Source organism: Talpa occidentalis, unplaced genomic scaffold (assembly GCF_014898055.3).
Source record: "Talpa occidentalis isolate TD23 unplaced genomic scaffold, MPIMG_talOcc4v2.1 talOcc4.4, whole genome shotgun sequence".
NCBI lineage: Eukaryota > Metazoa > Chordata > Mammalia > Eulipotyphla > Talpidae > Talpa > Talpa occidentalis.
In genome coordinates, this window is record NW_023604295.1 from 39,852,018 (window position 1) to 39,924,106 (window position 72,089).

At 45.5% G+C, this 72,089-nt stretch overlaps 1 long non-coding RNA gene across 2 annotated transcripts; it reads right to left on the reverse strand.

Annotated features, from left to right (window-relative positions):
• Positions 1–14,010: 14,010 nt before the first annotated feature.
• Positions 14,011–29,889, reverse strand: LOC129146825 (uncharacterized). Of its 2 annotated transcripts, none has more exons than XR_008554090.1 (3): positions 29,765–29,889; positions 26,105–26,323; positions 14,011–14,110 (listed from the first exon to the last, which is right to left on the reverse strand). It is a non-coding gene; the product is annotated as an uncharacterized LOC129146825 (long non-coding RNA). The 2 variants fall into 2 exon arrangements; XR_008554091.1 differs by lacking the exon at positions 14,011–14,110 and adding an exon at positions 25,468–25,555.
• Between the last annotated feature and the right edge of the window lie 42,200 nt (positions 29,890–72,089).

Sequence of the window (72,089 nt, forward strand, 5' to 3'; positions counted from 1 at the left end):
CTGTGGTTTGTACTTCTGTATTGGTTAGAGGATGTGTTATGATGAGCTGCAGATGGCATACTCCCTGCGTCCACTTGCTGATCTCAGAGAGTATGAAGCATCCCATAGGCCAGACGGTTCTATTAGCCAATCCTCACACAATGTGTAAAGCTGATGAAACATCATCTCTTGATAACTAAGGAGACGAAGCTCCTGGCCACAGGGTGAGCTTGGGCGCCACATGTGGCTCAGGTCGTTATGCTCATCACTTCACCCAGCACTGCCTTCCAGGCTCTGCCAGGAGCAGTGGGACTCCCAGCTGGGTGCCCACAGTCCAACGTGCCTGCCTCTCCTTCAGAGGCTGGGCTCTGCACCTGGTTCTCTGTCCTGAGGAGGCACAGGGCTTGTCTCTGTCCTGAGGAGGCACAGGCTCAGAGTATGTCTATAGCTTTTCCACACAAGGCCACTGACTATTCACTTAGCTTCCTGTGGGACCTCGGGCTGACCAGGTGTAAGGAATTCATAGGCAAGGGCCCTGATGTGGAATAAGGGTTCATGAGGTATGAGATGGTATCTAGTCACCTTGCTTTCTGGGCCTCAGTTTCTTCACCTGTAAAATCAAATATTGTTTAAAAATGAACAATGATGTAAAAAATAAATAATAATTAAAAAAATTAAAAAAAATTGGAATAGTAATGCTGCCCCATACAGGGACATAATGAGATGAAGCCCACAGAAGCTCTTTGTAGACTTTTAAATGGTCTGGTTGGAAAATGTCAAGACTGCAGGGACTTTAGACTTATCAATGGATTCTAGGTGCAGCCCACCACGTTGACCCAGAGACTTAGGGTGACTTAAGCAACCTCTCATCACCTTAGGTTCCAACCTGTGAAAGGGAGTTATTCTGCTCTGACCCACCCACCAGCTTGCAATCCTCTAGGAGGCGGTGATTTGTGTCATCTCCAGAGATCCGTGGCTCATATTAAACTTTCTCATGAGTAATTATTCAGATGTATGGGGGTGGGGGAGGCCCTGTAGTTGAAACCCAGCTTCCCCACCTTGTTTTTATTTTTATACCCCCGAAGTCCAAAACCAGTGGTCTGAATCACTTACAAACAGAGCCAAAACAACTTTCATGCGTCAGAGGAGGCCACAGGCTCCAACCACGCCTCAGGATGGAATACTAAAAATATCTTCCCAGTGTTATTTTTAGGGCCCTGCAGGCTGCTAACCGCAGGCAAAGGGAGAGCGGAACTCCTAGCTGTGTGCACGCAAAGGGCCCAAGTCAATTTCTGGGGGAGCACTCGGGTCAGTGAAGGATCCGACTAAAGCCCCACATCCTCTTCTCTGACCACAGGGAGGGCTCCATGGGATGGCTCATGCTGCCAGTGCAGCCTTGCTCCTTTCCGGGCACCCAGCCAGGCAGACAGAGTCACCTCTATTTCACCCTTGGCACACTGGGCATTCTCTGCACAGAGGCTTCTGTCAAGTGGGGATACTCATCCCTCATGTTTAAAGTCATTTATGGTGTCCATGGTCATATCCATTACTTTTTCTGATCCTCACGACAATCCTGCTAAACGGGTAGTAGTATATCCCCATTTTATAGATAGGAATGAAAAGGAATATTTGTGCTATTACAGCACACCCATTAGGCAATAGAACGCAAATGAACTCCTGGGGTAAGTCTGAAGGTGGGGTGACCTTGGATATCCCAACATGGTTTCCATATCTTCCTTCTCAGTCTCCCACATAGTGGCCGCACCTACCCTCCACTCTAGTCACACCATTCACCATTCATTCATTCCACAAACATTCTCTGAGCACCCACTCTGGGGCTAGGCTCAGAGAAAAATGATGCAACCCTGCCCTGGGGGGTGACAGGACAGGGTTCCACATGGCAGGAAAGGGGCTTGAGGAGAAGTCATGAAGAATGTCAGAGTGAGGGAGTGGGGTCATTTCTTTGGGGGGTCTGAAGGCTGAGTAGGAAATCGAAGAAGAGTAGTTCAGGTTGAGAGGAGGGACCTAGGTCAGGCAGGACATGTGGGGGAGCAGAAAGTGTATGGGAACTGAAAGCAGGTCAGAGTGGGTACAGGCAGGAAGCAGGGACAGTGAGGCTGGACCACTAGCAGGGTTAGAGCAGAAGGCACAGGGGCTGCCTGAGGGCACGGGGAGTCGCTGGAGGCTTTCAGTGGTGAACAGCATGCCCCTGTATGGGTTTTAAAGACCTACCTGTGGTAAGCTGGGTGGGGGGCTGGAGGGGAGCAAGATTGGGGAGGAGGTCAGCTTGTATAGGCTGTTAAAATAGTTCAGGTGAGACAGGATGGGGTCTTGGGCAGAGGTAAGCAGAATCAGAGAGAAAGAAAAAGACAGAGCCAATTCTAGAAGTACTTAAAAGTAATTGAAAGTCACTGGGCTTAGTGACCAATTGGATCTATGGGGACCGTGGAAAAGGAGAGTTTGAGGTAAGCCAGGATTCCCTAATATCTAGGAGTCTGGGACTAGGTTGGTGCCACTCACTAAGCAGGGGGTATGGAGAAGGAGCAGTGGAGGGAAAGGGCAGGCTTATTTTGAATTTATTATCATGAGAAGCTAGTTGGATATCCAAGTAGCAATAAAAAGCAGGAGACCAGAGACAATTGGGAACGCAGAGGAGAAATCAGATTTGGACATACAGTCTGGAAGGGGGTGGAGAGTGGTGTGAATCATCAAAACCAAGTGGACAGCTTCTAAAAATAGATATTAGTATCTGGGAAATTCTGATCTGATAACTGTATACATGTATCGGTAGATTTCAAAAGTTCCCAGGTGCTCCTTCTGATGAGTTGCCAGCCAGGGTTGGAAAACACAGCCACGGAGATGTTACCGTGGAGTGGAGATAGCGGGGACAGTGGCAGATGGACAGACCTGTGGTCTACCCCGACATGGAGGGGCCAGGCAGGACCGAGAGCCTCAAATCAGCCTAACCTCCAGGGAGGAGGCCACCGGGGAAAGCCAAAGGAGGTAGGTACAAAAAGGGGGCCTTGTCAGCGGTGTGAGAGCATGAGGGTATTTGGGGTTGACTTGGATCAGAGCAGACTTGAGGAGGATATTGTCTGGCCAGAATGGACCAGCCTCAAGGAGTGTGGAAGCAGGGAAGTGAAGACTACGAAATGTGATGAAGCAGATGGAATAGCTAGAAACAGAGGGTAAAGGTGGGATCAGATGGAGTTGAGGTAGTTTCTGCCCCAGGGGTAAGGAGGATAAATTGCGTAGGCCCTGGTAAGTTGGATAAGGCCCTGAATAATGGCGGAAAGCTGAGTAAACAGAGAGTGGTACCCAGGAAGACGAGGGGCTGGGCTTCAGAGCCCAGTGGAAAGATCACCCCTAGGAGGAGGGATGCTTCCCCATATGGGGCAGCAAGGGACCCCTGCCTGGGCCATCGGCCTCCATAGGGCCCAGAACCTTCATCTGCCACATAAAGGTATACTGAAGGGGCAGGCCACCAACAGGACACTGCAGCCTCCCTCCTCCCCATATGCTCCCCAGCCCATGTGCTCCTCCCTGCTGCTCTAGCTGAAGATGCCAGACACTGCCTTGATGCAGACAGCTTCTGTCCCCTGCTGCCCAATCCTTGTCCCCAGAATGGCTTTTCATCTCAACTGTTAAGTGTACTGTGAATGCCCTGAAAGCAGGACTCAAAAGTTTGCCTGAGGTACTTAGTTTTAAATATGTGGCAGGAACATTTGTTGTGTGAATTCATGCATGCACACATGCATCAACAAAAAGCATCGACCAAATACAGTATAGTTTTATATATTAATATATAGTCCTCAACTTAGTATAGTTTGATGTAATGATTTTTCGACTTTGCAGTGGTGCAAAGGTGATAATGTATTCAGCAGAAACCACACTTTGAATTTTGATCATTCCCCTGGCTAACGAGGTGTGCTAAGGTGCTCTCTGGTGGTGCTGGGTAATGGCCATGAGCCCCAGCCTCCGTCAGCCACGCAAGCGAGAAGGTAAATAACTCACCTCCGCCATGTCTGCTCTATTCTTGAGTCTCATCTGAAGACAGAAATTTTTGACCCTGTCACTATAGCACTCCCATCATCCAGCAACTAATTTTAGTTTAGTGCTTGAAACATTCCTCAGGTTCGGGCTGCTTCCGGCTATGCCTGTTAGTGGCGAGAACCCATCAGTCATTCTGGTTTTCACTTTCAGTACAGTTTCCAAAAATTACATGAGCTATTCAACACTTTCTTATAAAATAGACTGTTTGTCTAGCATTTCTGAGCACGTTTCAGGAAGGCTAGGTTAAATTATCTTCAGTGGGTTAGGAATAAGAAGTGCAATTTTGATTTACAATATTTTCAACTTACAATGGATTGAAAATGGGTGACAACCCCAATATAAGTTGAGGAAAATGTGTATGTATGAGTCATAGTTGTGCGTGCTCACCCTGGGGTGACAGGAGGCCCACCCGGGCCCATGTGTGCTCACAAGACTGCCCCACAGCCCCCCTCTGTGACAAGCTCCCTTGCCCTGGACAGAAGCCCTGTGTGGACAAAGTCCTGGCCCTCCGCATTTCCTGGACACCTTTGCTCTAATTTAGAAATGTCACGAGTCACTTTCAAATTTGAGCATGAGTATAATTCTAGAATGACATATGGTTGAAAGGAAGGAAATTTGCCACCACATGATGAAATTGATGCTCCGTGAGGCTCATTTTTTGTTGTAACAGTAAATGACTTCTAGGAAGATAACAGGAAGTGAAGTATTTCCAGCACTCATCCTTGTTCCCAGTTTGCTCCAGAAACATATGGCAGAAGCAGTGACTCAGTATCAGCTTGCAGTTTTTATTTCATGTTTATAAAAGCGATAAAAGAGTGTCCTGCAAAGCAGGCATTTCAATATTTTCAAGCTTCCGAAGCTAGTTCTTGTTTCTACTAGCAAATGTTAGGGCATATTTGCAAAAAACATTTTTAAATGCCAATTCAATATATTTTATTTAGATCCAATAAAAGTGCTCTAACACATAAGTTGCTCTTTTCAATTCAAAACATTTTTTAAAAAGATTTATTTATTTATACAAGAACCAGGGTACAGGCCAGATGTGCGGGAGGGTGAGAGGATTCACCAGAGACAGAGTGGGGAGCAGAACAGGCAGACTGACAAAATACACTGCTGAGGGGAGCAGCAGGCAAGTCAGGAAATGTCTGCCACACCATGTGAGTAGCTCCCTGGCCGGGGATCGAATTCATGCTGCCACGGATAGCTTCATAGGTGATGTCTTAACCCCTTGCGCCACCAGGGAGGCCCTCAAAACATTTCTTATTCTTAGATAAAAATAATAAGTAGGTAGATGCTGGCTATCATGAGACAATACTTTTTTTTTTTTAACTTTGAATGAAGGCTTTGAGAAGAGATATGTCCCTCTTGTCTGTGCATGATAGTGTGAAGGACCCATATCTATACTATTGCTAATCAAGTCTCACACACACACACATACACACACACACACACACTGAGCCAGGTCACTGTGAGGCTGAAGTTTTTAGACAATTAGTGTCCCATGGAGTTGCCATTTTCTGCCTCAGAAGGTATCTGGAACCAGATATTTCTAGAACTGTGAGCAATTCCTGGCTTCCAGCCCTCTGCCATTCTCCTGAGCTGATGGTTGTCTGAGGTGCTAAGCAGTTTTGCCCTTTAGGCTTCAGAGTCTGAGTGTTTGTATGGAGACAGATAGATAAGAAATGGTGGGGACAGAAGCCAGGGCTGGAGGAGGAACAGAATCTGGAGAGGAGAGAAAAACAAGCTGAGGCCTCGGGGCTTAGATGAGGAAACAAGAACATGGAGCTGACTGGGCCTTAGAAAGGAGCTGGCAGACTTCAGACTATGGTGTGGGAGGCGGGTTAGAGGGAGGAAGAAAAGAAGGAAAGAAGGGGTAGAAATGCAAGATCTTTCTAGTTCCTGCGTCATATCCAGTCTGGAATGTGCCGGGGACAATCTGTCAGAACACTTGCCCTCCTGACCCTGGCTAAGTCAGTGGCAGTCCTATGGGGACATAGGTTCTACGCAGGAGCATCAACAGAGGCCAGTTGCCAAAGAAGGTGACATCATTGTTGCTCATTCATGATGGGAGCTTATTAATAGTGGGGGTTTCATCAGATTCATAACACATGCCAGATGGGGAAACACTCAGCTCCTATTTTGCTCATGCCTGAAATGAGGTAAGATGAATAGCAGCTGAAGCAACAGGGATCCTGGATGACAGAATACTAAGGAGAGACACGAAAACTGTCTTCAAATATTTGAAGGGCAATCCTAAGTGTGGAAGAGTGGCTGGCTTACTCCTTGAGAGCTCAGGAGACAAGGGAATAGGTTTCACCTCATTGACACCAAGAACCAGGGTACAGGCTGCCTTGAGAGGTAACGAGTTCCCTACGAAGGGGAGATTCAAGCAGAAGCTGTGGTTCCATTTGTCAGGGATCTCCCTTAGGGGTCACCAATAATTAGGACTTTATGATTATTCCTGCCAGTTACAAGGTGAAGCCTGGTCTAGCCGCCAGTCTCCTCATGGGGCTCCTTTGCATTGCCTAGACAAGGCTCGTGAAAGATTGCTCAACACCATCCCCTGTGGTGAGGAGAATCTGCTCCTGTCTGGCCTGTGACCTTAGCTACTACAAGTGACAGAGCCCACAAACCGGCACCCGGCTTTGACCGTGGGGGAAAGGTATCCATAGTTTTATTCTCCTGATGAGGAATGCAGGACTTACGAGGTTAAGTAACTAGCTGGTAAGTGGACATCTAGCCCAGGCTATGCAGATTTTAAAAAGACATTCTTAGGTAAGAAGGGTAGTGGAAACAATTACTCCCCTGACTTAATCTGTTTGTAAATCAAGTTCCTTAAAGTGGTGTTTAGTGACACATGATTTTATCCCTAGTCCCCACCCACAGATTTTTTGGTTTCCTACATTCTTCTCTTTCAGCATAGTCCACATAGATTTAGGGACTTGTAATACCTGATGATTGCTTGTCTCATTTTGCAATCCATCCTCCCACCCCTTTCTAGAAATACTTTCTGGAAGGAATGGAAGCATGCAGGTGCACATGCAAATCAAGCAAATTAAAACATTTTTTGTTTCCACACATTCTGTGAGGTTTGAGGGGGACAACACAATGCTCTGGGAATCTGCATCTTACAACTTAAGTCAGGGATCCAGTAATGTAAATTAGACAGGGTTGATGGTGGGAGAGGCCGGGAGAGGCCAAGAGAGGCTGTGCTGCTGACTCATGGCCTAACTGAGGTCACATTGCCTCTCAAGCTCCACAGATAAAATAAGATATGGGATAGCTGGGCATGCAGGTCATGTCTATGATCTTTTATTTTAAAAAGGTTGTTCTGTGCACGTAACTGGGGAGGTGGCAAGAGCCACATCCCATTACCTTGTGATGTGTATTTGGGAGTCTCAACCTGCTGGATGGTAAATTCCCAACTTAGTTTCCACATGCAAATCACCTCTCCAAGGAAGGCCCAACCTTCTCAGCACCTTTTAGGGAGGGCTTAACAAGAGTCAAGCATTTTTTTTCACTTCTCTCCTTTTATCAGGAGTCCTCAAACTTAATCCCTAAGGTCGAAGTCTTGCCCCATCAATGAAGAGGGAGGTAGGGATGACTTCCTAAAGAGAAATGAAATAAGCGGGGAGGGTCTGGGAAAATGGAGCCTTTTTCAATCAATATCTGGAGAAGGGGATGTAGCAATATCCCCCACCTCCAATTTAATGTTTTCTGATGCCCATATACAAGAATACAATGAGGGATTTAAACATAGATGCAGTGGGTGGTGATTTCATCCCCAAACTGATGAACTTACGGGAAATTTATGCTTAGGAAACTCAGGGTAGTTCCATCACGTTAGGCCCTTAAACTGGAGCCAAGGTATGTACTGCCATGGACATCAAAGGAGAAAACTGCCCCCCTCTGGCTAGTGGGGTCAGAGGAGGGGCCTATGCAGGGCCACCTGTCATAGGCAGGCCTTTATTCCCATCTCAAAATAAATTGATTATTTGGCTTGTGATTCATTTGCTTTTGGTTATTCTGTGTTTTAAAAAAGGAGAGGAGAGAGGGAGGAAAGAAATGTAGGAAAAAGGCAAGCGATTAAAGAAATGCATCTGCATGAATTACAAATAAACGCTTAAGCTTTTACAAAGGTAGAGGTTTGTCAGAGAAAAACTATATCTATGAAGTTAGAGCTTATTGTCATACCACTAACCCTAAGGAAGAGGAAAAACACAATGAACAGAGGGAAAATAGAAGGGAGAATAGGAAAAGTGAAGAAAAAAAGGGAAGGAGGTAAGGAAGGCAGAAAGACAGGGACATCAGAAATTAAATAATGATTTCTTTTTTTATCACAAAAAATAGTTTAAAATAAAAACAACTTAGTATAACAACTGGTATATTTGATTTTATTCTTTCCCTTCTTCCCCTGGTCTTATCCAAAAAAATATGTATCAGGGCAACTCAGACTTTTCCAGCACACGACCCTGTCATTCCTATTACTGTTAATCCTATTACTGTTAATCTTAAAGGATTGAAATTCTCTGTGTCCCATGTGAATGAAGAATGAGGTAAATAGGGGCCTCCCCGGTGGCGCAGCGGTTGAGTGCTGGGTTGCGAAGCTGCCCGCAGCCTCTGCAGCGCCGGTTCGATCCCTGGCCTCCAGAGGAGGGTCCCACATGGCGCGCAGACCTCTCCTGCCGCTCGCTGCTCCCCTCAGCAGTGTACTTCAGTCCTTCTACCTGCTCTGCTCCCCGCTCTGGCTCTGGTAAATTCTCTCACCCTCCTGTGCTTCTGACTGTACCCAGTGCTTGTATGAATAAATAAATAAATAAATCTTTAATTTAAAAAAAAAAAAAAAGAATGAGGTAAATAAGGACTCTTCTGTCCCTGAAATGAGCTAGAGAAACTGCATTCCCAATCTGGGGTTAATAGTAGGGAAGCTGACCTCTCCCTGGGGTTGAGAAGAGTCACCTGAGAGAAATTAGAAAGTCTAGTCTGTGGCACCCCACACAAATGTGGTGATGTGCAGAAACCCAGACAAGAAATTAATACCTAAACCAGTTCAGAACCAGTGAGATCCAAGGGCCCGAGCAGAGGGAATGGAGACAACTTCGTAACTCTAGCACAAGAACCATCCTTGACAACAACCCCCGCTGACCACCTGTCTCCTGTTAAAACCAAACAGCTATCTACCAAAATGAACCTCAATTTTGGAATACAAATGGCCATAACAAAAAAGGGAATAACCCAAAGAGACTTTAAATAAATAGGTTGAAAAGAGTAAGTGGGAGGTAAGGTAAGGACATGGTGAGTGTGTCCAACATATCTGATAAGTTTTGAAGTGAAGGGGAGCAGAGATGGGACAGTGGCTGGTAAGGGGCGGGAGAGGGACTGGATGGCATTTCAAGGTGGAAAGCACTTGTTGGTGGGAATGACTGAGAGCAGAGAGAGGTTGTGGGTGTGCTGAGAGAGATCAGTGTAGGAGCCAAGTCCTGGTGAGGAGGTGAGAAAGGAGAGGACCTAGGGCAGGAGGGGAGGAACTAACTGTGCAGGAGGAAAGATACCCTGTCCACTCTAGCAGTGGTAAGAAGTTGGTACAGATGTAGGTGTGAATCTAGATCTGGGGGAGAAGGGAGAGGAAGGTGTTCCTCTGGTGGCTTCTATTAAAGAGACCAAATGAGAATAGTTTTTTGGATGAGAGTGATGGAGTTTGAGGATAAGGGACAAAACAGAGGAGGATAGCAAGCTTTCCTGAAGAACCAGGGCATATTGAAGACAATATAGAGGTGTGTGATGCTGAGTGTGAGGGGGCGGAAGAGTGGAGGGATTTTCAGGTGAGAGGTCATCTTGCTGTCTTACTGCCTGGGAATGTCCCTATGTCGGGAGGATCAGAGGCAAAGGCAGCCACTTCACTGAAGGTATCTCAATGCCAGCCTCTCAAGGACTGTTCTTGGCATCTGTTCAGTTTCTCCAGAGAGGACAAGTCCAGCTCCTTTCTGGAGGGCATATACCAGGCCACAGATGTTCCCAGCAGGATGGATAAAGGGTGGGGCCTTACTATTCATTATATAGATTTCATGTAGCCCCCTGTTTTCAGCCCATGTATCACCCCCACTGTGCTCCACTGAGCCTAGTGACCCTGAGGTCAAAGTCCATTTTTGTATATTTGTTGAAAGAATGTTTCCATTCTCCTGCTTGGGGAACTCAATGTGTGAGGAGGGTAAGGAATGTGGACATTCCACCCACAGGCTTTAGAACAATGTACCTCTTTTCCTGTCTGAACCTCACCCTGACATCTGCAGTTTGGGGAAGATGCTAGTTCAGGCCCTGGATTAATGGTCTCTGGGATTTTGAAATCTTACTGGTTGAACTGTGGAATCAAGTCCATGAAGAGTTTGCCAATTACTAGGTTCTATGTGGTGATGACAAAAACAAAACAAAACAAAAAACAGCCCTTCGTATTGAGTCCTGATGGTGTGTGAGGCATAGCTAAGAACTAATCACATCTGCTGTCTGCCTCTCAGGGGCCTAGTGGTGAGGTGTCCCCTAATCCATCTGATAGGTGGAGAAACAGACTTAGGATAGGCAAGTAGTTTTTTCATTCAGAGGGGGAATTCAATACTAAATCTGCCCGTCTCCAAACCTCACGGTTTCTCCTGAACCTTGCTAAAGGATTACTATGGGGGAGGCTCTGATGCAGACACCGAGATTTCACCCCTATAAAAAGTAACCACACCAAGGGCTCATGAGCAATTCACTTAACCTCACTCTGCCTCTAGCATCCAAGTGAGAAATTAGGTAGAGATCAGGGTCACGCTGAAAACAGATGGAGAGTCAAGCTGGACTGTGCTGGGAAATAAAATTAGCACAAAGAAACCATTCGCTATGATCTCTATGATTCAGTGCCCTTTGATAATTTATGAAGTTGTGAGGCATGCCAGCCAGGTGACAGGCTGGAAGCTGGCAGGATACAGAGACACGGTTGCATGGCCTATTTCTCTCTTTGTCCAACCAGCTTCGGTCCTTCTGCCTCCCCCCAGTGGGTCTGGACCTCCCTTCCCAGTACTCCTGGTGGTCTTCCGGGTTCCAGAGGTGAGGACATCAGTCCTTGGGGTTTCCACTGGGAAACCCCTGCCCTCTTGACCCCTCTCCAGCTCCTCACTCTGTAGCAGGAATGACGCTCTGCTGTGCTTTTATTCTTATTTATTCTCTAGGTTGCTCTGGAAGGAGGTTTTATTATTCTTATTTTAGAGGATACTGAGGCTCACTGAAGCTAAGGGACTGGTGGTCACACAGCCTCCAAGGGGCAGAGAAAAAAGAAGTTTCTCACCCAGTCTGGGCTACTGGGTGGAGCCTATGCCTGCCATTTCATCACCAAAGTGCTGTCTGGAGACTAAAGACAGAAGATCCTGAAACTTTAACAACTCCCTGATACAACCCGTGTCCTCTTTGGATGCCACGCTATTCCATGTGAACCCATCATATACTTCCCATCAGCTTCTCCCTGATTATTACTCCTCAGAATGGACTTGAGCTCTGCCCATCAGCTGCAAACAATCCTAGTAGCAATGGCACCTACATTTAAAACGTACCTTTTTTTTTTTTTAAAGTCAAGTGCTTCATAATTCTCTCTCTCTGGCCCTTTTTCATTAATTCACTCTTCTAGAAGACAAGTTAACAAATAACAAATTCCATGTGGTCATTAGAAGATTTTTTGTTGCAGGGCTGAGAATTGATGACTCTTTTGTCACTGAAACACTTCATACTTGAGACAGAAGAAATTGAAGTCAGTTTCAATGTCATTGCCAGCTGTGCTCAGCACCTTGTATGCCAACCACTGTGCTGAACGCTTTCACCCTGATCCTTACTACACCCTGACGGAGGATGTTGGGCATATCCGGTGATTCTCAATTTTCAGATAACCTCACAGAAAGAGGTTGTGTCCATCTTGGCTTCTTCCATGGCACCTGGTAAGAGTCCCTCATATAACAAGGGGCCAAAACTTCTATGAAAAGACTCCATTACCCAGGGTCACAGAGCTCATTTGACTCTGAGCTTCTAATGAAATGTTCTCTCCACTAATCCAAATCCCCTTTGTCTGACTGAGCCTAAGGTTTTAAAAACAATAAATAAGCAGATTTTAACAACTTCAAAATTCCAAAGAAAAACAAGCAAGAAGCATGAAAGAAAATAAGTTTTAAACAAAAATGAGTTTCCAGAAATCCATGGCACTACTTATTCTCCAACTGCCTCACTTACTGCATCTTAAATGAAAATTACAGCTCTGACGAGGTGAAGAGACTATTTTTTATAGAAAAGTCCACCTGTTTTATGGGCCTCTAGTCCCAGGTGAACTATGGAAGCACAGATGGCAACAGTCCAGCCCAAGTCCCCAGCCACTCCCCACTGCCCTGCATCCTGCCTCATGATCCCCTCCTGGCCTGTAGATGCATCTGGGGAGAGGTGTCCCATCCACCCTGTGAAGTGAATTGAATCAATGCATCACACTTCAGGCTTTGGAGTTAATGCGATAAAGCCCCAGCCCAGAGTTGCTACAGAATATTATACACATCAATCACCCACCCCCATCCAGCAGCCTCCTTCCAAGTCCCCAGGCGAATGCTGGAAGTGCTTCTGGGACTGACAAATGTTGGCTAAGGTTTAACTACTTCTGTTTCTCTCCTGATACAAGATTTGGGTTATTGAAATACGCTAGAGCCTCTTGCCTTTTCGGGCTTTTAAAGTATGGAAACTGCTTGGAGTCTACCCTAAAGTGAGAAGTTGGAGCTTTCACTTCCCAAGGGTGGTCTGTCCTGTCCTCATCTCTTCTGCCCTCTTGGAGGTGTTGAGCACAGGCCGCCCTCTCTCCTTCCCACCTGCCTTCTGATCTGAATTTCAGAGTATGGGGGAGAGACGCACATTCACTTCCTTACCGAGGAAAAGGAACCCTGGACAAATCACTTACTTGCCCCAGGGCTCAACATCCGTATCCATCAATCACCTATGATTATCCCATATAGGCATCTGAGGTGCTGCATGTCACTCAGTTCTCGTACCAGCACTCTGAGGGGGTTAGTTATTCTCAGTGCAGGCACTACCATTCAACAAATGATCCTGTCATTCTATACCACCTGAGAAGGGGCCTTATTTTAAGCAAACTGAATCTCAGAGACACTAAACAACTTGCTTAAGGTGAACAGATTTGAGTTGGTAGCTGTGTGTGTTTTCCCCTATCCCTCGGAGCAACTGCATAGACACAGAAAGAAACCAGGGCTCGAATTATAGGGGTCACCACCCATTGTCCTAATTTGTCTTTCAATGACCCAAAGTGGGGAGTGGGTAGGAAGAGAAAACTCTTTTCATGACATCAAAAGATCAGAAGGGTCTTTCCAATATACAGCCCCAGCCTGCTGTAAATTGCAGCAAGATCTCTGGACACACCGGAAGTGGTGTCTGTCTTGGGCTTATGCCACTCACTGCTGTCACTTGCTGCCTGGCTTCCAGTCAAGAGAGGTCCAGTGGGAACTGGTGGGAAGGAGACCTGCTTCTGAGGCTCATGGACCTGACATCAAATACTCGCTTCAGCCTCGTGCTGAGATCACTCATCCTTTTCGGGTATACTTTCCTTATCTTAAAATGGAGAAACTATTGATTATTTTACAGAGTTTTTGCATGACTGAGAGAAAGTGGCAGAGAACAGTCGGTCATGAAATGGTGCTGATGGGGGTGGAATGGAGGCAGCGGCTATTATTAACCCTCCCTCAGATGGTCCAAGCTCATTTCCCTTTACATTGTTCTCTCTAAAGATAAACAATCAGACCGAAACTATTTGAAGAATTAATATATGGTTGTATATAATTGCCACCAATTGTCCTTGCAGTAAAATATTCTAATTGCTCAGCTAGATTTGGAGGCCAAAAATCATTATTACAAATATTAGGATAATTAAAATTATATATAACAAAATATTTCAAGTTTCTGCCTCAGTTACTTTACAGCAAATAGGAAAACCCACATGTGTGGGTCACACTGTGTTGAGAGACGCATCCACTTTCTCCATCCTCATATCAGCACGTGCAGTTCAGATATCCTAGAGGCAGGATGAGGACAACAGGGGGAGCAAATTATCAAAACCAAGAAACTCAAAACATACCATCTGATTTGTGCAATTAAATTTGGAGCAGCCCTCTCTAAACTGTGACACAAGTGAACTTATTCCTATCTCCCCCCACTTAGAACAAACAATTCAGATGCCCCACAAAAAGTTTATCCAATTTCTTATTGCTTTGGCTTATTTATCATGTTCCATGAGCATTTGACTAAAATCTGAAAGGAGAGAGGATCCTACCAGTCAAGCCATTGCAGCTACTCCACTGACCAGTTCTGCTTTGCAGCAAGGCGCTATGCAGAGCAAAGGGAGCTGACGTTCCTTTAGCACCTGGATGGTTCTAGCTCTGCCAAAGGTTTCATGCATCTTATCTCTTATGATCTCTTATCCCCTCCTGGCACATCTATGCAAACAGGATGGTAGAAATGTACACAACCTTGACACACAGCATACAGTTTTGATGCCACAAGAGAGAAGAATTTAATTCCAACTAAGAGTCAAGAAAGGCCTCAAAGAGGAGGCAACATTTGACTAAGGGCTTGAAGAAGGAGCAGAATGTCCAGGTGGGAAGTAGGCAAGGAGAGTCTGGGCATTGAGCACAAAGTATATTGACAAAGTTTAAAGTTTATCTCTTTAGAGATCAAGTAATTCTGCATAGCTGGCTCTTATTTACTGAGGGGGAAATACCCAGGGTGGGGAGACCAGATACCTCTGCAGTATCTACAGTGACTACAGATCAGAGAAGTGCCTAGCAACAGAGGTCTAGCTTTTTGAACAGAGATCTTCTTCCTATTGTTGGCAAATTCAGATTTTCTGGTGGAGGAAGCTCTGAGGATCCCGACAGTGTCACAAGGACAGAGGTGAGTTGAAGCCTGGTGCAAACATCCTGGACTGTTAGGAGCAGTCCAGATTGTATTGACTTTGGCCCCAACTGATTAGCCAGATCAAGGCTAGGAGAGGAGCAGAGAGCTGGCTCTAATGCCCATAACATGACGCATTAGAGAGGCTTGGTGAATTATGTGTCCATTAGCTAAATGGCCCTGGGGCTTTACACCGTGCTCTTTTTGTAAATCCAAAATAATAACAATAACAGCTCACTATCTTTTCATCCTGCAAGAGAGAGCTAGTATTTCATCCGTCATTATACAATTATAGCTGTTCCCCCAGACAACTCCATTCTAAGCCCCAGGATATAGAAATGGATGGAAAGTCTGTGCTCTATCCTGACCCACCTCGTCAGGTCCACAGGAAACAACTTAGTCCCTCTGAGAAGACTGGCAGGCCAATTCAGGAGGAAAGATTGTTTAAGAGCAAAAGCCTTTTAGGGAGGGACCAGGTCACCTCTAGTGAAGCCATGGTGGCCCCAGCTGGAAGAAGCCCCCGTACGTAGCTCACCCTAAGTCCCTCTCCCCCTTTCTAATCTGCTCTGCCCTTTCATGCATGCCCTTCCTGGGCCTGGAGGTGCTGCCAGCTGGGTAGGACAGCAGGGAAGTGACTTTTGCATGACTAGAGAACAGGGCTTCCCTCTGGGGCAGCTGCCTGCTCTGGACAGCTTCAGGCTGAATCCCAAATGTAAGTGTGTGGCTGTGTGGTGGTACTGATTCAGCTCAAGCTGTGGTGTATCACTCCAAGGCGAGAGCCGTATTTCCAGACACTGTTTTTCCCCAAAGAATGAAATACATGAGAGAGGACGATACCAATCATTTCTTAGATCTTCAGGATGGTGGAGCCTGGTAACATTGGTACACAGAGAACTATCTGGAATGGAAACCATGCTGTTCTTCGTTACAAGCAACCCAGGTTTCTGCAGGGACTCTGTAATGAATGTGTCAACATCCCTACTCCCTCACCCTAAACCCAAGCATCCTGAGACTGAAAACATCAATCTTGTTATCAGACAGAAACCTGGCCCCGGGGCTGAATTCTTATTCCTTATTCCTTGACATTTGTTTCATTTTGATGTTTTTTTTTTTTTCCTTTTTAAGCCTTGCTTCCTAATGTACGCTCTTTTGATTAATTAGTTAGTTAATGAACTATCATCTATTTATAAAATGGCTGACACTGATGAACCACTTCAAAGAACTAGATCATGACAGTACCTTACATCTGCTATGTGTTCCTTTATCTGATCTTGCTTCCTCCTTGCACTTAACTGCTTCTCTATTCTTCCCTTAATAAATTTATTTTAAGTACAGTTTTTTAACATTAGTAATAATATTCTTCCAGATATTACTTTTTCACACATTATTTTATACATGCATATATAGTATGTGTTATATATCATATGTGTGTACTGTACTATAGCATGTAGTTATATTTCATTCATTTTTATTGCTATGTGTGGCAAAGCCACAACTGATATATCCAATATCTATTCAAAGGAATTTTGTGGTTTCTGGTTTTCATATTGTATTTGTTAATATGAATGATGCTGGAATATTATTGTTTGAGTTTCTGGATATAGAATTGAAACCATTCTTTTAATGTATACATCTAAAATGAAATTGTAAGGTTACTAGGTATGTAATCTACTACTTTATAAGCTAATGTTAAACTACTTGCCAAAAGGGTCTTACCATCAGCATATCTACCAGCAAAGTATATGAGATTCAGTTAGTGGATACTTTTCTGACACCTGCTATCATTAGAGCTCTTAATTTTTGTTATCAGAGGAGGGCACATGGCCGTGGGAATTAATTGCTACATTTTTTGAAAGTAATCTGGAAATGCTTATTAAAAATTTAAATGGGGTTGCTCTTTAACACAAGTATTGCTTTTGAACATGCATTTATTCTAAAAAAGTTGTTAAAGCAATACATGAGTAAACTTTAAGGATATTTATTACACTGTTTTTTGTATTGGCAAAAACTTGAAGTAGCCTGAATAGCCATCAATCGGTAAATTGGTTGAATGTATTATGGGAGATCATACCTGGATTAAAATGCAACCATGAAAAGCAAAACTGACTTAAGTAGGGCTGGGCCATCCCAGTAATGACCACCACTGCATCATGCCTGCACAGTCACACATAGCAGCCACCCTCATAAGTCCCCCTGCTGCTGATTCAGAACCCAGGGGTTCTGTTTTTATTGAGTGCACTATAAAAGTGAAAGAAGCAAGTTACAAAGTTTTTAATGGTATAATCACATTAGATTTTCTAAAAAAGGAAGTAATAGGTACAAGGATTGCTTGTACTTGTTTGTGTAAGCAAGAAGAAAGGTGTGAAAAAATACCCTGCTATTAATATTGGTTAGTTCAGGAGAACAGTGTGGGAGGTAGAGGAGAGATGAAGGTGGCAGAGCTGAAACCTTATTTAATGTCTTATCTGCAACTCGTCTACCCTCCCCATGTCATCCCTCTGTTTCACATTGCTCAGTGTCTTCATATTTCCACATTCTAAAAGTCACAATCAAAATTTCTTATCTGAAATTCAAGATCCATCAAGAGCTGACCTCAGCCTACTTTGTCTCCTACTCAACTACATATGTGGTATGTTTAAGTCAAATTACACTTGACTCGTCTCTAAACATTCCTTGAGCATGTGAACCTTTTTGCCTTTGCTCACTCTGTCAGCTAGAACATGCCTCACTCCCCATCACTGTCCATCACTGCCCCCTTTCTCCCCATCACTGCCTAAAAATCTTGTTTATTTTTCACAATCCAACCTTCATGATTTAAAAAGATATCATTCACCTCCTCCTGGCTTCTGAACCAATTGAGGAGAAGACAAAGGAATAAGCTCAATGGAGACCAGTCTATCATCTTTGTTATGGATAATAAGTCTTCTACTGGAGCATGTGATGTGAGCCAGTTTGACTCTACATATAGAATTTAGAAATAGAAGCACCCAGTAGGGTGGGACCAAGGTTGCTCTGCTCTTGTACAACAGAAGACAGGCTTCCTGCACATAGCTCATGCAAGAGAAAGTCCAAAGGAATGGGTAAAGCCTGATCAGTGTTTCCTTTCCAGTAGACACATTAAGGTCTCCTTCTCTGGGGAAGAGATGTTTTCCAAGTGGAAGGACACATCATGCTCCCCCTTGAAGACCTTGGTCAGAAGGCAGGATCCTGTCATCAGTCGCCTCACAGAACCACAGAGAGCAGGAAAGCTGAATCCCCAAAGGAGGGAAGAATAGAAGCTACCAGAAAAAGACAATACATGTGCATTATGTGCACATCCCCAACATACCCTGCTAGAAAAGAAGGGTTTCACTAAATCCTCCAGATCTCCATGTTCTCCAGCCCTCACCCTTCATACAGGCCAGTGTATTGCAAAGCACATGGCTGGCTGCTACCTAGTGTGATCATCTCAGTGTTGTGTGGCAAACCAGAAAAAGATGAAGAAATGGAAGCCTAGCATCAGAATGAATGACCCAAGTTGATGAAGTGTCAGAATTATAGTTTCCAGGTCTGTTTTCTGCCCTCCTCAGCCAATTCATCCTCCCTGACAACCCCTCAGAAGACAGTAGCAAGTTGAAATTAGGCTCCTGATGACTGGAGGCCGAGAGGACCTGAAGTTCAGTGTCACTCCTCTAGAGGAGGCAGGCGGGAGGGATGGGGCTGGGTCCTATGTGTTGTACTCAGAATCATCCTGGTGGCCAGTGCTTCACCCCCAGGCTGGGCTTTCCAGCCTTGTACATCCCCACATCTCCTGGACTGGCCTTCTGCCAGTCCACACAAAGACATAGCAAGAGGCTTGGTTCAGCCCATTTGATGGTGACCTACTTTATAGGGAAAGTAGCAGAAAGAATCTCCTTCCTTGGGGTCCCTGAAATTGGCCCTATAGGCCTCTGAATACGAAGAGGCTCCTGCTGGGAGATAAGCAGATTCTTGAAATAGAAATCAGTTTGTCTGGAGTGTTGAATCTGCAGCCCAAGAGATTTGGATAATGTATAATTAGTGCTCAAAGGAGAAAATGAACGGAAGGATGAAACGGAAGTGCACATTAAGGACTGAGAGGATGGAGAGGTACTGGACTGATGGATTTGGGGAGAGTTCTGCCCCAGAGGCTCTAAGATTTCCTGGCCTGAGGTCTCACTTGGTGGCTGGTGAATTGGCAATTTTTAATTGAGCCTCAGATTTCTTATCCATAAATAAATATTTTTCAGTGTTCTCCTCAACAGTGTTTTGTGTGTGTGACTGTGTGTGTGTGTGAGTGTGTGTGAGTGTGTGTAGCCCGAGCTAAGGAGTCCCACTAGTTTACAAGCCAGTCCCTTTTCAACTACTTCCTATTCCTGAGTCTCTTTTCAAGATTCTCACTCACAAAGGATGATACGAGTCCTTGAGGCTCAGAAAGAAAGAGGAACAGACTTGTTAGGGGGGGTGTCTATGCTCCCAGTTACCCTGCCTGGAGCCATGGGTACAGGAAAGCGCCTGTGATGAGAAGTAAGGGGACAATAAAGGGCGTGAGTGTCCCAGGTGCAAGTCTAGGGACCCAGGGGGCTGAGGAGCATCTCACAGGCTGTGGTGGGTCTGCTGAGAGCAGAGGCTGAGAGAAGAGGGAAGCCAGGGTTGCCTCCCTCCCAGCCTTACCCCAGAATGGAGGTGCCCTTCCCTCCTCTGGGTCTCAGTTTCTCAGTCTTGAGTGTGACTGGGTGGGAAAAAGATGATATTTTATTGTCCCAAGTATTGTTTTTCTCCACCTGGCCTATTCTAAGGTCCTTCTCAGGGGAGTGAGAGATGCCCCCTCTCTCAAGAGATGGCTGGCAGCGGTGGCACAGCACTGGCTCTATCAGAATCCCAACATGAACAAAGCAAGGCGGGTCCATGGAGATGGCTCCAGAGGCTCTGGTGCTGGCCTTAGTAGAGAAGGGTGGATGAGGTGTTGGTGGGAGCCTGGTGGAAGGATCCTCCTCAGAAATGTTGCTGTGATAAGTAGCTTCCAAGCCCATGTGAGCTGCATTTGTTCTTCTGCAGCAGAAAGGGGCCATTTAGTGAATTACTTCTTTCTCTAACCACTTGGTGCCCTGGGAGAGTTAATTCATTTCACAGAGGCAAGCGATTTACTCCTATAGTTTCACCGTAAGCAGTGCCAGGCCTCCAAAGCTTTGGAAAATTACCCAAACCTCTCCCCAAACGACTGCAATTGCTCAGCCCGCTGAACAGAACCTCTCAAGGTTCTTTGGCTGGTTGCTAGCTCCCTGCTGAGCATTGATGAAACACCTTCATGGTACAGAATGAGGCACCTGGGAGATATGGGAGACAGATGTGCCAGTCCTCCAAAGAGTCACAGAGTCAGTCAGATGTTCCCTGAGGTACTGGGCCAGCCCTGTGCTACCCTCTGTTTCTCCGCTGAAAGATGAGGAGACCCCATTATTCTTCTCTAAGGATCCTTCTTTTTGGCCCACCAGTTTGCACTACAGGCAACCAAGATTCCAGTGCGCGAAGGCAGGGTAAGGAGCTGCCTGGCTCCCCAAAGCCAGTGCCTCCTTTTGTCTAGATATATACCATGAGGAGTATACCGTTGCTTCCTGTGCCCACAGTGCTTCTCTGTCTCCTTCGCTGCTCCCAGCCCCACTTTCCTGAAGCGTCCCCTGACTTCTGTTGCTTCCTAGTTTGGCAAAATTCCAGGGTCTTTAGTCTTTGAGTTCTAATTTGAGCTTTGTGTCTTAGGATCCCTATATTAGCAGACTGCAAGCAGTAGGGTGAGGTCAATTGATAGGTTACAGAACATCAGAGTAGGATGTTTCTTAACAACTAGGTTGTGGGGTAAGGAAAAATGTCAGGCTTTTCTGCCCTCCCGCCATCAGGATAGATGAAGGATCCTTGCGGTCCTGAATGCATGACTGATAGCGGGCACCTGGAGTAGGGTGTGGGCATAGGTAGATGGGATTCACCTGGGCTTTTAAGGGCGGCGTCATGGGGAAGCCAGCAGAAGTCAAAAGAGAAGCCGAGAAAGAAGCAGCAGAAGCCAAGAGAAAAGCAAGAGAAGCAGAAGCCGAGAGAAGGCCAGAGAGCCCAGAGTGAAGACCTGCTGGGGGCTGGGAGGCCTGCCAGCCTACCAGCCCCCCAGCATCCCTGCCTGCCGTGTACTTGGTAATCCCAATAAAAACCTGCAAAACCGCTGAGGATTCTGACTCCTCCTTTACCCGGTCTTCATGGGATCCTAGAAAACCTGCTCAGTGGTCTATTCCTGACCCTACATGGGTCCACCTATAATTTTACAGATGAGATACTGAAGAGGGGAGAGTGGTGTATCCAAGGTGATGGGGAGAAAGAAGGTTGGAAGATAAAGACGGATTCAGCTCTGCTCCTGACTAGGCCAATGCTCTTTCTGGTTATGTTCTGTTATTAAGTTCCTATGAGTCAATCCCTGGACTAGGTACCAGCCATAGAAAGATGAAAAGATGTGGCAGATGAGAGAGACCCACAGGCACATTATTCCAACCTGGAGACTGCTCAGAGAGGCCTGATCCTGGCTTGGGGAAGCCTTTAAGTTGGAGGTGATAGTGAAAGTACACTGGATGGGGAGTGTGTCCTAGTTCATTGGGAAGGAGATTCAGGGGATAGAATATCCCAGTGAGAAAAGTTTCATGAACAAAGCATGGCAGGTGCATGGAGATGGCTTCACGGGTTCTGGGTGCTGGCCTTAGAAGAGAAGGGTGGATTAGGTGTTGGTGGGAGCCAAGTTCTGGCCATATTGCTACACTCATCCAAAATTGATGCCTCTTTTCTCAAGATTCTTCCAACATGCATGGATCTCCCCTGGCAATTTCTCCTTCTATGCATGTGCCTATTCAGTGGCTTTCACAAAGGTGGTGAGTATGCTCTTGCAGTCAGAAGACGTCTTCTCAGAAGGTTAGAGGCCCCATCAGACTTTGAGTTATTGGTCTCTCTCTCGGGTAGTGAAATGAAATGGCTGGACCTGTCTCCTTCAGAACTCCAGTTTTTAAGAGGCAGGATGTGGGGACCAAGTCCCAAAGACGTGGCCATCCACAGGGCAGGGTGGTCATCTGGAGAGGCTTTAGCAGAAAATGGCGTAAGTGTGAACAGCAGTCCAAGCTCAGGGGCTCCGGGGTGGCCCACAGGCTGACACCCAGGCCATCACCAGGAAGTCTGGGATAGGACGGTTCAGACAGAGGCCAGCTCTGACCAAGAACTTCCAAACTCTCCCCCAGAATTTGTCCTTGATCCTTACTCACAGTCTGCCCAACAGCCTTGAATGTTTGCAGATATCTCAAACCAGCTTGTCCAAACACAACTCATCATCTTTCCCCCAAATCCTGTGGTTCTTCCTGCCTTACCGAAGAGCAAATAGTGATCTACTGATCACCTTAGGTCTTGCATACATTCCATCATTCTGTCCCTAAAATGTCTGTCAGCTTGCCCCCACCCCTGCATCCTCACCACACCACCCTGTGCAAATCTTCATTGTCTTTCACACAGACCACCAGCCAGCAAGGCCTCACTGAGCTCACAACCTGTCTTCTCTTCCCCTCCCATCTGTTTTCATTTGGAGTTAGCTTTCCAGAGTACAAATCACATCACTTAACTTACTGGCTCTTCATTGCCCCAGGGTGAAGTCCAAATGCCTAACCTTGGCCAGCAGGGTCCTCTAGGACCTGACTGCAGTAGCAGCCTGGCATCAGGCATCTTCCAGATCTCCCCACACTCTGCTGAGCTTCCAGGTACACAAGGATGTAGTGGCACCTTATGTAGGGTGATCCCGGTAGTGGTTTTTCTTTTTGTTATGCAAGCATATGACTTTAGCTTTGATTGCTGATGCATCCACTTCAAAGACAACTATGCCCAATAAACACATTACCAGGCACACATTAGGTAAAGAACCAGTTCTTTATCACCCTTCCCTCCTTCTACCCCCTCCAAGACACTCCCCTGTACCCCTCCCCCACACCTTAAGTTCTTTTGCATCAAGATCTTTGGTTGATTTAGACAACTGATTGACCACTTCTTTCTTTTTCTTCCTAACACTGTAATTCCTGCTCTTGTGTTTTAAATTCACCAATAAAGAGTAACTGTAGTCCTCTATCCTAGACCCCAATAACAGCAGCCCCTCAGGCATGCACACTCCTTCTTTTTCTACCTGCAGCCTCCTGTGTGGCCCCAGGCTTGCTGTGTCCCTCCGGGACCTATGATAATAAACTTTGTCTTTTTCAAAATGTCCTGATGGTTATTGCTGGGGGAGGGCATTTTGTAATCAAAATAAGAAATGCAATGGCTGGTCCAGCTACAACCCTGGTTCTGAAAGGGGAACCTGGGCCCAGATGAGTGCCCCAGGTTTTTCTAACTGACAGCATCACTATAGACATGGATGTGAGCCCCAAACACCCTAAGTCTGGACTGTGGCTACTGGGCTCCCAGGAGAATAACTGATCTGCTCTCCAGGTCTATAGACCTTGCAAGGAGCAAAGTGACAGCCAGAAAGTGAGCTCAACTATGCTCAGAAGGAGCAAGACTTACTCAGCAGAGACCCTGCTGCTCCATGAGCTGGAGGGTAGATGCTGAATTGGTCTCTACTTGACCAGCATCACCAGCTGGTCTCTACTATGACCAGCTAGGGGGGAGTCATACTTCCCGAGTCCCCAGAACTAACTTGGCATTCCTGGAAGGGAACATCTCACCTTGATTGATGAAGAGGAGACTAAATAAAATTTCACAAACTCTCTTTTTTTCCCCTTAGGATACACATGTCTAGAAATATCAGTCATTTCTATGCCTTCAACTAGGCAACAGATATTTATTACACTACTATGCTTGAAATAGCCATTCTGCTCCACCCTCAATCTCTCCTTTCTGGCCTTTTCCCATTATTTTTGAGAATATATGAAAAATAGGACAAGTGTACTTTTATATTATATTAAGAAACTTAATCCCTGGGGAAAAAATTCTCTATAATGTACACATTAGCCATTAGGAGTATTCACCAGAGTTCCTGGTTGCTAGCAAAAGAAATGGACTCCAGAAACAAAATGAGTTCATTCCAAGGGTATTAGAATTGAACAAAAGGCTGGGGAAGCAAGAAGAAATGAAGCAAGGAGTAAGGTGGAGGAGGAGGGGGTGGAAGGGTAGCAGCCATAATCACATTAAAACCAGTCTAGACACCTAACCTGGGGAAGGTACTTCTGCCCTGCCACTGACCACCAGACATAAGAGGTGGTATCCCCCAGGCCCCATGCCACAGGGCTTTGCACACAGCACACTTACTGTGGCCACCTCCAAAGCCACCAGAAAGAACTCTCCCTGGACCCCTCCCTCAGATCACTTTAGAAAGGTCATTCACCCTGCTGTCCAAGACATCTGGGACCATGATCTGAAGGTCACTCTTGAATTCTTCTTCCTCTCTCTTTTGCCTCATATTCTAGTCAAATCTGACTCTAAATCACTCTATTTTCCTTAACTGCCCATGATTCTCAAACCTGTTCCTTCCCTCTGATTTGTCCTAGTTCAATCTCCCATTGCCTCTTAGAAGATCCTACCAGCCTTTCTCTGCACTGCTCCTGAGCCAGAAGCCCAAAAACAAAGGTGTGACTTCAGCTTTCAGCTGTTTCCAGCTAGGTAAGCTAACTTATATCAGGCCAATCTTCTGGCCAACTACATTAAAAATATATTTTGAAATATCTATTTGAGATCACTGGAGCCCTACCAAGACCACAGGTGTGAAGGGACAAGAGCCTGGAGAGAAGGGAAGTATGAAGAGGTTAAGCCTGATGTAAAGCCCTTATTAAAGAATTTGCCCTTTTGTAAGTGGTAGTCTGGAGTTTGAGGAACTGAGTAGACCACTCAACTCAAGTCCATTGGGGCTACAGAGAGCAAAGTCGGAGTGCAGGGTGTATCAAATCAAAGAGTGTCTAACCTAACTGCTGCTTGGAAATGAGCGTCCTCGCTGGAGGAACAGAATATCCACCAGAGCCGCAAATGATCTCACTACTGGCAATGTCTATTTTTAGCGATGATAGAAATGTTTTGTAAAGTACACTGACAAATACAGTAACCACCAGCTCTATGGAGCTATTGAGCACTTGAAATGTACTAGCACAAATGAGGAGCTACAGTTTTATTTTATGTAATTTTCATTCCAATAGCTACATATGGCACGTAGCTACTGTATTGGGTAGTATAACCCTACATAATATCTGGCTTTCAGTTAAAAAAGGCCAGAAGTACCAGAGGGAAGACTAAAGAAGGGGCGCAAACCAACAGAAAGAAATAGACATAAACAGACCCAAAGTATACCCAGATATTGGAGTTAGTGGACTAGATAACTAGATTATTGGTTAAGACTACATAATTGGTCGTCTAGATTTTGCTGAATATTATTCAACACAAAGATAATAATTTAACCAACTTTAAGGTTTTTTCATTTCTCACATAAAAGAAAAGATACACAGGGTAGGTGGCTCCTCTTTCTTCTCTGTCAGCTTCAGTTTTGGCTTTCATAGTTAAGGTAACTCTGTAGTCCATAAGGCAGCTGGAACACCAACCACCACATCCAAGTTTCAAACCACAAGAGAAGGGAAAGAAAAAGGAAACAAGGTCCCACTTAGCTAACTCTTCTCCCTTTATGCAACCTTCCTAGAAATTCCATGCAACAGTCTGCTTAGATCTCTTCTGTCAAAACTTATTCATATGGCTAGCTATAAACAGGAAGCTGAGAAACATAGTCTTTTGTTCTGGAAGTTAAACAGGAGAGTTTTATAAAAAAAAGAAAAGGGAAAATAAGCTTTGAAGTAAGTAACTAGCCCTCTCTGTTATAGGTTCCTATTTAAAGACCTTCAACAACTTTCCATGCTAGATACATAAGGCCCATCCCAGTTTGGCCTCTGCCTCTCATTCCAGCTTAATCTCCTGTCCTTCCCTCTGGATATTCTATACCCACAGTCACTGACCACTTCTAAAATACCCAGATGCAAGCCTCTATGCCCTTGCTCCTGCTCATTCTTTAACCTGGAATGCCCTTTCTCTGACAAGTCTGGCTCATTTTCAAAGCTAAATGCAAAGGTCATCCCTTTTGTGTTACCTTTTCCAGCTCTCCGAGTCAGAATCAAAGTCTCTTTCCTGGTTCCCAAAGCACTCGTGCATGCCTGTATTATTGCATTTTCATTGAATTATAGCTGTTGGGTTTCATTCCCTTTCCCTTCTAAATGATGAGTTTCTTCAAATCAGAAATACAACTAATTCTTCATCTTTATTCCCCTACACTTTCCTTGTGTTTATTCATGGTAGATGCTGTCATGTTCTGTCGAACAGAAAAGTAAGAGATAAGGAACAAATTTAGTCAGTTAATAGATCTCAAATGCTTTTTCTTTCTAACATATATAACTGAAGCTCTAGACAATACAGCCTTTACATGACATAAAGGTGATTTGGCAAATTCATTTTGTTATGCCAGAATTGTGTTGTATTACATATTATATGAAATAAACATGCTGAGCTTGGGAATGATCTTATTGTTTTTATGCACACTACTTGACATGATGGCAGAAAATCAACTTAAGAACAACACAGTTATATCCAGCAGGAGTTACATTTAATTCAGGAGGTAGAGCAAGCACCCCCTTTGCACTCAGCAGGATGAAAGATACTGCATGAAATCCCCACCATCCTCCCTCCCACACATTCACCAAAAGGAATCTCTACTTTTACACACACACATACACACACACACATGCACACACACACCCTAAAAAGGAGTTTATAGTTACAATCTTCCAGGAGTGTGAGACAACCTAGAAAAATGGAATATGGAACCCCAGAATGATTTGATAACAATTAGGTTTCCATAAGTGTTATAATGAATATTACCTATTTACTATAAAATGGCATGTGATATTACAGATGTTTAGAGGAAGAAGGGAAAGGTGCAGGCAGGAATAGTGGGAAGAATGGTCTTCCAAGGCATCAGCCTTGGCTGCGCAGTGACTATCAGAGCGTGAAGTGCAGGCTGGGGAGGAGAGAGGATGTAAGGTGGATACAGAGACAGCACTGGAGAGCATGAAATTGCATAGCAAGAAGATTTGACCCTTTTTCATTCTCTTTGGCTTCTTTTGTTTACATCAAAGAGAGAGTCTCCATGACACAGGACAAATCTCAAGCTTCGATCTTGGCAGACAACAATGCTTAGCTAAAATTTGGCGTTACTTTCTAAGAGAAAAGTATTCATTTGTATAGGAATCTTCTAGTCAGGGCAAGTGATTCTGGTTTTCCTTCATATATTTTTCACTTTTAAAATCAACTAATTTCAGTACAAAGGAAGAAATCAACTTAAAGAAAACTAGTAAGTTATACCACATGCAGTATGTGGATATTGAAAACATGGTAAAGGTGATACTTGAAAGACTGATGTCTGGGAAATACAATGACAAGAGGTGTGGCGCAGACTTTCCTTATGCCATGAGAGCTGGGCGGGCAGGCAGCCGGGAATCTGCAAGGGAATGGAGAGGGGAATGGAGAGAGCTGGCTGGAGGCTGGGCTTTCCCAGCAGGTGACATTTCTTCCTGTGAACAGGGGAGATCCTGAAGCATTTCGCCTGCCAGCATCAGAACATACTCTGATGTTCTCTGACCGGGCTGTATTGCTGGTCAGGGGCCACGGAGAGGCATAGTTGGAGAAAGAGAGGTAAGAACCAGGTGCAAGTGCTTGAGAGCCGCGCCTTTCAATCCTGACACCCAGCACATCAGAGCCACTGACCAGCGCCCCCTGCATTGCTTTCCAGCTGCCCATGGACACATGTCACTGGCAAGGATGAGACTGTTCATTCCTAGCCTTCGTGCAGAGATGCGATCCTCCCCGCCCTCTCACCCGTCTTCATTTCCGTCCTTTAATTTTATGAGATTGGATTCCACCTTTCCCATCTCTTTTGCTCCGAGTACAGGAAATTTAAAGCAGCCCCCAATGTCCCACAGATTAGAAAAGCAATAAAGGTAGGGAAAAGGGGGCGGGAGGCTGTGTTCTGAATAGCAATCGACGTGACATTTCCCAGGCTGCTCTGTCTCTGACTAGTCTGACCCAAGGTGCCAAGTGAAGCGACTTTGCAAGGGTGGAGGCTCTACTTCTCAGCATCGATACCATCAATCTAGACCCTGCTGGCAGCAGTGGCTTCCCTGGAAAAACATTTTAAAAAGAAAAGGTCAGAACCATTTGTTTCTTTATGGGAATGAATTCACAAAGCTCCGCTGCTGGACCCCGGAATACTCAGCACGAAGCCAAAAGGCTGCTGCAAACCTCCAGAACAAGCTCTCAAGGCAGAGTAAGGCCCGCCAAGGCAAACCTCCCAGACCTGAGCCCCATCCTTCAGGAGCAGTCTCTTGAGGCGAGGCAGGTGCGGCGCAGAGTGTGTGGCAGAAGTCTAGGGCTGGGTGCCTGGGGTCTAAATCCGTGCTTCTCTCCATACTTGCTTCCATCCCTGAGCCTTTCTTATTTAAAGAAGACAAATGAATACAAGAACATTTGTCTGAGAGGGTTCTTTTGAAAATCAAATGGAATAATACAGAGTGCTTACTACAGCACGTGGAAGTTAGCAAATGGTGATAAAAAATGGTCATAATGACTATTATAGATAAAATAGGCCTAAAATCTAATTGTTTCAAACGCTTCCACATTTTAGTCATTTAAAGCAATTTATCATTGTTTTCCATGATTCTGCTGATGGAGCAGGCTCAGTTGGGCAGTTCTTGTCTGGGGTGCCTCATGTGCTTGCCCTGAGGGGCTGAGTCACCTGAAGACCCCACGGGACAGGAACATGCAAAATGGCTTCTTTATTTCCAAATCTTGCGACCACCAGCTGGGATGGCCTCAGTAGCTGGGGACTGGCTGAGCATCTTGCTCTCCGTGCAGCCCCTTCCTGTGGCTCGCTTGGGCTTCCTCACAGCATGGTCGTCTCAGAGGAGTCAGCCTTCTTACAGTTAGCTGCTCCAGGGAACATTCTAAGAGATCATGAAGCTGTAAAACTTCTGTGCTCTAGCTTTAGTGACACAGCATCACTTCTGTGACATTCATTTTGTTACATGGAACCAGTCCCAATTCATCACGGAGGGAACCACGCAAGGAGTTAAGACTGAGAGTAGTTCTCCAGGGTCATCTTGGAGACTAACTGCCCCAAAACCCATCTGCTTCTGGTGATGCAGTGCAAAAAAGAACTTTGGAATTTGAACTGGAACTTGGGGTTCAAGGCTTTAGGTGAGTTACTACCCTCTATAACATGGAGCTAATGCTGGATTTCTTAGGGATTGTGGTGAGCAAATATCATTGCCCATGGGCAGCTGCCAGCACAGTGCCTGGCACACAGGGAGGGATCTTCACCACCTGCATTCACGTCCTCGTCCTTGGAGGGGCCACCCCAAGACCAGGCTACAGTCACTCCATTGTTCCTGAGCTCTGCATGTGTGTGCCAGGAAGCTTAGTTTAGCTCCTCCCCTGCCGAGTTCATTGTTGGCACTGAATAAATAATGTATAATTCAGAATAAGCATTCAACTCATGCTGCTATACCAGAGTCCTTCTGAATGGAATTTCTGCTAACTCTGGAGTGAGGTTATTTAAAAATTAAAAAAAAAAAAAAAAAAAAGGTTAAGTCACCTGATCTAAGAAATCCCAGAAATGCTTTCATTTTCTCTTGACCTCTATTTTTAAAACCTCCCAGGAACCTGTACACATACTCATTTGGGATTTAACACAAATTACCAAGCAGCTGGAAAGAACTCAAGGTGACAAATTACTGACATGGGTTCTTAAAGCTGTACTCAGCGCACCAGAGAAAGCCACTTTGCACCTCAGTGGTGAGCTCTGACCCTTCAGTGTGGCTGGGGCCTGCCTGGGGCGGTAGTTCTGTTGCCCTGGGGTACCTTAGAAGGTAGAAAGACTGAGGAATCTTATCCTCCTCATCCAAGTTCTTCTAACTCCAAGGAAACTCTTCATCAAGAAGAGAAAGTGAAGGAACTGGATAGAACAGACTCTCCACCCCCTGAACCCAGGGGCATTGTTTTGTTGGACAGGGAAAACAGCATCATATTATTTATGGACATATGTGGGGAGGAGATGACCATGAAAACACGGGACAGAAACCCTCTTGGGGGAGATGTCTGTGATCCTCTCATCCTCCTATGGGAATATGGTCTGTGGAATGAGCACTGACCTAGGAGTCCTGTGGCTTTGCCTTTACTGGGCCAAGACCTCATCCTGGCAAATTCTCCCTTTTATGGGTTTAGCTTCCAGAATATGCTGGTGGAATCCCACCTGTCACACTCAGGACTGAGTTCTGATTTTCCGGCCCACCATCCCATTGTCTACCAAGCAGCCTCTTAAGTGTACCCTACAAATACCTCCATGACAAATCCATATTCATTATCTACCCATCTCAAACCTCGACCTCCTGTTCATTCCTGGGTCTGGTTAGTAATCTCCATCACCCAGCAACCAAGACAGGACCCCTGAACTTCATCATCCCCCAACTAGCCAAACAGCTCAACACCCAGCAGTTCTCTCATGACTGTAAAGTTTAGCCTTCATCTTCTCCAGCTTCCGCCCACCCCCTGCGCTCCCCGTGCCCTGCAATGCTGAATCCAGGCCCCCACCACATCTCACCTGGAGGATAGGGCTGGCTTCCTGTGGAAACTTCCTCTTTACCTCTCCTTTGCTCAAACAGCCCCAGGATACTCCCTCCTTAGGACCAAAGTCCAGACAAAGGAGGAGTACAAAAAAAAAAAAAGCAACTGATTTGCTGTGTTCCCTGGTTTCTGGGACACATTACTTCTTCCCTATTCTGTGTCCTTTGTTCCTTCATCTACAAAGTGAAGGAATTAGATAAAATAAACTCTTCTAGAAGCTTCTTCCTGCTCTAAAATTCTGTGAGTCTTTTGAGGAAACTTCTGCAGGAGAGATTAAACACTGAGAACCTTATCTGACCACAAACCTCAAGCAGCCTTATCCTATCTGAGGGGAAAATCACCAACTTCTCTTCAGTGTGAATTACTGTCATCAATTTCCTCAGTCCAGTCACCTCAGGAGAAGGCAATACCTTTTTTGGGGGGAAAGATTGTGCTGGAAATAAAAGGCTAGAAGTCTAGAAAGATTCTCTTTAGGAACAACAGATTTTTCAGAGATGGGGCAGTGAGCAGGTTAGAAAATGCCTTGTCTGACAACATGGAACTGATTGGGAGGCACCGGCTATATAGGGTTTTTTTCTGCTTGTAACTTGGGGTAAGTCACTCCACTTCTCTGGACCTGTGTTGCCATTTCTAGTTGGAGTCACTGATTTGTAAGCTCATGTCAAGGGGGATAGGTGAGCCTTATAGGGTTCTAGGATCTGTTCTGGTCCCGAGAAGCTAAGGATATCCCTGTTTTTTCCGAAGTCTTAGTTTGAATGCAGAATATTTATTTTTTTAACTTTTCATTTATAAATAATTTCAAACTTATAAAGAATTTGCCACGATAAGGATGGTAAAGGAATACCTGTGCCATTAATCCAGATTGAACTCTTACTAAAATTTTGTTCTATTTGTCTTATAATTTGCTTTTCCTTCTCCCTTCCTACCTTCTCCCTCTCTTCTCCTCTGTTTAGTTAGCAAAATAGGTAATGTTTTTTCTCATAATCATTTGAGAGTAAATCATATATGTTTTAAGAAGAAGAAATGTAGAAAAAGGAACTATGATGATTTATCCTATGTCTGTCAACTTGGCTGGGTTCAAGTGCCCAGGCACTTGATTAAACATTTTTCTGAGTGTTTATGTCAAGGTATTTTTTGGATGAGACAAACATTTAAATCAGTGGAATTTAAATAAGGCAGATAACCCTCCATAACGTGGTTGGACCTCATCTAATCAATTTTAGGTCTGAATAGCCCAAAGTCCACTGACCTCTGCAAAACAGCAAGGAATTCTGCCTCTGAACCCAAACTACAACTCTTTCTGGGAAACCTACTATCCTACTCTGAGGAATTTGTCTTCCCAAGACTCCAAAATTGTGTGAGCCAATTCCCTTCTGTGCCCCCACACCTCAACACCTACCTACCTATATACACATCTGGTTTCTCTGGCTAGCCCTGATTAACACAGGACCCCTCCCTGCCACCTATAGGAGGAGTTTCTGTGAGCTGAAACTCCTGAGAAATTTCTGAGAGCAGCCCTTCCTCCCAAACAACTCTCTGGCTGCTCCCTGCAGGGACTGTGGAATGGTCAAAATTCTCTGGAATCCAGGACCCTCCTGTAGGAAAGGAACCTTCTTCCCACAGGTGAGTGCCATAGGTAAGAATCAGAGGAGGCCTGGAGTGGGGCTAGCACCAGCACACACAATCACCCACTTTGGTAATGATTGACATCAACCAGGTCAGGCATTGTTCTGTATGCTTTCCTCACATAATATGATTTAATGATCAAACCCTAGGGAGTAGGTGCTACAATATCCACATTTCACAGGTGAGGAGCCTGAGGCGCTGTGAGGAGAGGCCACTCCTTAACCTGGAGCTGACACTGTGGTTCTGAGTGGTGTATACTGAGAGTTCTACATGCTAGTTCACTTGGCGGTGGTGTCTCTGCGCTGAGCTGGATGGCATTATTCCTATTGTACAGATGAACAGATAAGACTCAGAGAGGTTAAGGAGTTTCATAAGGTGAAACAGCTAGTCTTTCTGACCACATCTTCAGCCCTTGCTAGCCAGTCACGCTGTTCCCACCCATATTAGTTGCACAGGGGAGACGGGTGCTACAGGAACTCCCAGCTACCCCTGCAGCTGACAAGCCTCCTGATCCCCAGGTCACTTTTTATTAAAATTATCATGAGTCACCATCATCCCAGGAGTCAATAGACCCCTGTTTGCACAATACTGTGCAGGTCATTAAGGACTCTTTCCTCATTTGTTCCCATGGAACATCAGGGAAGCCTGTAATATCCTCCATTCCACAGAGGCCAAGGGTAAAAGACAGTAAGTAACACCTATCGTGTACCTGCTGAACTTGTGGGTGGCGCTTGGGGCTACAGCAGGCCTCATCCAATTTATTTCTCACCACAATCCTGTGAGATGACATTACTGTCTCCATTTGACAGGTGAGGAAACTAAGCACACAGAATACCTATTGCCAGGTAATATAGAAAGAACGGGGTTTCCCAGATGATTGTTAAAATTTTTTGCATTGTTTCACTCCCTGTTACTCCTGAGACCTGACTCCCATTAAACTTCACCCTACCTTCTTTTTTAAAAAATTAATTTTTTTTTTAAATGGAGGTAACATTGTTTTACAATACTGTATATGACTTAAGGGAACAGGTTCACACCTCCTCAGATGTAAGTCACTACACCATCAAAGCACCCATAGTCCTTTAGGTCCCCTCTTTCTTTTGTTTCCCCTCCCCTTTTCCTTCTCTTCTGCTGTCATGTACTTAGGGCTTATTTTGGTTTAGTTTTGTTAGTTCCTTTGTTTTGTTTCTTTATATTCCACATATGAGTGAAATCATTTGGTATTTGTCTTTCTCCTTCTGACTTACTTCATTTAGCATAATCCCCTCCAGCTCCATTCATGTTGTCACAAATGGCAAGAGTTAATCTTTCCTTTTTTACAGCTGAATAGTATTCCATCGTGTGTCTCTATCCCATATTTTCCTTTCGAAGCAGTGCCCCCAAAGTCTCTGCTTCCGAAATCCAATTCCTTTTTAACTTATTGTTGTGAAGAAAATATTGAGGATGAACTAATCCTCAAGAGGAGCAGAAAGAATGCTGACTCCCTCCTATCAGTTGTATAGAGAGGAAGCATTCCCAATCCAAAGAAACTCTAATCGTGGTCTTGGACTCAGGGACCACATGACTTTGTCATTTGGAACTACAAAGATTGTGAGGCATCCCTCCTGCCTCTGTTCCCATGCCTACCCCAACCTCACTTGCTGTTCCCATCCACTAAGTCCATAAACACAGTCTTCCTCTCCATTCCCCACACATCTGATCTAGCATCAACTAGATGTACCTGCCAGACCTTTCTAGAAGCTGTAGTTCTCTCCCTAGGACCATAACCTTTTCAGAATTATGCCAACAACCTTCCTCCATTTCACCCCACAGGATTAGTTCTCTGTAAGCACCTGCTCCTGCTGTCTTCTGACTTAGAGACCAGTCACTCTGACCTTGCCCACACCCAGACACTCCGCTTGACTTCACCTTGAAATTAATTCAAAATTGCCTTCTTCATTAGACTGAAGACTTCATAAGAGCAGGGACCCCATCTCTTTTATTTACTATTATATCCTCAGGGCCTGTGCATGAAGAGGGCTCAAACAACACTTGTCATGTGTGTGCATAGATGGAGTGGCGAATGAATGAGGTAGCAGCATGAAGACATGGTTTCTGAATAGTTTGTGCTATTTTGTGCCTACTTCCTTAACTCCCAGTGAGCTTTTCCAGTCCCTTGGAGACTGAGGCACAGGGCTGGTAGACTAGTTACTTGCTCTCTGCCATGCTCAGGTTCAGCCAAGGGCACCTCAATCAATTTTTTTTTTTCACCTCAATCAATTTTTAACCCCCACCCCCACTCCCAGTGTCCTGAGGCCCAGCCTTCTGCCTCTTCCCCACCCTGTGTCACAAGATTGGCCCAGTTTGCCCCCTCCCTTGCATGCCTCTACCAGCACCGATACTTCCTCACCAATGAGCTTCACCTCACACTCACATCTGCATGGTCTTGTCCAGATCTTCTTCCTGGGGCCACAATGGGATCTATTGACTTCTCCTCCACCCTTAGAGAAGACCCTCCTTAAGGCAGATGTGGGGGTAAGCTAAGGAGTTAAGCATATAACTAAGAACTTCAGGATTCAGTTCCTTCAATACATCTCTTTCTAATGGGCTACCACCTTAAAAAGGCAGATAAAAAATGCCTCTTTATGCTATTCTCCAACAATCTGTGTTGTCTAAGTTCTATGCTACTGAGTCTAATTTCGATTGATAGAAGCTTTAGACACACCTGACAAGGTAGTGCTTATGTCTGTGGGAAGCCCGAAGGGCTGAGGTCAGCATCACTGTCCTAGGCTCTAGTGTCTGGACCTGAGCATCCAGCTGTGGTTCCTGTGGGACAGTCAGCACCCCATCACTGACTCTCCTAAAACCTTGGTCCCTGTAAATACGAGTCTTGAGCTAAGGTCAGGATTTTGTGTTCTGTCTTCTGACAAGGACATGGGTGAGATCATAGGCGGCAGAGTTGTGCAACTTTTAAATAATACAAATAATTCTGCAGTTTTCCTCCAGGGAAAACACAAGTTATAAGAACACCCATCGTTTCCTCTTAAAACAGCCCTTAGTTATCCAGTGAATTGGGGATCACTGGGGTCAACATTGCCCAAAAATATGCATTGAGTGTGCTTGGCAAATACTGCCCCACAATACATTCTCAGGGGAATTGATGGGAGAAGAAGGAAACACTGAAATTTTATGTTTTACGTACTTTTCTATTTCTCTAGTGTTTTAAACAACAAGCAGGTTTTATAATTAAAAAACATTTTCCTCTGGATGAGTTCTCCTTTAGGAATAGAATCTGATAACTGCAGGATGTCAAGGGGCTCCAAGGTCCTTGGATTCCATCTAGCAGAACCCCCTTTTGACACAGAGAACCTGAGCTGGCCAAGGGGCGGGACTTGCCCAAGGTCACCCAGCTCAAGGTCACACTTCAGGCAGGAGGCCTTCGGAATCTGTTTGCCAGACACAGCCATTTATAAAACTAATTGTTCCATAGCTAATCCAGTGGAGCATGGGCGCTACAGCAAGTGTGGCTTAAAATTTCCCCAAGAAAAAAGAAAAAGCAATTAGGGATGTATGAGAAAGATTGAGTGTGGCCTCTGGAGCTGGTCTTGCTAAAGCTTGGAATTGAGTGAGAAAATGCTGAGAGAAAATGAACAGGGTAAAGGAGGCCACTGGAACTAAAGAGCACCATCTCCCTGTCTGTCTGTCTGTCTACTGAGATGTCTCTGTTCCATTGTCTGTACTTGTGAGAAAGAGATAGTGACTGAGGGCCTCCCCGGTGGCGCAGCGGTTGAGCGCTGGGTTGCGAAGCTGCCCGCAGCCTCTGCAGCGCCCGTTTGATCCCCGGCTGCTCCCCGGCCACCGGAGGAGGGTCCCACATGGCGCGCAGACCTCTCCTGCCGCCCGCTGCTCCCCTCAGCAGTGTACTTTGGTTCTTCTGCCTGCTCTGCTCCCCGCTCTGGCTCTGGTGAATTCTCTCACCCTCCCGCGCTTCTGACTGTACCCAGTGCTTGTATAAACAAAACAAACAAACAAACAAATAAATAAATAAATAAAAACATGCCTCTATTAAAAAAAAAAAAAGAGAGAGAGATAGTGACTGAGTGAAAGAAATCATATCTCAAGAAATGAGGGGTGGGGTAAGTGCGGGATGGGTGACTGGTTGAGCAGGTCAGTTGAGCAAGTAATCGAATGGCTTCTCCTTTCTCAGGCTCCATGACGAAAAGCCCAAGTTGCAAGAAGATGGGAGAGCATGGAAAGTATGGGCCTAGAGCCCGCAGAGGAAATCCTGAGAGGAGGAGCTTCCTCACAGTCCCTGGTAAGGAGACTTGGGCAGGAAGGTAATGATCCCCCATAACCTGGTTAAGTCAGAGAGTTGAGAGTCCTTCTTTTCCTACTATCCGTTGGTGACAATTGTTAGCTCCTAAGCAACCAGCTGATAAAAAATAGTGAATTTATTCTTGCTGCTGTAAGGGAGAGGACAGCTTCGACAGGGTTTTAAGAGTATCCAACAGGGATTCTGGCAAAGGCAAGATTTGCTTGACAGACTTATAGGGATTCTAAAGTCTGGTTTTAGATGAGTCTTCCACAGGGACAGGGGAAAAGGCAGTGCTCAATTAGGATGGGGTTGGGCTCATGACATAACAGGGTAGGATTGGTGGACACAGCAAGGCAAGGACTCTGGGGCAAGCGGTTCAAAGAACATTGGAGTCTAAACTGTCATTTGATGCTTTCTGTTTCAGAGTTGATAGGTCTTTCTGAAAGTTCCATAACTAAAATTATTTGCAGCTTTTATCTTGCTGGGAGAGAGTTTTCCAGAATAATGATGTTATGTTGCTGAAGTGGAATAAATAATGTAAGCTGGTGGGCGTAGATAGTTTCCATTCTCACTGGAAAGACCACCCAAGAGTGTTGGGCTCAGTTTTGGGCAAGCAAATTTAAGGAATGTTAGAAAATTGGGGCATGTCCAAGGTCAGTGACCAGGGCAATGAAGCGAAGGCCTGTGGGAAGTGACCAGAAGAACTGGGGCATTTAGTCTGCAAAAGGAAAGTGTGGGACCTGCCCCAGAGCAGAAGCCTGCTGGTGGGATGAGCTATCATGAAGTATACGGGCACTCAGTGCCTGAACAAAATGGGGTACCATTAACAAGGAAGAAAGGGGGAGCTAAGGGTTGGACAAAGAAGAGTCTACCACAGCTGGAATTTGTGAAAAGACAGCTCCTGAGATTGATTCCAACTTTTGATTCTATTTCTAGGTTACTTTTCAGTAAAGTCCTAATTTTTGTAAGTGGCCACTTCTGTTTAAAAATTGCTTTTTTTACTTTCTTATGGCCCAATTCTCCTTTCCTGCTCCCTGTCTTTGAGGCTACAATTAGTCCCTGGTGACACATTTGGCATGTCACTGCTGTGAGCACGGGCCTGATGAGCTGGGTACAGGCCCAGACTGTAAACGCAGGCAGCTAATTGCAGTTTTAGTCTCTTCCTCAATTTCCCTGCAAAAAATTAAAAAAAATAAAAAATAAAAAATAAAAGAGGAAATGTGGAAGCAAAGCATGAACTGAGAAATGCTGATTGCAGAAGATCTTCCCTCTGGTTCTGGCCTGACTTAGGACCTTCATGACTGCAACATGGACCATGTTAGCTTTCAAGAAGCTAAATGGCTTTAAAATCTGTCAAAATTGGTCCTCCTCCCCACCAGTGCCTAGGCCTTGTATGCCAGGACATGGCTGGCACTTTGACAGACATTGGGTAAGGCAGAGTCCTCATATTTACCAACAACTTTGGGGGGAAAAAAAAAAAGGTTTGTCTTTGGAAATGGCTTTTCTGTGAGGACCCCAGAGTGCGAACTCCCTTCCTTTATATATATTAAAATGGCTCAAACGCCCTCATTAGTGAGGGTCCCCAGAGGCAGGAGGTCAAGGAAACCCAGGTTGCATTGTGACATTGGGTAAAGTCTTTAGCTCCATTAGGAAGAAGTAGCTCTGAGGTGAAAACTTTCTTCTTCAGCTGGGATTCTGAAAGAAAAGCTATCATGAGGTTCATTTTTGGCCAAATGGGAATTGGAAGGGTGGTCAGAAGTTTGGCTTATTAGTGTCTGATGAATGTTCTGGTGAGGAAGGGAGAGGAGATCATGTCAGGGTGGAGACAAAAGATACGGGAACCAGAGCAGCAGCCTGGGAGTGTCACCATCCCAGGGGGAATTTAATGTGTGCAGCCTCCCAGGACCAGATAGGACCAGGAAGTCTGGTCAGTACTCAGAGGAATAAAGCATCCCAAGGAAACCAAAGCCAAATTCCAAAAACAGTTTAAAAGGGCATCTCAGAGAGAATTTCATTCATTCAGGTGACTTCTCCAGATACCCCATGCTCCCAGGGTTGAGCGGGGCATGAGGCACATCAAGGGGGTAAGACATGGTTCCTGCCCTCCTAGAGCACCAGGCCAATGTGGGTGTCAGGGCAGCAGGACACCCTGTTAGGGTTCTAACAGGATCTGTCCAGCAGCCTCCCAGCACAGAGGTGGACAAGGAGGCTGTCTCGGGAGGATCCAGAGAACAGGGCAGCCATCATCCATCATCAACTGGACAGGGTAGAAGGCCGGGGCAGGGGCATACTGACACGCTGTGGGAAACGCACTGCCAAGGTGAGGCTAGGTAAAGGGCCAGACTCAATCCCAAACCATGTTTTTGAACAGGCAGCCCAGGCAGCTGTCTGACGCCTGCCTGAAGCTGTTGTCTACTCTGAGGGGAGAGGTTTGGAACAGCAGCACAGATGGCCGAGATTTGCCGCAGGCATACTTCTTTTCAGGGGCTCCCTTCAGCGGGTTGTGCCTATTCTTCCTTCTCGCTGGGTCTCATTTTGGCAATTTCCTGGTGCAAATGAAGCATTGGTGGCCTTCAGTGAGGGCATTCCTACTGTCTTTTCTATCATCCTCGTCACTCAAGGACCTCCCATCACCCATGACAAAGTCTAAACCTTACTCTGGTCATCATCATCCTCAGATCCTGGCCCTAGCTTTCTGTCCAGGGCCATGTCTCACCCATTTTCACTCCATAACCACCAGGTCATTGGAAAACTGAGCCTGTCCCCCCAGGTCCTGCTTACTTCCCCTTCCTCGGCTCCAGCTCCACACACCAAATGCTACCCTGTCTTCAGATGCAGCCAACTCAGCCATCTCCTGATATGGGGGAGCATCGTTCCTGTAAGAGGTTAGTACTGCTTCCTCAGAGAGAAAAGGCAGTTCTGACAGTCCCCTGTGGCCCCGGGAAGGGCAGCTTGGGGCCTGTGCCTGGGTAAGGTCTTGCAAATTAAGCTGTGTTGGGGTTAACTCTGCCATGAGTGCTTGAAATCCAACACTTCTCACCATGGAGAGGATAAATGTCCTTCCAAACTCCACCCTCCTAGATGAGAAATGCAGATTCCCCCTACTAACACCACATCTACCACACCCTGCTGCACATTGCAAAGCTTTCTCTAGGAGTTCGACAACAGAGATCCAGATGCTTCTCCATGAGATGTAATGGTGGTGGCAAAAGCATGGCGCCTTCATTCCCCTCACCATTCCTCTGCCTCATCCTCCTCTTCATCACTGTCATCATCAATTGCTGTTAGCCACACAAGGCTTTTACAGGCTGGGGTGTGTTATGCCCATGGTGGGGAGGGAAGGCAGAATCCTGACCCAAGGTGATTATCAGGAAGAGATGGGGCAAGGATGTGCTTGTACTAACAAGGTCCTTGGGTAAAGCAACTTTCTAATTTGTTTAACGAGGGACTAAAGCTTGATTAAAAATGCTGGAGAAAAATTCTCTAGAGAGGAAGAGTGGTGCCAGGGGGCACTGCAAGGGCTCATTTTTCATTCTTTAATGTGGAGAATTGGCAGGAAAAGGGGTGATGGCGATTCCTTGCAGAGAGCAATGTTCCAGATGGCTCCTGAGAGCCAGGCCAGGAAAGATGCTCTTTGGCAGTCTCTTTTACCAACATGACTTCCCAAATGTCCCAGCCAAAGGCAGCATTCATGGGAGGCTTGGAGGAGACTCCTGACAAGCAAGGCTCAGGATGTGTCTATTTACTGAAATAGTCAGCAGACCCTACCTGTCTCCAGAATTAAGTGTGTCAGGAGTCCTTTCAGGAAACAGGTGACCACTGAAATGGGGTTATGGGGTAGAGACAAAGGTGCAGGCAGGGTTAAGGAAGGTTGAAGAACCCTAGGGTGGCAGGATCTGGGAGCTACCACCCTTAAGTTGATGGGGCCTGGACAGGAGTGAGTGGTAGGAATTCTGACAGTGGACTGTGGCTGTGGCCAATCCCCTGAGCTCCCGGGCACCCAGCAGCACTTCGTGCCCTGCGGACAAGCTGGAATGTGGTGAGACTGTGGGTTGAAGGTGTGGGAGGGGGAGGTAGATGGCTGGGGCACGTATCAGTCTGAAGGAACTTCAAATGTGAATTTCCTTCCACACACAGACACACAACAGAGCACCCTGGAGATGAGGCATCCTCTATCCTGTCAGAACCTCTATCCTGTCAGAACCTCTCCTCTAAGGTGGGTAGAGGAACAGAGACAGGGTTGCAGCCCCGCCCTTGCCCAACACTTGATCAGCCTGACTCCCCTGGGTTCCAAGTCATAGAACAGTGCCCCAGGGCGGGCATGTGGCCTCTTTAAATGCTGGGATGTGCCAGGACCAGAACCAGGCCTCCTGCTCCTGGGCCTAAGTGCCAGTTGTGAGTGATGTCGGGGAAGGGTGGCCCCCAGGTAGAAGGCAGTGGGCAGAAGACCCCACTCCAATAGCTAGGTCTGGGGGCATCCTGACCTCACCCAATAGTGTACCTAGGAACAAAATCACCCCAGCCACCAACCCCTCATCAATATGTCAAGTCCCAGCACATCCTCTAGCCCGTCTCAGGTGTCCCCTCCTCCCCCTCTCATCTTGCCACAGATCACTTGCCCTTTAACACAAATGAGAGCTCATGGCCTCTCTGGAACTTTGCACTTCTCCAAGGCTCTGTTATCTAGAGTTTTAGTTCGATATGTATCTGCCGCCTTGATGACTCCTGACCACGGACTCCTCGGTCTTTTATTGTTCCCTCTTACTCCTACCTTCAGCACCAGTCCAGAGCTGGCTGGTATGTAGCATTCCACAAACACGATCTGGATAGTTGATATCCTGTTGCCTTTCCCCTACCAACATGCCGAGCCATTTTGCTTTCTGGTTTGCCAGCACCAGTACCTTCCCAACAAAGCAGACACACCGCCCTCTCTCCTTCCCAATCTTTTTGGATGAGCAGAACCACCCTGCAGACCCCCTTGTTGGAAACTTCCTGGACACTCACTACTGTTAAAGCTAATTGCCAGGGCTGGGGGTAATTCTCCAAAGCCCAGGAGGTTCTCAGCGGTGGGATGGCATTTGGTGGACAACCCAAGCGCCTATAAAGTCCTGTGAACCTGCTCTCACACAACCAGGGTCTCCAGTTACTGTCATCTGACAACCGGATTCTACCCCAGGGCTGCATAGAACAAATATGTTCCCTCTTTCCAAAGCAGCCCTTCACATTTTGGGGCCAGCCCTCCTGTATTCTAGGGTCTTCTTTCTCCAGGCTAAACAGCCTCAGCTCTAACAAGGTTTTCCTTGTCCCAACAAGTCTGTTGTTTTGAAGTGCTCTTGAAAGAACATTCTCCACAAGGTGAAATATAAGTGAGTGGTCATGTTGGTACTGACCCGCCCCCTTGCTGCATCTTAGCAAGAATAAATACTTTCACGTCTCTCCAGCAGTGCGGAAATCCCTGCCATGGCTCAAAGCGCGCCCACAGAAGGGGCTGGCAGAGTCTGGAGAGTGTGGTTAAGAGAGTGGTAGGAAAACAGAAGGTTGACCCTCAGTTTAGTTATTTTTTTTTTTCTTTAAACACAGATGAGTGTAAAACAAGGAGGCTGAAGTCAATAACTCAGTAGGGAACTTTGCTTTGAGAGTTTTGGGGCAGAGCCTGTAGGACCAGCATGTGGCCAATCAGGTAACAGACCATTCAATAGCATGGGGGAAATGGATGGCAGGAAAATTCCTGAAGTGTTCTTGAAGAAGCTTTGCTCTAGTGAAGTACTTCTTAATATGCTTTCCCAGAATCTTCCCTAGCGTTCCTAGAACACCAGACAGCATTCAGTAGGTCTGCTCTCTTAAAAAAGAATTATAAAAAAATCACAGATTCCTTCCCTTCCTTCCCTTTCTCCTTTACCCCCTCACATTATTTCCAAAATGTATTCAAGGCAGCAAATGCTTTGATGCTTTTGTGGCCTTGTGCTTTCCAAGTGTCACATCACTCATCTCTTTAGCCGAGTGAGCCAGTGTGCAAGTCCATAATTGTTCCATGATAAAGAGTTTGGGTCAAAGCTGAAACTGCAGTAATAAGGTGTCACCTGTAATCAAATTAAATAACAGCATTAGCTTCATTTAAGCCCCATACATCCACTGCTATCCCATTTTTCAACTTGATATAAAATCCTTCCTAAGGTATATTTTATGTAGAAATATCATCTTTCTAAGGAAAAGATGAAATGAAAAAAAGTCTTTAAGATTGAAGAGTCTATTATATCATCCTAAATTCAATCAGTGATCACTTTTGAAAGGGCAAAAACAGGGCCTCCCTGGTGGCACAAGGGGTTAAGCACCGCACTATCGAGCAATCCTCAGCCTCTGCAGCACGAGTTTGATCCCCGGCTGGCCAGGGAGCTACCCACATGGTGAGGCAGATCTCTCCTGACTCACCCACTGCTCCTCTCAGCAGTGTACTTCGGTCAGCCTGCCTGTTCTGTTCCCCACTCTGTCTCTGGTGGATCCTCTCACCCCCCATATCTCTGGCCTGTATCCCAGCTCTTTTATGCATAAATAAATGAATCTTAAAAAAAAAAAAAGAGGGCAAAAACAAACTGATGGGATCGTCTTCATTTCTTTTTGGGACTAAGCTTGGGGATGTGAAGGAGATGAGAACATACGTCCAGGTGGTGCCAACCTGGAAGATCTGGTTTTAAAAGGAGAATGTTTTCTCTCCATCCTAAGCATCATAACACCAGAACCTCCCCTAGCCTCATCCTACATGCCTTCACATCATGTGTAGGAGGAAATCAGGTTTGCTACCTGTTTAAGGTCTGGCATAAGCATGATTCAGCCAAACAACTTACTACATGTCAAAGTAGTAATTCTGACCCTGAGTCTGAGGAAGAGCTGGGAAAGGGAGTTGGGGAAGGCTTCTTAGGGTTATTGTTAATTCTTTTCCAAGTTTTTTCCTGAGGACTGGTGGGGGATACTCTCTGGCCAGACCACCCTGCATGGAAGAGCTTTTCCTCCTCCAAAAGTGGGACTTAAAAGCAGGTCTGCCCCTGGGGAGGGAGGAGCTGCCTGGAGTCCAGCACTTGGAGGGGTGGTGAGGCCTGGGGTGCTGGCCTACTCCTCTCCTCTGAACCCGATGAAGTTCAATTTGAAATTACCATCATGACTGATACCCCAAGGGGCCTCTGCAGATGCTGGTGGCGTGGATTCCCTTCAGTGCTATATCCTGGGAGGCCCCACACTGGAGTTGCTGGTGGGGCCCTGCCCTTCTAAGGAGCATAGAAGGCAGCCCTGGAAAGTCTTACCCCATCACTCGCTGGGTGGTGCCCCACAGTCCAACCAACAAGAATGTTAGGATCAGTCCTTTGCCTGGACCTGGAGGAGCTCAGAAATCAGTCGTCAGGATATTAATGCTATAGATAATATAACCCATGTTCAAAAGCGAACAGGAATGAGCTGTGCAAGTCTTGGACAAAACTTTGATTTTCAGATAGAGTCCTTGCAGTCACAAGTACATCAAGTCAGTGGCAGAAATGGTTAAAAGCAAAGTGCCTGTGTGGTTTCTGTGGGAGGGATGCGGAGCACAAGAAGGCGTGTTCAAGGGTACAAACTAGAGCAGTGGGAGCCCACCCTGCCAGGGGCTGGGCCAGGGGTTCTGCAGAGGGGGAGGATCTCCAGGCTGGAGGTGGGGCTGGAGATTAAAAGAGGGGGTGCAGGAGTGGTCTCTCGCCGTAGTTGGAGGAAGCCTGGGTTCCTTCTGGAGCTGGAACTTCATGTTTGCTGCTGGACTTCCAGAGTCTTTGAGCACATTCCTGAGACGAGGCTGATTGAGAGGCATAGGGAGGAGTGAGGAGCTATAGAAGGTGAAAACACGGAGAGACTTTGCTGAGGAGAGCAAGGGATGCTCAGAGGGAGAGGTCTCTCCTCAGAGCCCAGAGAAGAGAAGGGGCGGAGGACGAGGCCTGAACCTCACAGGGACAGACCCCTCCTGAAGCCTCTACAACCAGCCAAGAAGAGCAGAAGGTTCATCTCTAATTTGTACTGATTTTTCTGACAAACTCAATTTGAAGATTCAGCTCAATTGCAATCAATAAAGTAAGCCAACCAGAAAATAACCTGCTTTCTTCGGGCCAATGAGGCCATCAGTGACCCCAAAGGAGCCAGAAAGTTTGCAGGCTTCCGGTGGGGCCACAGGGCTTCTGTTCTTCTGTTCTTGGCATGGACCAAGGCCTTGATGTGGGACCCAAGAGGGCTTCTTCCTGGTTCAAACCACTTCCCCAGCAGCCTGCAGGGGCAACAGCACCGGATCTGAGTCAGGAGGCCTGGATTCTAGTCTGGTCTCTCCTGCTTGTCTGGGGCATGTCACTTCTCCTGGAGTTGTGGTTTTCTCATTCTTAAAAGGGATGGGGGAAGAGGAAGTAACCCATGCCCACCTTATAGGGTGATGCTGCCACTCAAATAAGATAATGGATATAAAAGCTGTTTTTGTAGATTATATAGCCCTGACAGACTCCTCTCTCGGGGCAGGGGTGCTAATGGCAACAAGAATAATGGCAGCTGAATTCCTTTTTATGCACTGCTCCTGTCAGGACTACACCAAGATTAACATTCCTGGTGTTAATGGTCTAACTCCCTGTCATTCACCCCCAGATCTCCACGAGCTCTGAAAGAAGATCTTTTGCTTTGTGAAGGGAGTTCAGATGGGATTCTCAGAGCACCTTCTCCCCCTGCCAAGTCCAGTGACCTCTCCTAGATGCCCCCCTTGAGCACTGGGGGATTGGAGCGTCAGTGTCCAAGGCAAGGCAGGGTTCTCTCTGGCTTCACCTGGAGGAAGGGAGGTTAAAGATTGTCAAAGCCTCTCCAGATCTCAGATTCTAAACCTAAGAAATTCTTTTTCTGACACTTCAGCTGCCTAGTCTCACTTAATCCAGAAAGCTCACAGAGAGGCCTGAGAGGGGCAGGGCGCTACAGCGGTCTCCCTTCTCGTGGTTTCATTTTGTATTTTCAGTTGCCTGTGGTCAACTGTGGTCTGAAAATATTACACAGATACTTGGGAAGCAAGAGACCACATTATTTCAATATGTTGTTATAATTGTTCCATTTATTATTAGTTATTATTGTTAATCACTTACTGTGCCTAATTTATAAATTAAGATTTATCTTAGGTGTGTATGTGTGGGAAAGAACAGAGTGTATCTAGGGATTGGTACTATGCAGTTTCAGGCATTCGCTGGGGCTCTTGTGGATGGGGTGGGTACTGTACCTTGTAGAGGTGATGACTGTATGTGCGTGTGTGTATATATATGGCGGGTACATTTATATACTTGTAATTCTGGTTCCACCACTGCCTCTCTTTAAATCACATCTAATAGAATTTTTCTCTGGGATAGACTGAAATGTCCATCTTTTGTAGAGAAGAAAATTGAGCAATGATGTGAATTGCTAGTAGTTAGTCATAGATTCTTTGGACAAGCAGGGATCTTAATCCTAAGTCATCAAGTTCTTGAACATTTTCTGAGCATGCAGGTGGGCCCTGCTCCTGTCTGCAGTGAGGGAGCAGCCTGATCCTGGGGGCAGATGGCTATGGCTTGCTGCGGGGGAGGGAGCAGGAGGAAAGGACAGTGGCCTGGCTTCTGAGTCCATCTGGGATTCTCAGAGCTGAGGTAGCGCTGGGTTCTGCAGGCCTCCATAAGCTTTTACCACCAAAAACACTTTCAGAAGTTACCCTTCACCCTAGCTGCGCATTTGGAAAGATTTTGTATACTAAGTTAACATGAAAGTATATCCCCAAAATTTATTAAAGAAATACGACTGCTGGGAGGTTTCTAATCTTCACAAGAGCCCCCAAATATGGAATTTATGCAATATTAGTCATAAGTAATGGAACTAGTTTCTTTAGTCAAGTGAGTCTTTTTGTTAGGAAATGTAAATCACCATCAGGCCTTTTGAAATCACAGATACAGACTGTCTCTGAGAATCCTCTGGTAGAGTGAAAACCCAAAAGTTGGCGCTTCTGGCCTGGACCATCTCCCATCTGACAGATGAGGACCGTGAAGTACAGAGAGAAGTGACTTCTTGAAGGTCACATGGGGAATTGGTGGTAGATCTTGGGCCAGAACCAGGTCTCCTGCCCTGAGCCACAGATCTGTTCTGCAGCTCCTGGCCACCCTGCCAGCTCTTAGGCTGGAAGGCAGCACCACAAGAAACCAGCCTCAACCTTCTGGACCTGCTGATGTTTCTAGAGACTCAGATTCAGGTAAGAATAGGGACGCTGTAGGAACTGGCACAGAATCCAAGTTATGCCACATATTATAAAACCCAGCTCGCAACTGAGACTCCATTTCTTAGGTGCCTCTAGCCCAGGTCACAGTGGCTCCCCTAAACTGGCACCTGCTGTCTTCCCCCACCTCAGATTTAGCTAAAAATGCGGGGCGCAGTGCCTTTGGGCAATGGAACAGACAGGTGTCCCACAGGGCTTTCTTGACTCTGACTGGCCTTCCTGGGGCTCCCAGGGTGAGGAGTGACTTCACTTCACAAGGCCTGCCAACCGGGGTGACACAGGCAGGTAAAGAGGGAGTGCTGGTGCATTTTCAGTTCAAACTGGATCCTATTTACCACTAAAATGACTTTTTTTCTTTTTCTCCCTGAGGGTACCAGGTGATGTAAATATCGTTTCTTTGTCATTGAAAGTTCAACTTCTTTTGGCAAAACTCTGGGGACCTTGTTACAGGGCACTGGCACCTCTCCCAAGTGCACTCTTGTGCATCAGAGACACGAGAGCCCCATCGTGGGGCCCAACCCCAATGTTACACACACTGGTGCTCCTTCTTACTGCGGAGAGCTGACGAGGACAGAAACTTTTAAGACATGTACATTTAATTTGGGGGTTCCTAAGTAAAACTTCCAGAAAATTTCATTTTATTAATTGTAGTGTGTGCAGGCTGCAACCCCATCCATTCATTCAGTAAACATAAATGGGGATCCTAAAGATCGAGGCTCCGTGCTTGGAACTAGAAAGGAACAATTGAGTGAATGAGAACTGCCTTTTTTGGGGGTGCCCTTCTTTACCACCTTTTTCATTCTCCTGGTGACACTTGCAATTCCCAAATGCCTGCTTCTCTGGGAATACAAGTCCACACGTGCGTACAGATATGGTGTGAGTCTTATTCATTGTTCAGAGCCCAGCCCCTGGCACAGCCTGGGCACAGCCTGGGCACAGCCATATATTGTCAAATGGAGGCTGGAAGGATGGATTGATTAGTGGATAAATGAAGGAACAAATCAACAGGTAAATGATAGTTGGTTTCACTAAATATTTTTTAATCTTTACTTTCTCATTTTAATGTGTATCTTCACTCCTGCATTCACTTTCTTATAGCTCACCATACTCCTGAGGGATTTAAAGCATCTTCATCAGAAGTGAAACCTAACTCTTTTGGTCCCAGAGAAAAACATTTCAGAATGTGTCTCCATCTTCTTAATTCATCTTAATTCAGAATTGGACAACATTTCCTAAATCCCTGCTCACGCAAGGTGGATCAGGAAGCAAGATTCTCATCTTCTAGGTGCTTTGAGTGTGGGGTGGTGAGAAAGACACCTGCCCCGGTGACAAAAGTCCTAGGAGGATGAAGGGAATCGTTTAAGGAGCATCTGCTACCTGGAAGCAAAGGGCCAGGAGGGCACTTACTTGCCTGAGCAGAGCCAATCATGTCTTACTCTTTCTTGAACCCCATTGTGCTGGTTCGTCCACTATTGCTATGATACCTTTCTATGAGATTTTATAGGGAAATTATAAAAATTTTTTTTTTTTTTTAGTTCTCATACAAACTAACTACTTTGACTGTACATTTTACTGGAAGTCAGTGGGCAGAAACAAACACATTTTGAGGATTTTTAAAACTCCTTTTACTTCAGACCACAATGGACACCAAATAATCTGTCAGTTAGTGAGTGCTGGAGAAGGACAGTTCTCCTCAAGATGTCCAGAGCAGGCTTTCCCAGGATATGTTTCTTTGGCATGTGGATTATTTTGAGCTGAGGTCAATTGAGATCCTGTAGCCTCATGAGAAACTTTTACCGCTCCCTGAAACACCTAAAAGAAGGAAAATTGGGGGCACTGCTCAGGATAGGATTTTTACAAGAAATAACATTCCTATTGGAGAAACCCATCTCTATGCAGGACAAACGTGCAATTACCGAGCTCCTGGTCTCTGTTGTCTGAGTCACCATCTTCTCGCCATGTGGTCCCCTCCCCTGTCTCCTTGAGGCCCCATGCCCCATCCCATGCCTTATCTCAGAATAAATACCCTCATTTTGCCCCCATTGGCTTTAGAACTACAATCATGCAGATTCTAGATTCTCTTTAAGTATATAATTAAATATATTCTTTTCTCTTCTAATCTGTCTGATGTTAATTTGATTACTCCACCAGCCTGAGAAGAAGCCAGAGGGGTAGGAGGGAAATTTTCTCTCATTCCTACACTGGCATGATGTTGAAGAGATCACAGTCTAGTGTAGACAAGTAGACAGGCGATCATAATAACGTAATAAGAGTGTGAGTGAGGTCTAAGCTTGGGGTGCTGTGGCAGTGGAGAGGAAGGCTGCAGGCACCAGGGCCTTCAAAGATGCTTCTTCACAAATCAGTGGGATTTAGACAAAAAGGAGATGAAGAGGATGTTCCAGAAAAACAGACCCCTCAGAGCAGTGATCTCAGGGCAGGAGAGGATACAGCCTGCTTGGGAAACTATGAGTCATTCTGTTAGGCTGTGGCTTGGAGTGTATGGAGGGTGGGGGATTATGGAGCAATTGAGAGGTGAAGCTAGAGGTAGGCATGTGCCAGATCATGAGCAATTTTGTGAGTTGTGCTAAGCAGTTCAGCTTTTATTTGAAATGTAATAGGAAGACAGTCACTGCAGGATTTTAAAGCAGGAAAGTGACACAATCAAATACAAAGAAAGATCTAGATAGATCTTGTTCTAGAAAGAGCTCTTGGGCACACTGTGGGGTGGTTGGAGAAGGGCAAGGCTGGGGCAGGGAGATCAGCTAGGAGACTGTTATTGTAGCAACCACGGGTACTGCTCTTCCAGACTTGAGGGTGGAGCACAGAGTAAAGGGGGGTACAATAGGGTACTGAGCATTCTGGAAAGACAGACAATTCAGGCTGACAATTCTGGGAGAGAGGGTAGGGTAAGATTTGAGCAAGTGGAGAGGGGTGAGAGAAAGCTTGCTAAATGAGGGTGTGTGGGACAACGAAGAATAATCGTAGGCTATGTAGGAGTGCCCCTTCCCTCCTAGTCTCCTAGTGCTCTGAGTGCTGCTGGAAGAACCCAGAGAGAAAGTCTGTCTCCAAAGGAAAGTCTAGCCTTTTTTTGTTGTGGCCAGCAGGAGGACTGAGGCAACTGTGAGCCTGAGCTTTTGAGTACTAGGACAACGACAATGACAACTGTGAAATGGGGGGAAGTTGGGGTGATTTTAGAGCTACTCAACTAGGTTCTCAACTAGGGCAGTTCTGATCCCTCCCAGGGGCTACCTCACAATATCTGGAGACACTTTTGGTTGTCACAACTCAGGAGGAGGTGCTTCTGGCATCTAACAGGTGGAAGAGGTCAAAGATGCTACTAAATATCCTATAATGCATAAGACAGCCCAGACAACAAAGTGTTCTCTGGTCCAAAATAGTAGTAGGACTGAAGCCGAAGAGCTGTGAATTAAAGGGAAAAGAACGATTCTATGTTGTAGAAACAGGGAACTCTTTCAATTCCTTCTGTCTGGGCCAGGCTAGGCACCAGGAGACTCAGTTCTACCCAGAGGATGGTGCTCAAGATAATGATGGTGATGATTACAGAGGCGATGTCCATGCCATGCATCCACAGGGCAGTGGACAATGGAATCTCATACTCACTTCCTTCCATGTCCTTCATGCATTTGGCCATTAAGAAAAAGGACATCACAGTTCAGAGAACATAAGGGACTTTTCCAAAATCTCTTTCAAAACTGTAGTATTTGTTTCTTGCTTCTTTTCCTCCTCCTCCTTTTAGACTTCCAGCATCTCCTCTTCTCCCAGTTACCTGTGCTGGGAAAACTCTCGAATGTACAGATCTGGAAACCGAAGAGTCTTTCTTGAGGATAGGATGTGGGCCAATCAGCTTGACCCAGCTTGGGCTCTGAGTCTGCATTTAGGGACCTTGTGAAGCAGGGATCTATTCTTTCTTTCAGTGGTGGTGGAGATGGTGATGGTAGTGTTGGGGCTGATGGTGGTGGTGGTGGTGATGGTGGTGGAGGTGATAGCAGTGATGGTGGTGGTGCTGATGTGTCCTCCAGTGTCACACCTCCAGACATTGTAGGTGTATGCTGAGCGGTCTGGGGAAGGCAGTAGTCTTCTTTCCAGGCTGGCTTTGTGCCAGTGGCTCTGGTTGCAGAGTAACCTTTTATTTCTACTCATTTTTCAGGCATCTGGTTGGCCAGGCTGTGAGCTATGTACTATCTGCCACAGCATTCCTTCTGGCTTCAATCGGCTAGAATCAGTTTTGGTTGCCTACAAGGAAGAAACCTGACTGATATACTCTGTGCATGACCTTGAGCTGGCCCACAGTTTGTTTTCATTTAGGCCTTAGTTATTTCTCCATAGACTTCAAACATGAATCTAATGGGACCTGTATCAGGGACCAAATCACAGTCTCAGGTACTGTTCAAGAATTGCTCATCTCTTTCAAGAATAAGGCTCCACCATGCCTTCAAGGCAGCACGCTTGCTTCCTTCTTCTCTAAGGATGGGTGCTCTCCCCGGGGGTCCTCAGCGCCTCTCGCTCTAAACTTCTTCCTGGACGGCATTCCCCTTTTTGTCAGATGAACTCACACATGTGTAAATTCATTGGCAGATACGGCTCGAATTCTTCCCAGAAGTCAGGTCAGCCCTCATACCTCCTGCCATTTATAAAAGTCTCCATCTTGTCACATTTGAATTTGCTTCCAATGTCAATGTGGCCTGTGGAGCGAGAGGAGACCAGAAAGGAGCCCAGTTCATGGGAGTGCTGGACTCCCAAGGGGACAGTCAGCAAGGAAGGAATTGGCCTGCCTAACGAGCAGCGTTCCACCCTGGGAATCTTCCAACCACTTATCAGTGAGCTCTGCCAGCACATGGCCCAGGTGGCCCCTAGAGCAGGTGGAATCATGTTTCTTGTGGGCACTGAGGCCTGGCATGCAGCCATGGGCTGTGAAGGCAGTGTGACACCAAATCCCTCCCTTATGATACCCAGGCGGGGAAGACAGAACAGGAATTACAAGCTCCTGCAGCTCCTAGGAGCGGCCCAAGGATGAGGGCTTGAGGGAGGAGAATCTCTTCATTGCTGTCAGATAGGCATGAACTTTAAGGTAGAAGAGGCAAAGCAAACTCTGCAGGGACTTTGTTTACTTCTTTTTTAAAAAGATTTATTTATTTATGCATATAAGAACTGGCCAGAAGTGTAGGGGGTGAAAAGATTCATCAGGGACAGAGTGGGGAACAGAACAGGCAGATTGGCTGAAGTACACTGCTGAGGGGAGCCGCTGGTGAGCCAGGAGAGGCCTGCTGCGCCTGTTTACTTCTTTAATGTCACTTCGGCTTGGGGGGCTTGATGAGTGTGGAGGGGCAGGGATTAGAGTTCTGTAGGACCTTCAAACTCCTCCTCAGGGCATAGGGTTCAAGAGGAGCCTGGCCCAGAAAGGGAGCCCAGCGTTCTCCTTACTGGGTGGCCCCTCCTTGAGACCCCCTATTCCAGCCTGTGGCATGGACTTCTTGCCCTTCTGAAGTGCCCCCTAAAATTAGCTCCCTTTACTTCCTTCAGTAATGTGTTCCACCTGTTGAGATAATTAGAAATGGTTCTCCTACCCTTCCCAGGAATACCTAAGAAGAGGTGATACAACACTAGGGATTGGTGTCTTGGGGATATAGAATTTGAAAATATTTAAAATGTCAAACCTCCCTGGTGGCACAAGGGTTAAAGTCTCAGCACTATCAAGCTATCGCCAGCCGCTGCAGTACGAGTTCGATCCCCAGCTAGGGAGCTACCCACATGGTGCAGCAGACCTCTCCTGTCTGATCACTACTCCCCTCAGCAGTGTAGCTCAGTCAGTCTGCCTTTTCTGCTCCCCACTCTGTCTCTGGTGAATCTTCTCACCCCCTGTACCTCTGGCCTATACCCCAGTTCTTGTATGCATAAATAAATAAAAATAAATCTTTTTTATAAAATCAAAGCTATCAATCTTTTATTTTATTATAACTGCCTGGCCTCATGCTGAGATGGTCTCTCCCTGTCTCTAGGCTACATTGATAGTATCTATTTTTCCTTCTAGTAATTTTTTATATTTTCTCTTGAAATCATTTGGAATTAATATTGGTCCAAAGAATGAGATAGGGGTATAACATTATTATTATTATTTTTCCCTAAGTAGCTATGTCCTCCAGGCCTCTTGGTTGAACTGATCCTTTCTTAACTGATTTGAAATGTCCCCTTATTTGTATGTATTCTTGACTTTATTACTTTGTTCCATTGATCTGTTTTTTGTTGTTGTTGTTTTAGCATCATTTGGTTTTTTTGTTTGTTTGTTTTGTTTTTGTTTTAGTGTCATTTGGTTTGGGAAGATTTATGGAGTCAAAGAAAACAGAACTGACTTAATTGGTTGGGAGTCTTTGCAGGTCTGACTACAGAAAAGCCACCAGCTGTTGGCAATGTAACTGGGCTGCTGGGGCAGGGGAGGATGGCCAGGCAGTGTGGGCAGACAACGACTGGTAGCTTGCATGTGAATCCTCCCCTGTGCAGTGACAGCAAGCTCGAAGAACCGTGACACAAATGTCAGGCAGAGAGAGGAGGCCAGGGCTGAAAGGACATTTAGAAAATATCTTCTGTCAGATAATCTCACTTCATAAAATATTTTTGGAGAGGATATGTAATTTTGTCATTATTACAGAATATTTTCATTGAAATGTTCCTGGTAGAATCATTGTTAAATCACAGATACAGAGATCAGTTAGCCTTCATTTTCAGTTTTTTTATTTTTGTATTCTTTAGTTTTTAATTAGATATTTGTTATAGAAATCACTGCCATTTCTAATTGTATGTGTATAAATTTGTATAATTCTTAATTCCATCCAGTTGTTGAATGTTGGAATAGAGTAGTAATTATAGATATAATACATATGCTTCTTGTGTAACATTTGAACTTCTTAGGTGTGTAGAGATGTCCACTCCACATACATGTGCATACACATGTATACAATAAATATTGTAATGTTGAGCTGTGGTGAAAAATCTCTATTACCAATAGAAATGTTTCACTCCTATATGTTCTCGCTTGATATATTTGAGGGAATTATTTGATAGTTCTATCCATGTGATCATATATTTTTATATTGTGTAACGTTAGATGTGAAGAAATATCACTTTTGAATGTTTTACTTAAAATTATAGCATCTATGTTTTTTTTTTTGCTTGTAGAAATGAAATGGTACACCAAGCCTATATGTTGTTGAGTGTGATTTCTACACTGCTGTGTTTACAGTTAATTTTTAACACTTAATTTTTTATGTATAGACATTCTTATTATACTTTTAAATATTAAAAAGTTTTTTCCAATATAATAATTAGGTTTTATCTGCGTGTACAGTGGTTTGTTGTTGTGAGGAATATGGACTAGGATTTCTGATCTCATCTATAATATACTTTTGCTTTATATAAAAAAAAAAAAAGAAATCATCTTCTGGTCTGACTGTGTTACTTCTCAGCCAGGCGAAGTGAGGTCCAGAGAGATGAAACTGTTATAGGACAGGGAGAGGGGCAGCCCAAACCCCGCAAACCTGCCTATTCTAAATGGGTTCTGCCATCCGCCGCATCAACACAAAACATATGAGACTTTAATGGGAAGGAACTTTAATAAAACTAGGAAACAATACAGGTAAGGCAAATAATCTAGTTTCTAAATCAAGTACCCAAAGTTACCCGTCCCCTTGTGGGTAAAAGTCCATCCATATGGGAATGGCGCAGAGCAAGGCCCCAAAGCCTGCCACAAGTCTAAAGCATCTTCCAGTGGGGACCCACAGAAAAGGGTCACAAACAACCAGACAAGCCAGGAAGGAAAAGAGCAAAATCAACATCAAGATGAAAGCTGCCATTGTCACCTCCCCACGGGTCTCACCCACATCTCTGTCACCCAGTCCACGACCAAAAGACAAGCGCAGTTTCTTCACGTGTCTCTAGGCTCCATGCGCCTCCTCCAGGTCTCCTTGCTCCATCCTGCTTCCTTCCTCCGTCTCTTCCTGCAGCTTCTTCTCTTGCTGCTCAGCTCCACCCTCCCTTGGGTGGGGCAGGGAACCTCCCCCTTTCCTGGGGACCACCCTGTTGCAAAACCAGGTGTTGGAGAAGGCAGATCTTGGACAGGTCTCAGATTGCTCTGTGAGAGGTTTTTTTTGGGACATCTCTCTCATAGCCTTTCCTGCTGGTTCCCACATTTCCTGCATTTCCTGCTGGTGCCCACATTCACACTTCATTCTCACCTTTTTACCTCTCATCTGGCCAATGACCTTTGTGTTAGCATTCCTCATTCCAGTCTCCATTTTCTTTATCTGATGGGCAGAACTGCCTCCTTGGGATCACGTCACCCTCTGTGGACACCCAGGGTCAGTGGCTCCCCTCCCCCATGAAATTAAGCCTAGCCTGATGCTTAATGTTTCTATACTCTGCATCCATTGAAATCTTCTGTGGTTCTGTTATAGAGCAGCCCCGATATTAAACGGGTTCCTGGCTGTGGGTCCTCTCCCGCGCGCTTTAAAGGGACTTATGAATACTCTACTACAGACACACACAAAATGTTAATAAAAGGTTTATTTACAAGAGAAAAGGAAATAAGGAAAATGTACAACTCAGGGAGAAAATAGGGAAATAAAGTCTTTAATGCGTCCTACCCGATCCGACGACCTGGAAACCCAAAGTCACTCTCAGAGCTGGCCTGACGCTGAGAGCTGGCGGAGACCAAAATGGGGGAGCCCCAAAGCCCACGTGTCTGCCTTTTATATCCACCTGGCTGCTTAACCCCACCCTCAGGTCCCAGCCACCTTCCCTTTGGTGGTGATGGGATTTGGAGTTCCCAGTGTCTTTGGCTTTGACCTGGGGTGGGGGTGGAGTCCACAAAGCCTATATGGAATTAGCTTTGGGACATCCTTTTCCCCCTAACAGTTCCAGCCAGATGGAACGATTTGTGACATCCTCTATATTTTCCCATGAACCTCTAAATGCCTTTTCTCTCCCCAGATCTCCTCCTAAACCTTATCCATTCTTCAAAGGCTGGCCCGAACGTTAAAAAATTTTCCAAATTCCAGAAAAGTTAAGAAAGTCGTCTCCTTTCATTACTTCAGGCTGCCTTTCACAGGGGCCTAGCAGAGGACTTGGCACATAGTGTTTCATTCCAGTGCTCTGCATCCCGTGTGGATGACCTGATATGCCGAATGAACCTACCCACGGGCTGCAGTAGGAAGTGTCCTTCCTGGCGCAGGGGACAACCAGTCGTGTGCTGGTCCAAGCCACGCTGCCTGTGTCTGGAACACTGGGCTCAGAGATGCCAGGCAGTCTGAACTTCCATTTCCCCCTGAGTCCTCTTGTAAGTACCCAAGTCACGAAAGGAGTTGGGGAGAAACACAGGCAAATCACCATCCCAGCCCACCGTCCATCTTGATGAACCCATTGTAAGCACAGGGCACATTGCAGGACAAATGACAGCTCTGAAACATTATGTGCACCCTGGCACCGACTTCTTGGTACTCCCCAGAATGCTGAGCAAAATACATTCCATCCCCAAGAGACACAGCCATTGTCTGTTCAGTAAGGAGAGGCATTGGGGAGTCCCAGTAGTTACCCAACTTAGACACCAATCTCCCTAATGTCGCAGCAGTCCTCCCCAGCCTGTCCTTAATACGCACTCACACATGCCCATTCCATTAAACTGTGCTCGGTGCTTTGCAGATAACAGGGCTTCTCGCACTACACGGCTTAATACTCTTACCACCAAACTTAATTATCACAGTAACTCAAGCTCACATTAAAAGTGAGAACTGAGTCCATTTTATCCTTACCATGAATTAGTAATCTTTCCCTCTGGAGATGCCTTCCCCGAAAATGCTCACTGAAGGTATCTGTGCTGAATTAACTGTGTTCATATTAAGCTCCTGCCAACTGTGAATGTTGTGGGTTTCTGTTCAGGCTAGATGAGATCATCTATCTTTCCTTCTTCCTTCCTTCCTTCCCTCTCTTCCCATATCAGCTGGGGTCCCTCCTCAGGGAAATCGTATGTCCCGTCTAAGTGCCTCCTGGAAATGAAGAGGTAGCTGTGCTTGGGGAAAGGAGGCCCGGACGTTCAGGGGAGCCAGTTCCACTATTGACAACTGTGGTGACTCTGGTGAGTCTCAAGCTCCATTGAACCTCAATTCTATGTCAGCAAGTGGGGAGTCCTCACTACCTCATCAGGTTGTTTGGGGTATCAAAAGAGGGGGAAAAGCCACAAAAATACCTTCACAAGCTCTGAACACTTGTAAAATGTTAGTTATTTCTGCTATATGACCTCTGGATTGTAAAGCAGACTGCATGAGAATGTTACATAGGAGTCGGGGTTTCTACTTAAAATGCTGAAAGAAAAACTGTGTCCCCCAGCAACTCTGAGTACTGACAGCCAAGAAATTTTGTTAACAAAATAACGGAGAAGAAAAGAACAATAGTAATAACCATAAAGATAATAGCTGATATTTGTCTAGTGTTTCCTTTCAGGCAGACACTGTCCCAAGCTCTTCATACACATTTAACTCATTTATTCCCCTACTGTGCTCTGCTGGTGCTTGGGAGAGGGGTTGCTAAAAAGGCAGAAATTTTCTTAATCATTGTGAAACCATTCGTAAGATAACACTGACCGTGGTGGGGGTCTTCAAGCAACTTCAGGCTTTCAAAATTATTTACTTTCCAGGCAAAAAAAAAAAAAAAAAAATCATTCCTCCTTAGAATCAAGAAAAGATCAAGTGAGTGAGAGGAATGGGAAACTGGCCAAAGCTGAAAATCAGGGCTATTTGTTAATTTATTTATTGATTGATCTAGTTTGCCAAAATTATATATTCCCATTTTTATAGCTGGGAAACTGAGATCCAGAGAGATTACGTAAAGAAAATAATAATCCATTGTCGTTGAGACATTTAAGATTTAGTTTGCTGCTGCTTCTCTCTTTTCCCCTCTTTTTTTTTTTAAATCTCCCTTTTACTTTTTATTTTTCTCCATATTTATTTCATTGAAAATGACAATAACAACAACCCATGTCCTGTATTTCCTAGGAGTCAGATATTTGGAGCTTTGGATACTTGGTTTCTGTCCTTAACATTTAAATGGAAAGAAAAAGTATAAGCAAGTGGTTCTCAATCCTGGCTTCATATCTGAATCATCTAGGGATTATTTTAAAGACTCTCTTCCAGTTCTTGATTGACCTCATTTATTTATCTGCATTTCTAAAACCCAGAGAAGGGAGTCTAGCTGGAGTCACATAGCAAATTATTGCTGAGGGACGACTAGAACCCAAGTTTTTAAATTTGAGTTCAGATTTCTTTCTGTTACTTACAGCAATCAGTCAATCAGTCAGTGAACATTTGATGTGTTAGTAACTGCACGCTTACATGCTCAAATCACATGGGTAAAAGGCAACGTCATGCTTTCAAAATTATTTACTTATCAGGCACAAAAAAAAAAAAATCACTCCTCCTTAGGAAAACTCAATCAAGGAAAGATCAAATGAGTGAGAGGAATGGTTAAAGTCACAAGATTTGCTCAGTTCACAAAGTTTCTAAAATTACCTGTGAAAAAGTTACCAGAGGTACATTGGTGAGTTCTGTAAAAACTGAAGCCCAGAAAGAGGCAACAACACACAGCAACGTAGTGCCAGAGGCAAGGAGTGACTCCACGGAGGCTCTGCTGGCCTGGTGAGCCCATCCCTGCTCCCACACAGCCCCGGTCCTGAGTCCACTGTCCATCCAGCATCCCCCGATGTACATTTGCCCCCTTTTCTCCCCTTTCCTCTTTCATTTTTCAGATATTTAATGATCAGAGGACAACAGGTGCTGGTGCTTAATTAGTGCTCGGGAAATAGGTTTGGGGGATGGATAAATGAACAAGTGTCAGCATTCCTCGCAGTTCAGAGCCCCAGGGCCACAGAAATGAATGGTGCATGGTCTCAGCCTTCCAGATACTCAGATTCTTGGGCCTACTGGTGGAGGAAAAAAAAAAAAGCTTGGAAAACCACTGGTCTAGAGGTCAGTTTTAGAAAGACATGTTGTAACATGAAGAACCAGATTTGACAAAAATACTTTTGAAAACACAAAACTCTATTTAATGAATGAATAACTTATTCATTGGTGAATTGTATTTCACCAATGATTTAATTTTAGTGCCACCAACATGTAACTAATTTGTGGCCTGAAAATCTACAATTTGAGATATATACATTTTTCTTAATGAAAAGAGCAGAATGTTTTGGATTGATATCTGATGAAATGTTCCTGATAAATGCTCACACCTTTGAAAGAGATGGGATTCCAAATATCGTCCAGGTTAACATGAAGGGGGTTCCTCTCTCCCTGCAGATTTCAGGTAATTAGAACAAGCACACTTAGACACCAACTTATATATCCTTGATTTATCTTAAACACAGGGACTAAATAAATGCTCCCTGGTGGCAATCAAAGTAGAAAACATCAGTGATCAAGCCAAACTGAGGATTTTCACTCACTACTCAAGTGCTCTGCAATTGTCATACAGGGAGAAGCATCCCCAAGGTAACAGGCCAAGGCCAATGTCTCCGTACATTAGTGTACAAGAATGGACATGATATGAAAGTTCAAAATAATACCAACTTTTGTTCTGGAAACACTTGCCCACCTTATAAAATATATATTACAATTTAAGTAAAAAGATTCTAAAAGATAGAGCTTTGTCTTTTCACTACACCCCTATAGGAGAGCCTGTTATGCACGGTCCTTCATCCACGTGGGTAGACAGAACACAGAGCAATACACCAAGGAGACGCATGCCCTACTCTAGCAATGTCTTACATGCAGGTGGTAGAAGTTCAGACTATTTTAGGTACATCTCCCCTGAAAGACACTTTATTTGATCTCAAAAAATCACAAAGGTGATATTTGCAGCCTCTTAAAATGCTATTAAAAACCATTGACATTTCCATAGACAGAAGCCAAATCCCAGGGAACTTATTTCCAATCTAGTCACTCCAGTTCCACAGGAGCATTAACTCCACTTGCCAATGGGAAGTGCCAAAAAAGACAGTTTTAATAAGTAAGATCACATGACTCTAGCCAGGTTGATGTGTGAAATGTCTGATGTTTATTTTATCTATGCTTTGCATTGACCTCAAACTTCACTGTCAACACACTGGACAAGCACGCTCCTTTCACAGCTGTTTCTCTATAAAGAAATTTCACAAAGGCAGGATATGGTTCTTAAAAAGGTGTCTTCATTTTCTCTGCTAGACAGGCCGACTACTGTGTGGGTGTCACAAAAAAACCGAAAACTATGTTCGGTGATGCCAGCTCACTAAGGAAGTTGGGTCTATTGCTTCAAGAACAGAGTGTCAGTGAATTGGAGGGAGGGGGATGCAGTAAATTATATGGGGAGCTTATCAATTTCCTAGAGTGAATGCTGGACAGCAAAGGTTGGAACTAGTAGGGTCCTAAAATGGAAAGTGCAGAGGATGGTTAGGGATTAGAGAGGATACAAAATCAACCTGGTCTCCTCGGCAGTATTGGGTCTCGCAGAGACTTGGAAAGAGAACTGAACACAGACAACAAATGTGTTTCCCAGATGAGAAAAGTCCCTAAGATCAGGAATATGATAGCAGTCACGGTAATAGCAGCAACAGATATTAATTGGGCATTCCTCCCGAGCACTGCACTAAGTGCTGTCCATGTGTTTTCCCACTTGATATCTGTAAGACTATGAGATAAAAAGTTTTAGTACTCTCAAAACTGATGAGGAAACAGATTCAGAGATAGGCAGTAACTTACTCCAAAATCCACAGATAGGATGTAAAATCTAGAACGCGAATCTAGTTTTTTTTAGCCTGAACTATCAATTCCCAAATAAAAAACAAATACTGAGACTGCAATAGGTAGAAAGGATGGTCTTTCCAATTAAATGGTTCTGGGTCAACTGGATGTTCAAATAGAGAAAAAAGTTTTCAGCCCCTATCTCTCATTATACACATAAATCATCCCCAACTAGGTTATAGGTCAATAAAACTTTTAGAACAGAACATATCAGAAGATGTTTATGATGTGGGAGTAGGTAATAATGCCTTGTGCAGGGGAAAAAAGTCACTAACCAGAAATACTCAAATGGATCAGAGTACATTAAAATTAAGAACTTCTTCACATCGAAAGATACTTTAGAGAAAGTAAAAATGTAACACACAGAGTAGAAGAAGATACTTGTAATGCTTATAAGAATAATATCCAGTCTACATAAAAAAATTCTGCAAATCAATAAGGTAGAAAATGCAGTAGAAAAACAGGCAAAAGTCTAGGAGAGAGGGACTCTGGTGTCCTAGCGGTTAAGTCTCAGCACTATCACCAATAAGACCTGAGTTCCATCCCAGCCAGGGAGCTAACCTACATATGGTGCAGCAGACCTCTCCTATCTCACCCACTGCTCCCCTCAGCAGTGTATTTCAGTGGATCTGCCTGTTCTTCTCCCCACTTTGTCTCTGGTGAATCCTCTCACCCCTTGCACTTCTGGCCTACACCCCAGTTCTTCTACACACACAAAAAAGATAAACAGAAACTTCACAAAAGATAATATCCAAATAGTCCATAAACATCGCAAATTTGCTCCATGTATTAGTCATCATACAAATGCAAATTAAAACCAATATGCAATCTGACTAAACACCCATTAGAATGAAGAAATTTAAGAGATGGGAAATACCAAGCATTGGTGAAGATGCCGTGGAATAACCAGAACTCTCAGACGGTAACACTGATGTAAAATCGATTAAAAAATAAATCTTGGAAAATTCTTTGGCAGTATCTGCTAAAGTTGAATATACACATACTTTCTGTGTAATTTCACTAAATACACACATTCCTTCTGTGTAATTTCACCATAGATACAACAGAACAACAGAAAATGTGTAAATATGTTCACAAGAGACATGGGCAAGAATATTTAGAGCAATGCTCTTCATAAAAGCTGAAAACAAACAAACAAAACCCCAACCCAAATGTCCATAACAATAGCATGGGAAAATAAATTAGAGTATATTCACAAAATGGCAATGAGACTATATTTACTACAAGCACACGCAACAATGTATGGATCAATCCTACAGATGCGATGCTGAGTATAAGAAGACAGGCTCAATGAGGATAGTCCTTATGTTTCCTTTATTTAAAGTAAGAAAAGAGGGCCTCCCTGGTGGCGCAGGGGGTTAAGCACCACACTATGAGGCAATCCGCAGCCTCTGCAGCCAGTGAACAACCCACATGGTGCAGCAGACCTCTCCTGTCTTGCCTGCTGCTCCCCTCAGCAGTGTCTTTCAGTCAGTCTGCCTGTTCTGTTCCCCACTCTGTCACTGGTGAATCCTCTCACCCCCCCACCCCACCCCACATCTCTGGCCTGTACCCCAGCTCTTGTATGTGTAAATAAATAAATAAATAAATAAATAATAAAGTAAGAAAAGAGACAACAGTCTTTATGTTACTGGAAGTCTGCTTAGTGCTTACCTAGAGCTGGGCGTAATAACTGGAATGGGGGTACTAGGGAGCTTGGGCTTCTCTTGGATGGTGATATTCTATTTATTGACCTATGTACTGGTGGCAAATGCATATCCAATTTGTGAAAATGTATTGAGGTAGCCACTGATTAAATCAGTTAGCTATTGCCATAACAAACCACTCACAAGCCCACTGGCAGACAATATGTATTTACTTCCTGCTGACCTGGTGTGGGTAGAGTGCTAGGTTGGGCTTGGCAGGCCTTGGCTGTAGCCACCAATGAGTGGATGAGCTTTAGACTGCTCCACGTGTCTTCCCTCCTCCTTTAAGTGGCAGCCATCCAAGGCATGTTCTTTCAAGGGGAAAGCAAGATCCCAAGAGGGGTGACAGGAAACACAGGTTTAAGGTCTAGCCCTAAAACTAGTGCCCACATTCCACTGCTGCCCACATTCCACTGACCAAAGCAAGCCACACAGTCAAATCTGAGATCAATGAGCTGGGGAAATAGGCTCTTCTCAAGGAGGTCAGTGGGAGGGGTGAATATTTGGTGAACAATAATCTAATCCAGGATGTTTAACATAGGTGCAGTTCTCTATGTATAGCAACATGGTCTCATTATAAGGTTGATGAGAAAAAAGTTCTCCTGGCTAGCATGGAACTAATGACATTATTTGAGGACTTCGTTATATGTTGTTTTACCTCAAGCTTCCAAGAACCTAATAACAAGGACGTACTGCATTTCATAATTCAAAAACAAAAGAATAGTTAAAGGACACCAAAGAAAAATGTAGTAGGAGTTGTATTCCCCTGTCCTCGCCTCCTATCCCTCCCCAGCACTTCATAGAGAAGGGATATGCTTTGAAATTTTCTATCCAAGTACACAGATGAAAGGAAGGAAGAATATGCGCTTGCCTAGCACACAGTGCACTTCCTGTCTGCTGGGTTGGAGAGAAAAATGTCTCCCTGGCCTGAAACTCCTGCCAGATAAATGACAGCAACAATTTAGCCCTTCCTGTGGCTGCAGCTGAAGGGATTGCTCTCCAGCAGAGTCCCAGGTTTCCTAGCCAGCCCCTGCCCCTTAAGCTCGAAGGCTCCCTATCACAGTCAAATTGCATAACAAAGGTTAAACTTTTTTTTTTTTTTTGGCATTGAAAAGGAAGGAACTGAATATTTAAAGGGCCAAATTTACTACAAGACTGATTAAACCTTTTCCCTATTAACAGTTCTGAAACAGTCTCTCTCATTCATAACAGAGGCAGTAGCTTCTAAAAATGGGCAATAAATTACTGTAAGGGCAGCAGCCCCAGTCCAGCCTCCTGGTCTTCTGTAACTGATATGCTGAAGGAGAGACATAAGCCTTTGGTGAGGTCTGGTTTGCACTGCACTGAGAGTGTGGGAAGTTTGAGGACAGGTCTTTCCCCTGCCCTGTCTGCAGGCCTGATGAAACCCAATGCTCTAAAACCTCACCATCTCTCCACCCCCATCCAGTACTGAAAAGTCTAGTTTTTCATGTTGCTGTGTAGGTAGATAACATCCAAATGTACACAGTGACAATTTACCACCCCCATCCCAGCTTCTTCCATATAAACTCCATGTCTAGATTCAGACAGCTGGTGTCAGATCCTGGCTCTATTATCTCCATGCTGTGTGGTCTTGGGCAAGTTACTGAACCACAATAAGCCTCAGGTTCTCTCTTGGGGAAAAAGGAATTTGTTTATTCATTCAACAGACCTTTGTCTTATATGTGTCAGGCAGGGTGTTATGCTATAGGGATACAAAGGCAAATGTTTCCTGCTATCATGGAGTTTACATTTGAGGAGGCAGAATTAAAAAAAAATGAAATACATGCCAGTGTACTCACAACTATAGTCATAAGTGTTATAAAGGAAACAAACTAAGAGCTGAGGTAGAAAATAACTAGGGAGTCAAGGAGAGCCTCATGGAGAGGCAACACTTAAGCTGAACTTCCCAGGAAGAGGTTTTTCCAGGAGAGGACTTTCCAGGTAAAAAAGCACATACAGAGACCCTGGGACCAGAAAGCTTATGTCAAGACACTAATGGAGACCAATTGTAACAGGGTGGTCCCCAGGAAAGGGGGAGGTTCCCTGCCCCACCCAAGGGAGGGTGGAGCTGAGCAGGAAGAGGAGAAGCTGCAGAGGAGACTGAGGAAGGAAGCAGGATGGAGCAAGGAGACCTGGAGGAGGCGCATGGAGCCTAGAGACACGTGAAGAAACTGCGCTTGTCTTTTGGTCGTGGACTGGGTGACACAGATGTGGGTGAGACCCGTGGGGAGGTGACAATGGCAGCTTTTATCTTGATTTTGCTCTTTTCCTTCCGGGCTTGTCCGGTTGTTTGTGACCCTTTTCTGTGGGTCCCCAACGGAAGATGCTTTAGACTTGTAGCAGGCTTTGGGGCCTTGTTCTGGGCCAATCCCATTTGGATGGACTTTTACCCACGAGGGGACGGGTAACTCTGGATGCTTCATTTAGAAACTAGACTCTTTGCCTTACCTGTATTGTTTCCTAGTTTTATTAAAGTTCCTTCCCATTAAAGTCTCCTATGTTTTGTGTTGATGCGGTGGATGGCAAAACCCATGTAAAATAGGCAGGTTTGCGGGGTTTGGGCTGCCCCTCTCCCTGTCCTATAATACAATGAGGCCGGCATAAGAGGAAGGCATCTGGGGAGGGTGTTAATGTGGGCAGGAGTCCTAGCTTGCAGGGCTCAGTAGTCAGAGAAGGAACTTGGGTTGTATTCTAAGGACAGACAGAAGGCAGCCATTGAAGTGTTAAGATGATCATACTAGCTGTTGTGTGGCGAGTGGGTGGGGGTGGTGTGGTGGTTAAGAATAGAAGTGAGGAAATCAGTCAGGAAGTTGCTGCGAGAGTCCCGAGAGACATGGTGATGGCAGTGGAGATGGGAGAAAGTGGGCAGATTCGAGCACGCTCATGGGACAGAATCCCCAGGGCTTATTGATAGGCAGGGGATGAGGGAACATGTACGTGGGTATGTGTTGGTGGGTGAGCTGGCTGAGCCAGTGAACAAAAGTGGAAGTCACTTACTGATATGGAGGAAGACTGATGAAGACAACAGTTTTGAGGGAATCAAGATTTCTGATTATCAGTGCAATTTCTAAAATATCAGTGGATATCAAAATGAAGATGTAATGTGACAGGGTGGTTCCAAGGTAAAGGGGAGTTTCCAGTTTCCCTGTCCCACCCAGGGGAGGGTGGAGCTGATCAGGGAGGAGGAACAGTTAAGAAGAGACTAGAAGAAGGATGGAGAGCAAGAAGACACCTGGAGGAGGCATAAGAAGCAGAGATGTGAAGAAGATGCGCTTGCTTCTCAGCCTTGAACTTGTAGCAGAGACTTGGGGGACGTGGAAGGAGACACTTGAAACAGACATGGATGAAAGACCCGTGGGGAGGTTAGTAATGGCACCTTTTATCTTGATTTTGACTTTACTCTTTTCCTTCAGACTTATCTGGTTGTTTCTGACCCTTTCTTATGTGTTCCCTCCAGAGGGTGACTTAGACCTGTAGCAAGATTTCTGGCCTCAGTGGCCCTGCATTGGGGCAACCCTATTTGGCTAGACATTTACCCATGAGGGGATGGGTAACTTTGGGTGCTTGATTTGGAAACTATTCTTTCTCTTCTCTTTATTGCACACTTATTGTATTAAAGTTTCTTTGCATTCAAGGTCTTACACACTACAGTATGGTTTGTCTTGATGTGGCAGATGACAGAACCTATTTAGAGTGGGCAGGTTTGGGGGTCCTGGGGTGCCCCATACCCTTCCCAGTAACAGCAATGGCTATGACAGATCTGACTTGGAAGAGGTCTAATTTGGAGATCAACATGTGGAGAGAGTGATTTACAAGTATGAGCTTACTTATTATTTAAGACCTTTCAGGCTGCTACAATAAAAATCCCAAAGACTGACTTAAACAACAAATATTTATGTTTCATGGTTCTAGGGGATGGAAGTCCAAGATCAAGCAGATTGAGTGTCTGGGACTCATAGAGAGGGGATGTTTCAAGAAGTGGGGATGTTCATCAGGGTCCAATATTGCTGCAACAAAGAAGAGCCAAGATATATTGATAAGCAAGATATGGACCCATTTGTATAGTAGAATATAATTTTTATGTGTATTGGGTTGTGTATTTTAGTGGATTTACACATTAACCTATAGAATAGCTCTGGAAGGCGCTGCCAAAAACTGCTAACCCCTAGAGGGAGAGCAGGGCGGCAGGAGATGAGCTGGGCTGGGCTGGGAAGAATTTTCCTATGTATTACATTTACATTTTGTGCCATGAGACTATGTCATTATTAGAAAGAAAGAAAAGTATGCTACTTTATAGAGTTACTATAGGATGATAATATGTTTCTGACATGCTTGCAATGAGGATTAAGTGAGACATGGACTCAGGACCCTCAGTCTGGAGTTCAGTGAGGGTTAGTGGGAGCTACACTGTGGCTGCAGGAAGCAGCAGAAAGAGCGTTGGTCTGTTCTGTCAGGACTGACATAACAAAGTGCCACCAACCAGGTGGCTTAAAACAACAATTCATTCCTTCCTAGTTCTGGAGGTGAGAAGTCTAAAGTCAAGGTCTTGGCAGGGCCCTGCTCCCTCTAGAGGTCTAAGGAATCTTCTTTGCTTTTTCCTAGCTTCTGGGGCTGGCCCATGCCTGTTGTTCCTTGGCTCGTAGCGGCATCCCTCCAGTCTCTGCTCCACCATCACGTGGCAGTTCTCACTCAGTTTGACTGTCTTCACATGGCTGTCCTATGACAGCAATCATTGGATTTAGGGCCCAACCTACTCCAGTTTGACCTCAATTAATGTAACCATATCTGCAAAGACCCTATTTGCCAATAAGCTCACATTGCCAGGTAAAAATGAGCTTGAATTTAGGGATGCTATCCAACCCAATGTAACCAGGCAGGTGAAACTATCATAACTGCAGGGCTTCCCTGGTGATGCAAGGGGTTAAGACACAACCTATGAAGCTGTCCATAGCCACTGCAGCACGAGTTTGATCCCCAGCCAGGGAGCAACCCACATGGTGCAGCAGACCTCTCCTGACTCGCCCACTGATCCCCTCAGCAGTGTATTTCAGTCAGTCTGCCTGTTCTGTTCCCCACTCTGTCTCTGGTGAGTCTGTTAGGGGGAAAGGATGTCCTGAGCTAATCCCATACAGGCTTTGTGGACTCCACCCCCACTCCAGACTAAAGCCATCAGGACATTGGGAAAGACAAATCCCATCACCACCAAAGGGAGGGTGGCTGGGACCTGAGGGTGGAGTTGGGCAGCCAGGTTGGATATAAAAACCAAACACGTGGGCCTTGGGATGTCTCGCTGTCGCTCGCCTCCTAGCTACACAGCTCCTGGCTCGCGGCCAGCTCTCAGAGCGCCATTTTGGGATTCCTGATCGGGTAGGACTCATTTAAAACTTTGTCTCCCACTTTTCTCCCTGAGCTGTACATTTCCTCATTTCCCCTTCCCTTGTAAAGAAACCTTTTATGAACCTTTCGTGTGTGCCTGCAGTAGAGCATTGATAAGTCCTTTTAAGCGCACGGGTGAGGACCCACAGTCAGGCACCCTCTTTTGTATCAGGGTTGCTCTACAACAAGTCCTCTCACCCCCCACACCTCTGGCCTGTACCCCAGTTCTTGTATGCATAAATAAATCTTAAAAACAAACAAACAAAGGGCCTCCCCTGGTGGCGCAGTGGTTGAGCACTGGGCTGGGAGGCTGCCTGCAGCCTTTGCAGTGCCGGGTTTTTCCCCAGCCGCAGGCGAGGGTCCCACAAAACAAACAAACAAGCAAACAAAATCTTGTTAAAAAAACTATAATAACTGCAACTTCTCTCTGACCAGGTTGTCTCCCATACATGGAAGGGGACCCCTCTGGGGCCCTGTCCAGCCTGGACACGCCAGGCTTCTCTAGATGCTCCCAGACCTCTCAAGTAGGTAGGGCATGCCACAGGAAGAGGACTGAGGAGGCCAAGACTTTCATGTTTCATGTTGCCTCAAGTGAGGGTGCAACAGGGTGGTCCCCAGGAAAGGGGGAGGTTCCCTGCCCCACCCAAGGGAGGGTGGAGCTGAGCAAGAAGAGGAGAAGCTGCAGAAGAGACTGAGGAAAGAAGCAGGAGTTTTACCCACGAGGGGATGGGTAACTTTGGGTGCTTCATTTAGAAACTAGACTCTTTGCCTTACCTGTATTGTTTCCTAGTTTTATAAAGATCCTTCCCATTAAAGTCTCATGTGTTTTATTTTGATGCGGCGGATGGCAAAACCCATTTAGAATAGGCAGGTTTGCGGGGTTTGGGCTGCCCCTCTCTCTGTCCTATAACAAGGGGTCTGTCCTTGCATACGTCCCTACCCTCAACCTAGACCAAGGCCCCTCAGTGAAGATTTCAGGTGAGGGGTCCCCAGGTTATTGGGAGAATCCATTCTTGGGTCTTAATAAAGTCTGAACTCTGGGTAAGTCACAGCTCAGAATTATGAGCAAACTCAGCCCTGCCAAACCCCCTTGGTCACCTAATTCACGTGCACATTCACATTCTTATTGAAAGAGGAGTCAGAACAAACCAGATCTGGCATGGCAGAATCCAAAGGACATCTGAGGTCAAGAACTGAGCAAATGTGCTGCTGAGTCAACAAGGGAGCTGTGGGGACGGGAGGGCAGGGAAAGAGCTGGGATGGGGATTTGTGGGAATCCTACTCCACAGTGTTTCCAGGGGCTGAAAAAGTTCCCTTTGGGTAACCAGGTTACAATAAAGACAACAATGACTCCATCCTTCATTTACATAGAACTTAGCTCCTCACAAAAGGCTTTTGTGCTCCTTATCTTACTCAATTTGATTCTCAAGAGTGGTGAGTGGGCAGGAACTCAGGCTCAGCGTTCCAGATGAAACAAGCCCAGTGTGGTGATGGACTTGCCTGAGAATGCAACTACTCAGCTGTCATCTGGGGCCACCATCCACAGGGGCTCCTTAGTGCTCTCCCAGGAAGGATCACCCCTGACGGTGGTCTTAAGAATCACCACCCACATCTCCAACTCCTCAATTCAATCAACAAAATGTCAAGGTAGTCATCTTTCCTATGGACAACTTGTTTTCTAATTCTCATGGCAAGTGTGAACCCCTACACGTTCTAGGATGCTGCTCTTTTCATTAATGTGGGATGTAAAATATAAGTAAGAGCAGTGTGCTTGCTATGCAAACAGGCTCAAGACCAGCCTGGGAAACACTTTTCTAGAAACCCCCCTGCCCCCTGCAGCTCCAGAGGGACCTCCTGGAGTGAACCGTGGGGGGGGGGGCACACCTAGGCAGTCAAGCTCTGATTCTGCTGGGGGAGGTGCCTGTGGGAGAGCAAGTCTTCAGAAAACAGATGAGCTTAAATGCTGCTGAGGACGTGGCCCTGGGACCAGCCCTACCTTGGGCAGGACAGAAAGCAGGTTAGACTCCACTGATCCTCTGGGGGGCTGGTTTCCATAGTGGGAGGAGCTTTTTCTGTGACTGGCTGGTGGGTGGCTTGAGGTTTTGACTGATTAAGCAAATTTGGTTAACTGGATGACTATTAGACAAATTTTGGGGTTTGCTTTTATTTCTCATTTTAAACATAGGAAATAAATACATTAGTCTTGGGAAAATATTTTACAGTTATAAAAGGAATGGGCATTGAGTCTGATTATCTTGCTGCTGTGACATTCAGGCCTCAGCTAGCTCAGGCACAAGAAGTCACAGGACAGAGAACACCTGGTTGTTAGAGACAGGTGTGGAAGGAGGGAAACAGATCCAGGGTCCTGCACTTGCCCAAAGTCACACAGTTCATATAGGGTGGTTGAATGCTGTGTCTGTCCATGATAATGATGGTTCCCAGCACCCACCAAGGGGCTTGGCAGAGAGCAGGTATCCACAAGGTGAGCTGAGTGAGTGAAGGAAGGCTGGAAGGGCGATGTAGTTTTTGGAGTCAGTGGGTTTGGAGTGCGGGGTCTTTGGGTTCACTCTGGGAAAGGTTTCATCAGAGCTCCCATTTCACTGACACGCAGTGAGTTGCTCCATGAGACAGAGACAGTAGCTATATTTAAAGGGCAGGTTTATTAGGGAAGGGATAAAACAGTTAAAGACACTTGCATAGACACAAGCGGGCAGGAAGAGCAGCCCCAGAAGGGACAGGTTTGCTAAAAGAAGCCTGCATGGTTGCAGTCAGGCGGCCTTGACAGGTCACGGGCTGGCAGGAGGCTACTGCCCTGCGGAGGGAGAGTTGGTGAAAAGAGGCATCTGCATAGGCACAGGTGGGCAGAGGGAGTGCTGCCGCAGCGGTGCAGAGACTACTCTGATACAGTCTTCTGTTTGGGAGGGGCTTACTCCTTGTGAGTTCTCAGTTTTCTTCTAATTTTGGACAACTGTGTAGAATTTGAAAGGGACCAGAGATTCTACAATGGCTCAATCTCCATATCTTTACCTTTGGATGCTCCCTCGCCCTGGGCTACCTGCTTGGATGTTATGCTTTGTAATGTAGGCATCAGCCGCTTAAGGATACTGGTCTGATCCTAAGGATACTAGTTTCCATAACTGTGTCTGCACCTAAGGGATTTCGTTTCCATAGCTGTGTTAATGGCTATATCAATCCCTCTACCCCTCCTCCTGTGAGCCAGGTTTCTGGTCTTGTGGCTTCTCCTTTTCAGTTTTTTTTTTTTTTTTTTGCTATTCTTGTCCTTTATCAGGAGAGAGGGGATGGAAGGAGAGTGAGCAACAGAGTGAAAACAACAGGCCTTTTGTTGTCCAGGCCAGTGCTGCACCATCTGTGTTAACCATTCCGAGCTTGAAAAACAAAAAGTAGCTGGAGACAGTGGGACAAGGGAGGGTCTATGAGGAATTGGAAGTCGAGGGCAAGGCAACAAGCTGTGTGCAGATGTTTCGGGAAGAGATGGAAGGAATACAGCAAGTCAGAGAAGATGTGGACTCCTGAGTGTGGCCCCTTTGCCGAGTCAGGGTGCTGGCCTGGCTTGAGCCTGCTGAGGGTGGTGACTCGGCTGGTGGAGGAAAAGGGAAGAAGGAATGTGCTCCTTTTACCCTGGCCTCACACTCCATCAACATGAATTCTAAGGGTCTGGCCTCTGCCTTTTTGGCTGGAGCTCTGGGGGCAGATTGAAAGGGAAGCTGAGGGGGAAGCTGGGAGGTGCCCACCCTTGTAGAGAAGGGAAACAGTAGCAACCTGCTCAGCCCTTTACCTCTTACATTCACATCCTACAACTCACATTCGATAACATTTGATCCCTAAAATAGCCCCGTGAGGCCCCCATTCCACAAATGAGAAAACTGAGTCCTGATGAGCTCTTCTCACACAGCATTTGGTGTTTGTTAAATGTTGATAAATCAAATTAAAAAGGACCCTTGGTGTATTTTAACTTAATACAGAGTGATTCTTTTAGTAACTCCAAGGATGGAGCCTCTAACGGGCTGTGCCGATGCTGATTTTTGGTGGGAGAATATTTGGGTCCGAGAAATCAGCTCAATCAATATTTTATTGAGAATTTACTATGTGCTGGGCACTAGCTCTTCACTTGTATTGTCACATTTGCTTGTTACTGTCCTAAGAGACAGGTACTACTATTTTCTCCAGTTTACAGGTGATGAAACTGGTATGAGGCATTAATTACCTTGTCCAATGACATCCAGCAATAAAAGGTGGCCTCAGGGTATGAGACT